This window comes from Gossypium arboreum, chromosome 5 (assembly GCF_025698485.1).
Source record: "Gossypium arboreum isolate Shixiya-1 chromosome 5, ASM2569848v2, whole genome shotgun sequence".
Lineage (NCBI taxonomy): Eukaryota > Viridiplantae > Streptophyta > Magnoliopsida > Malvales > Malvaceae > Gossypium > Gossypium arboreum.
Window position 1 is genome coordinate 88,926,493 of NC_069074.1, and position 72,089 is coordinate 88,998,581.

A 72,089-nucleotide genomic window follows, 5' to 3' on the forward strand; every position below is an offset into this window, starting at 1 on the left:
TGGCATGTATAAATAGACTCACGCGTGCTACGTTAGTCCTAGAATCGACTAAACCGTAGCTCTGATACCAATAAAATGTAACACCCCTATCCCGTAACCGTCGCCAGAATAGGTAAGGGGCATTACCGGACTTGTAACTCATGTCAGAACAGTAAAATTTTGAATTTTTTTCTCGAAATAAAGATAGTTCATTTAAATAAGTACTAAGCACAACCAGAAGTGAAATTTAAACTTCACTAAGTAAACATTCAAATGATGCCATTTTCGCATGGCTTATATACATTAACCAAAAATATTCTTCCGCCACTAGTCTATTCTATACATGCCATAAAATAATTCTAAACATAACAGTAACAAGCGGTGGATAGTGATAGTGTGACTAGTTGCTGACGATCCCCGAGCCTGTAGCTTCGCAATGAGATCTATAAAACAAAGGAAACAGAGTAAACGGAGTAAGCATTACAATGCTTAGTAAGTTTTAAGCAGTGTCAACAGATAACAATCAAATTATAACATAGTTGTTCGTATATTTTATTTCACTCTTCCTTCGGGCATACCATCCCTTTACCGAATATGCGCATCTCATCATATACAATAGACAGATAAACTTTCACATAAAAGTGAGCTCATGTGACATAAATATATTGTATGATTTCACATAACCTCTCACACTGATCCGATGTCACATAATCATAGGAATAGTCTCATAGATTGCTCTCGTATGCATCACATAACTACCTTATGATTTAGTTCAAATCAAGCTCACATATAAACTTGGAGTACATACTTGTTTAACCTTTCGCATTGAATATATTTATAAGCAATTCTTATTACGAAGTCTTATAGCTTTAACCACTACTCGGATTATCGGCGAGACCTTTAGCTCGCATTTAAATCTCCACACGGGTTATCGGGTCTTACCGGACAAAATCTCCACACGTAGTCATCGGGTCTTACCGGACATAATCTCCACACGTAGTCATCGGGTCTTACCGGAATATATTTCCAAGTTTCATGTACATTTAATCACATGTTACAACATTCACATCAACTGTCATATTTGTGATTCATTTGCCTCATCAAATATCTAATAATACACACCTTTCACATTGGTCGTTCGGCCACAATATACGCACATCGCCTACATATTTCACACTAGCCATTCGGCTTTACCACATATACATATCTCATATATATATATATTTCACATTGACCATTCGGCTTTACCACATATGCATATCTCATACATATTTCACATTAGCCATTCGGCTTTACCACATATACATATCTCATACATATTTCACATTAGCCATTCGGCTTTACCACATATATGCATGTTCATATTCACCACATTGGCAATTCGGCCTTATCACACATATGCATGCTCACATTCATCACATTGGCCATTCGGCCTTATCACATATATGCATGTTCACATTCATCACATAAAATCCTAAATCAAAATATAAATTTTCATGTATTCACATCACAATTATCCAAATATACTTCACATACCACATATACTATCATGTATACACTTTGTCTTGGCCGAATCTACATCAATCATTTTCCAATGAATAATTCAATTTCATGCCATACTATCATTTCATATTCGAATACTCATAAACTTACAATTTCACAAATTTTAATATCAAAGATCTGTCTAACACTCATATATCGTTTTACAATATCACGATTTAGAATTCACGTATGGGTTTAATCAATAGCTTATGAGCAACTAAAACAAGTTTTATCCATGTTTACAACAAAATCACATATTCACTACGAGCTGTTTTCCTGAGCAATAGTCACTAAATTATTTATAACTGGAACTAAAAAACTCCAAATCACTTGCCGTTAATTTTCCCTGAATATAGACTCGTATATCTTCCATCCATAAAATTTCCAGAATTTTAGGTTTGGCCAATCAATACCAGATTTTTCTTAAAGTTTCCCCTGTTTCACTGTTTGACTAATCTGACCACTCTTCACTACGAATCAAATTTTTCATTGTACAGAATTCATAATGTGTTCTATTTGATTTCATTTGAAACTAGACTCATTAAGGAGTCTAAGCATATAAATCTTATCTTATAACCATTTTTGTAAAAATTATAATGATTTTCCAAAAACAGAACAGGGGATTTCGGAGTCATTTTGACACTGTCCCACACAACTCTAAATATCTCTTTATAGGAAATTTGTTTGCTTCCACGGTCTCTTTTATAAGAAACTAGACTAACTAAGCTTTGATTACATATTTTATTCAGCCTATAATTCCACACCAACAATTTATAGTGATTTTCTAAAATCACATTACTGTTGCTGTCCAAAGCAAATTATTACAATTTGCTCTTAATTTTCCAAGTCCAAACACTTATGAACTTACCATTTGAGTTTAAGACATATCATGGTCACATCATATCTTATTAAATCAACTCATTATGTCCTATTATGATTGAATTTACTCAACGTTTAATCACTTAAAACTTACCTCGGAAGTGGTCGACGACTAGATATCCACGGCTATTCATTTACTTTCTCTTTATCCAAAATTGCCCCTCTATGCTCTTGAGTCTAATTTAACAAATAAATTGATTTAATCATTTGAACATCAAAAAGAGAACTCAAGGCACTTAACCCATATATACATTAGATATTAGAGTCACATATATATGAAATCATGAATCAAACTCAACATTTTAGCCCACACTCTCTTTTAGCCGATTATCTAAGCCAAGATAAAAGCATTAATATGCTTGCCTCTAACCGAATACATGCAACACCAATCCATCTCATGTGGCCGAATATGCATCTCTATGTTGAGGCCAATTATATACTTAATACCACATATAAATGACATACATTTTTCTAACTAATGCATTACATATTATAACTCAATATGCATCCATCATTTACTCCATAACTGAAATACCACCATATATAAATATATACCTTGAGATAATATATATGTCATACCAATACATCATGTGCAAATATATATATATATGTGCAAGAGCAGAATCACAAAGTTGATTATAACCATCTCATATATTTTCATCATATACCCGAATGCACAAGTACATTATAATAACTTCCAACTCAATTCATGTCACAAATTTATACTTCACAAGAATAAATCATTAACCAAATATAAACATATATCCAAAACACAAATCTTACCTACCATGTAATAAGCATATCAAAATAAACTCTTTCTATGTTCGAATATAACCTAATAGCATTTAATACCAAATCATGTATAACACCTCAACCAAATATATTAACCAAATTCACATGTATATTTTATTTTTACATGAACCATAGCCGAATCATTTTAACCATGAGTAACATAACAAGCATAAATCATACTTATGGATATACCATGGCCGATTCAATCTAATTACATCCAAAATCATCAACCATTTTCAATGCATATGACATATATAAACATGAATAAGTTTCATATAATCTCTTAACACATTAATTTCTTTCATCAACAATCTTTTTGTTTCTTTATCCATCAAAACTTAAAGGTAAGAAAAAAAAATCAAGTTCTTCTCACACATACCATAACCGAAAGTTCCATCCAACACTCAATTCAAAATTTTAGTATGGCTAGGTAAGAAAAACATGATGATTAACCTGAACAAACTAAGATTTCAAAAGAAAGATTAACAAAATTTACTAACCTTCTCTTCATTCAAAAGGTCAATGCCTTTCCCCCCTATTTTTCTTCTTCTTGTACGGCTAAGAAGAACAAGGTGATAACCCTTTTTTTTTCTTTTATTATCCTTAGTATTTCTTTTATTATTTCCTTTCTTTTACATAAAATAATGACCACTTCATGGAAATTTACCACATATTCTAATATATGCTCCATCATGGCGGCCACTATGTATAAAAAAGGAGTATTTGACATGCAAAGCCATTATTTTCACTACATGCTTTAATAGGTCCTTATAAATTAACCTATCACATTTCAAAAGTGTCACACATACGTCCTATTAACTAAGTTCACATGCAATCGACTAAATCGAAGCTTAAAACTTTCACACATTCATACTCACATATTCTAGACAATAATTATCACATTCAAATACTTCGGTGACTCGGCTTAGCGGTCCCGAGATCACTTCCCGACTAGGGTCAATTTAGGGCTGTCACACTGCCCATATAACAAGTCTAAAATCCAATGCAATTTCCAATAACTCTCCAAACAATCAGCATTTCAATAAAAATTGCTGTCCATACTCTCCCAAAAAGCACCAAGGTCCCATACATCCCTGAAACACCTCCCTTCCCTGTCACCTTCAATAATATCAGCTTTAAAAAACTCCACCCAATATTCATGAAGGCAAAAACTGTTACGTCGCTCCTTCAACTCGTCCCAAAATACACTTTGATCAGAGCAAGCATACGATGCAAAACACATTGATCAATGACTCTTACATAACATCCCCCATCCACCTACTTACCACTACTAACAACCTGACTTCACAATTAATTCAAATTTCCTCAAAGCATTCCTTAACCCATAAGGACATTACCCCACCCAGTTGATCACTAACAGAAAAGGAAACAAACATTCAAAATTATCAAACACCAAAACCTCCTGAATAGTACCTTCAACAGCAAACTCCAATTTCCTCTCCAAAATCTGGACGAGGTTCATCTTCACCTAGTATTAACCTCCATTACCTAATCTCCTCTCTCTCTCCATGACTTCGAAACTTTGTTATTGAATCTCCACTCCCATAAGTTCCTCGATAACATCTTCTTCATCACCACGAACACTGAACCCCAATTTCTTTCCAATTGCCCAAGTGTTATTTGCTTCCCTAATAAATCCCCTCATTCTGATACTAATATCTAAAATTGATAGAGATAAATTTGCAATCCTCTCATCATCCTTACTAACTTCCTTTCCTTTTTCCTTCTGCCTTGCTTTAACTCTCTTTTTCTCACTTTAATCGTTAAACTGCTGCTTTGAATTTCATACATAGACCGTACCTTCTTATTCAATATTTTCTCTTTTTTTTTCTTGATATTGCAATGGTGTTTTATGATCCTATGCCTCATTTACTACTGATCTTCAAGCCGCATAATGTATTCAATAACATCTCTTTCATCTCCCCTCACACTAAGCCCCAATTTCTTCCCTAATTCCCAAGTCTGCTTAGCTTCCCTTAGAATTACCTTCCTCCTATTACTGATATCTGAATCAGACAATGAAAGGTTGACAACTTTATCTTCTTTTCTTGACACAGAACTGCTTTTTTCCTTTCTCCTACTTCGATCCCCCCTTTGTTTTTCTTTGGAAGACAACACCCTATCCTGAATTACTCGCATGGAACTGATTCTTTTATTAAATTGTTTCTTCTTCCTCCTACCTCTGACTGTATTTAAGAATTCCTCTTTAATCTCCTGGCATAAGCCCCTACCCTCTATTTCTAGGATTCCATGATTATTTGGGTAAATCTGATCTGGTAGTAGAGTATTACCCTCTCTCAAATGTTGCCCTTCCATATCTAATGAGCCCAATCCTTCATCAAAATCCACCGAACCATCATGAACCCTACTTGGGCCCAAAACCAAGGCCAACCCCATATTAGCCACATCCTCACATGCCCTATCCATTCCACTATTAAGTCTACAAGTGCCAAAACCATCTTCTGTTAAAATTCCCACGTTAAGAGCATCATGATCACCTTCATTTAATTCCCCCAACATATTCTGACAATCTTCTCCTACACTTTCATTTTCAATGAATTTTTCCTTTATTATGTCCGTCGAGACGATTCGGTTACCATTCGGCAACTTTTCCGATTCCAAGCCAATCGCTGATTCCGACTCCGACACACTTTCATCGGCCACCACCTGACTTCTTTCCTTTTGCGAAAAATTATTTTTAGATTCCTCTGACCATCCTTTCTCCCTAACACTGACCGAGAATCTGACATCTCCCACCTCTAATAATACAATCTCATCTAACTTTTGAACTTGTGAGATTGAAAACAGCATCTCAATCTTCTCAAAGTTGTTCACTCCTGACAAGTTTTCACCCATCGACACCAGAGTACCCCACTTTCCTGCAATCCTTTTAAACGTTTCATAATTCCAGCAGTGCATAGGAACCCCAGATACTTCAATCCATGTAAGCCTCTCAGAGAATACCATCTTTTCTGACCAAGGTTCAATGTTTACAAAGAATTCCTTCAAATACGACCATTCTCTTTGTTTCAATATATCTAAAAGTTCTTCGTTTGGAATCTCAATAAGAAAATAATTCCCTTGAATTCTCTTCACGCATATTTCACCAAGACCCATCCTCACAACTCTATCAGTTAAACTCTTCAATTCACGTAAAGAAGCCACTTCCCTACCGACATTTCGTAATTTCCACAATTGCTCATCTTCTACGTGACCTTGAACAACTTTTTCTATGTACATTTCCCTACACCGAACCATCACCGAACTTCTTTCCTCGATTCAATTTTTGAACGCCTCCATATCCTCTTCGACTTCCTTACTTCTTAACACATCTTCCACACTTTTCTGATTTGTTTCCTTGATAAACAATGGACTTCGTTGCTTGATAACCCTTCTCCATATTGTCCTCCTACCTTTAAACCTTGCTATATTCACCCAAATTCTACTCCCAAGAATCACAAAGCCATTTCATCTTGATATTACCCTTTGACATTCGAGAAATTAGAAAATCTCACGAACCCGAATCTCTTATCACCTTTGCTTTTTTTTCTCCGGGATGAAGGCATCTACCACCTTGCTGTGGTAACTGAATAGAGTCCAAAACCCTTTCCAATGCATAGTCACTGGAATATTAAACACAAACACCGTTATCTAAAAACCTCTCGATTCAACCCCCTCCTATAAATTCTATTTAAGACTAAACATTTGATATACAAACATTAAACTTTGTTTGTTTCAAATCCATGATAAAAATGATTGTTAGATTTCATTACAAAGACATTTAACTAATAAGATAATAAGAGTTCAGTTTCTTGTGATTGCATAGATATATTATTATACATTGTGTTCAGCAACATCGTCCATAAACCTACAAATAATTGTGGAAGCTTGAATGATCTTAAGGTCACTGGCTGCCCATTTAAAGGTCTCTAGTGTTACAATATCTCCCATGCCGATGAAAGATGTAATAGTAACCATGGCATAACCACAAGATGACAATGCATTAGTCTTAAATTCCTCGAATGATGCTTTGTAGTTTTGAAGAGTCCATTTAGCCTCCACAAAGTAGGATTGAGCAAGTCGTATCATCTGAGGCAACAAAATCTCAATAATTATCACTAATATCAAATCAAATTCTATAACAATATTTAAATAACTATATATTGGTATTCAAGTTAATTATTTTTTCAAATCTAGAATTTAGCTAATATCTTATTTCTTTTGTACCAAATAAATGTTTGTCGATATACATACTGCATTTTTTGCATATTCGACACGATATTGTCTCTTGTGCTCAGCCACCAGTTGCTCCATTTCTTCATAAACATCTAATAGTGCTTTATAGCTTAGTTTCATGTATTCTGGAAGTTGGTCTATGCATTTGATTTCCCACCTAAATCTAACTTCATCGTTATATTCGATCATTCATCATATTATATATTTTAATGTTAATCTCTGATTAAAGAAACCTAACCTATTACAAAAAAAATAATAATAAAGATATACCTCTAAATAGCACTTGTATAAGGAATGAGCTCACCATATGTTGCATATGAGTCATATGTATCATCTATAATAGATGACATTGCAATCACTTTTGTCAACATCTTTCTGCCAAGTGAATATTGGGGCTCAAAGTAAGCTCCCAAGGCCCAAAAATAGCATTCAACCACTCTATCTCTTGCATATGACAACTTTCTTTGAAAGTCTAAATCCTTCCACCACCTAAAAAATCATATAAAAAAAATCATTATCACAATGGATCCTCAAAAGGTTTAATTAGTTTCACATTCATGTTGTCGATGAGTAAACTATTAGATTCTTGATTCAAATTGGCAACCTCAAATTTTAAAATATATATAACTAAAATGAAAAAGGTGAAAAAGATGAATCCAAGGTTCATGTCGTCACTTTTAACTAGTACTCTTTAATACGTTTAAGATTCAAACATTAGCATTTGCAACTCGTCTCCTATACTGAGGATGATGCCTCCTATAAATTCAACCCCCTCCAAAAAAATTAAAAAAGATGAAAAAGAAAAAATGGGTGAAAAAGATTCCAAAACATACCTACAAATCTCACTTAGCTCTTTCCTATGCAAAAGTTGTAACATGTTGAAACCGATCTTAGCAAACTCCAACAACGCCTTATTATGGGACTCAATATCTTGGTATACTGACAGATAGTGCCTTGCCTCAACCCTTGGCAAGCCTCTTCGAATTGATTGTTTCAAAGCATGAGAAACCTGTTTGGACAAAGGATAGTCCACAGATGCTACTGCAAGGCTTAAATGGTTGGTGGTGAAAGAAATTGTTTCATCCAATATATCTTCCCCGTGAACCCTCAAATAGGAAGCTTCGTAAAGTTCCAACAACCCTCGAACATCGTTTGTCACAGATGACCTGAAATTCCCTTGCTCGTCTTTAAACTTGTTGAATACCTTTGAGATGAAATTACCCAAAACAAAATATCGTTATCAAACATTCCATTCTATTATATACTCGAGAAACTTAAAAACACTATGTTGTTGTTCCAATAATTACCGCACGAAACATTGAATCCATGCTCTCGGAGTAGTCGGAATAGAAGAGATGTAGTGTAGAGGTCATTCTCGGCATCATTGTCGTTATGGTAGATGTTCTCTAGTTCATCTTCGATCTCTTTCGTGAAATGGCAACTCACACCTAGTCTTTGGACTGAATCAATGAAAGCTAACTTTTGGGTTGAATTAGCCATTGGTGCCACAATCATCTTCCTCACTTCTTCTTTTAATTGTTGGTGACGTTTTTCAGTTTCAGCATCAATATTCTGCTCAAAATAATGAAACTTTTGTTCATTTTGAATCACTAAATAATTAAACAAATAATATGTTAAGATTATATATCAATATGGTCATACGTATGCATACCTTGTGGGGACAGTTGTGGAAGAAATCTCCTCAAATGCTAGGCAGAAAATCGGCTTTGAGACGCATTTCATCCTTATTGGAAGAAAGGGGTGATGAAGAAGGAATTTCAGAAACTTGTGAAGCTATTTCGATTGATCAAAATCAAATATTGAAAAGCTTAGTTTGCTGCCCTTTTTGGTTTGCTCTTGATATTTGGCACAGAATCTGTGAGGATAAGAGTGCAATTGTTGCATGTATTTATAGGTTGGAACAAGGACTAAGCAACGTAACTTGCTTGAATTTGTGAGGATAAGAGTGCAACAAATTCTTTGAATTTGGCACAGAAGTTATGCTTAGTCCTTGTCGCATGTATTTAATTAAATGGATGCTGTGGAAAAGTGCTTTTGAGAAATAAAATATCCATATTTTATATATTATTATCAAGTAATAAAATGTAATAAAATAAAATTTAAATTAGTTAAAATTATTATATTTTAGTAAGAATATAAAAAATTATTATAATTTGTTGTTAATATTTGAATATATGAAATAAAAATTTTAAATATTTTTAAGTAATAAATATTAATTACTTATAAAATTTAATTAGAATATATAAACTACATTTTAAATATTTAAATATAACCATTAAATATTTGTAATTACTATTTTAAAAATATTTTTATTTTTAATTAATGATTTTAACACATTTGTAATTAAGCACCAAGAAAAAAAAAGGAAAGTACTATGTTATTAGTCGGGTGAAAAAGCAATTAAGCACTAAAAGTGCTTTTGGGAGAGGAAAAGCTAAATATTTTAACTTCTCCTTTTCAGAAGTGCTTTTGAAAAGCACTTCTGAAAAGCCAAAAATTTCAGCCAAATTTGACCGGGCTGAAAATTAAATAAATAAATAAATAATTGTTTATTTAACAGTCCAAGTCCATGTTACAAAGCCCAAACGGGGGGCCCAAAATCAAATATTTCAGACCCATTAACCCGGTTACTACCCAGCAGACCTAAAACTACCCAGCAGACCCATTTACACCCTTAACCCAAATAGAATACCAATAAACCAAACCCAAGTCAGAAATGGCCCAAAAGCCCAAGTAACTTTTAAGAAACAGGAAACCCTAGGGTTTCCTGAAGACTACAGCGCCGCAGCAGCTTCTGGAAGCCTTGGGGAGTATCTGTTGAAATCCCCCAAATCGAGGCCATTAATGAGCCTTCTCAGCACAGCCTGGATAACTCCTCAGCTACCAATCAGCGCCTCACCGACACCACCACCAGACTTCAGGCCTCCATCAACGCCAACGGCCCTTCCATTATCGGATTTTTCGCGAACACCTGCAAAGAAAGGAAAGAAACACAGCAGATACGAAAAACAAAAAAGGAAACTAAAGAGATTTAGCAGATTACAATCAAGGATATGATACAGCAGACAAAAAATGGAAAGAAATCTTTGATTTCTTTCCAGTTTATGTAATCACAGTAGTGGCTATAAAAGCCCGAATCAAACCAATGTAAAGGGACCGAATTTTTGAGAAAATAGAAATATACTTACATATATTCGATTCAGAGAAATACAAGGAGTTTCTAAGAGGTGATTCTTTTTTAAAAATTGTGTACCTTGTTCTTATTTTAGCATGCATATATAAATCATTCTAGGCCGAAATTGTTGAGGTTTTAAAAGGAAAGAGGTTACCTGCGACTTACCAAGGAAATCGAAGGTTTTTAGCCTTTTGAACCTCCGTAATGACGGTGCGTCCAACAGTAGAACCACTGGTCGGGCGTGGCCTCAGAGGCTGCACCGGGTTCCCTTCCTCCCCCTCTCTTTCAGAGATTCTCTCTGAGTTTTTTTTTTAAAAAACATGCTTCTAAATGATTTTTTTTAAGTGAAATTTGGCTTATATAGCCCAAGAGAAACGACGCCGTTTTAGCTTAGTCTGATAAGCTTAAAACGACGATGTTTTAAGACCCTAGGATCCGCGCGTTGACCCGATTACCCGGGGAGGATCCGCGCATTTTTAAAGATTGGGTTAATTACCCAATTGGTCCTTCCACCTTTTTGCGTTTATAATTATGTTTCATTCTATTTCTAATTTAGCCCTAATGAATTAATTTAATTTCAATTTAATCCCAACAAAAAGCATTCTAAGGCTTATAACGAAACGTTGCCGTTTTGGGAATAGGGCAATTTGCCCAATGAGTCCCTTTTGTTTTACGCGCGTTTTAAATTGGGCCTTAATTCAGTGTTATTTCTTTTAAATTTGCCCTGTGATTTTATTGAACTTCAAAATTAACCCTATATATATATTATATTGTTATTTATTTTATTTTAACCTTTTTTTATATTATATATTATAAAATTATTTTATTATACATTATTTATATTATTATTATTTATTATATATTATTTTTCACGAGTTATTATTATTTTATCATCATTATTTATATATTATTATTATTATATTATATGTTTATTATTTATTATATATTATTTATATATATAGGCTTTTATATTATATATTGTAATTATTTTATATATTATTAAGTCATTTTTATATTATTACGCATTTTTATCTATATATTATTATCATTAAACTTGTATTATATACTTATTCTTATTTATATGTTAATAATTATTTTTATTTATATTCTATTATTACACATTTTGAAGATATTATAATATTATAATACATAGATTTCATCATTAATAATTCATTTTAAACTTATATTTATATATATATTATATAATTATTTCATTATAGATATAAATTCTTTTACATATTTTATATTCTATACATTATTTTACTAAATCAATATCTTTTGTATATTTTATGTAATTATTATTCTTATAAATACAATTTTATTATATATTATATTTTAACTTATTTATCTCATATATCTTATATATTTATATTATACATTATTTTAAAACTTACATTTTTGTATTATATATTATAAATTATTTCATTTATTATTACTTTTATATACTATTATATTATCTATTTTAAAATTCACTATTAAATATTATATTTTTATGTATTATTAAATGTTTATATTATTTGATATAATATCATATTTTTTATTATTTTATCTTAAAATTAAAGTTTATCTATAACATATTATTATCACCCATTTCTAAATTGTATTATACACACATATATCCAAATTACTCACTTTATTTTGTTAAATCTTTTTATATTTTATATTATAAATTGTCCATGTATTAAATGCTATTTTCATGATTTTGTAAAGTGTTGATTGCTTGATAACACATGTTACTATATTACTATTATTATTTTATATATTATCGTATTTGTTCGTCTTGTTTTGTTTTTATACAATTATACATCATGCATCATTTTCTCGTTTATTAATATGTTTAAACATTTATTGAATTACATGTTTATATGTTTTATCTATTCTTCTTTAATATATGTTGTTCTTTGTATGTATATTTTACTTATTTAAAATTTGCCATAATTTATATTTCTTATATATATATTAATTAATGTATGACATTTATGTTTTTATTTACCTATTACTATAATATGCTATCTTGTATGTTATGTTTTATTATGTTAATCGCTCCTTCATGCATCATTTTAAAAAACGAGACTTCAAAGTTTTCAAAAATAAAAAGGTAATGCTTGGTGTTTGAAAGTTTCGAAAAAGTAGTGCCCTAACTTATTGGGTTGCAACTTTTCTCGTTGAGTTCGAATAGTCAAGTACCCTTCTAATTTTTTTTTTTTAAGGTTTTCAAATACGAGCAACTATCTTGGAATTTCAAAGCGTTGTGTCCTAACTTATTGGATATGGCGTTTTGTCATTTCGAGATAGGGATTTCAAAAAAAGGGGGCTAACTTAGTGTCAATATTTTGATACAAGTGAATCTCAATTTCCACAATCAAAATATTCTAAAAAGGATTGTATCTTAAAATTTTTGAATTTCCGACAATAAAGACACTTCATAATCAATTAGGTACCAATTTTTGGGCATTACAAGGGTGCTAACCCTTCCTCATACGTAACCGGCTCCCGAACCTGTTTTCTGATTTCGTAGACCAAAACTAATGATTTTAAAACAAAATGTTTTAAAGGTGATCCAATCGCACCTAAAAAGATTGGTGGCGACTCCTGTTTTTCTTAAAGTCGATTCCCATTTTCCAAAACTCGATTTAAAAATGGTTTCGACAAATATTTGAATATATGAAATAAAAATTTTAAATATTTTTAAGTAATAAATATTAATTACTTATAAAATTTAATTAGAATATATAAACTACATTTTAAATATTTAAATATAACCATTAAATATTTGTAATTAATATTTTAAAAATATTTTTATTTTTAATTAATGATTTTAACACATTTGTAATTAAGCACCAAGAAAAAAAAAAGGAAAGTACTATGTTATTAGAGGGGTGAAAAAGTAATTAAGCACTAAAAGTGTTTTTGGGAGAGGAAAAGCTAAAAATTTTAGCTTCTCCTTTTCAGAAGTGCTTTTCAAAAGCACTTCTGAAAAGCCAAAAATTTCAGCCAAAGCAGCTTGTTCTGCACAGTTTTTCTTCCAAAAGTGCTTTTGGAGCCAAAAGTGCTTTTTTAAGCACAGTAGAACAGGCCCAAGATTAGTTCATGATGAAGTTATGCTGCAGGAGAATTTTTGGTGGATTTCTTCACACAGGTGTCGTGTTGATTCCTTTAAATCCAAACTTGCTGCTTCTTTCTAGAGGCCCCCTCACATGGTTGGTTAAAGTTCAATGTGTATGGGATTGTGAAAGAAGAAAGAGCAGGATGTGAAGGTGTTTTGAGAGATATGGAGGGTGTCGCAAGAGCACTATTTTTTATAATCAGCGACAAATGTTCTTTGAGGTTCTTTGAGATTGGCACGGTGAAGGTTGCTCTAGAAAAATTTTTTATCTATGAATTGGAAGACTAATGACTCTTTATTTATTGAAATAGGTTCATTGGTGGTGTTTTCACGGTGTGTTAACAAGGTTTTGAAACCTTGGTCGCTTCAAGTTTTTTTTTGCAGATATTAAAAATGATATGTTTAAGCCTGGAACTGTCATTTTTTCTTTGGCGGATAAGAATAGTAACGAAATGGCTTTCTCTTTGGCGGTGGCTGGTGTTAAACGGGCGCAAATGTTTAAAGCTTGGTGATGAATTTTTGTTTTGTTGTATTAGCGATTTTTTTTAGTAGGACTTTGTTCTAAGATTATTGGCTGTATTTTTGAATTTTTGGTTGCTGCTCTATCTGTCTTTGACAACAATGCAGTTTGAATGAAGAAAAAAAAATCAAATATTCAAAAGCTTAATTTGAGAAATTTGGCCCAAAATCTGTGAGGATAAAAGAGCAATTGTTACACGTGACCATAATCAGATTAATTTATGGCCTAATGTTCTCAATCTATACAGATTTAAAATTCATTTTTAATTTTTAAAATGTCTTAATTTAGTCCTCAAGATATTAGTATCATATCAATCAAGTCATTCCATTAGTTAGATAATTACCTTAGGTATTAAATACCAATTCAAGTTTGAGTTGAAGTGTATTTAAAATACATTGATCAAATTGAAAAGATGTATAATAAATTTTAATTGACATTATTTTTCAATATTTCAAATCCAAGTTTTTCATGTGATAGATATACATAAGTTTATAATTTAATCCGTGTGTTTAAGTATGTTCCGCGTCATTGTTAACATTTATGGCAACTTGTTGACGATTGAATGGCAGCCATCAATTTTGACTAAAATGTCATAAATAGGAGGTGAAGGCTTTGCACCGAAAATTTACTTGAAAATTGGCATGGGATAATTTCTTTTTTGGTCCTTGAGATAATGGGCTATTTATGGTTTGATCCTTAAACTTCAACTATAATAGCCCTTCTCATCTCTCATTTCAAATAGTCCCAACTATTCTTTCTCTTTTAGTTTTCTCTTTCTCCCATTTGAAAATTCTTAAAGAGTTCTATTTGTTTGTAATATTTTGGAGATAATGAAGTTATCATCTGGTGTTAGTGCCTGAGGATGTAGGTATAATTTACTGAACCTCATTAAAACTTTTGTGTTCTTTCTTGTCCTATTTTTCTTTCAATATTTGAGGGTGTAATAGTAGTATTTAATTGTGCTATTAAATTACGATAGAAGGGACATACTGACTAAGGAAATACTTGGTACTTAAGAGATCCTCGTGATCCACCTCTCGTTCCTGGGAATTGAACTTTGTGTGATTTTTTAGTACAATACTTTACATGCTTCCAACCCTATTGGAACAACAAGTGGTATCAAGAGCCGAAGGTTAATCGTAGTATGCTCTATGGTTGCAGTTTAAACTTATCTTCCACATCAAAAAAGATTTCCTTAGGTATATTGAAAACTTATGAAGATAACAAACGGTTTAGAGCTTCAACATCGTCCATGTGGACAAGACCGACAATGGCAAATACAAGATTGGCCGTGGAGATCTTTGATGGCACGAGCCATTTTGGTATGTGGCAAAGTGAGGTTCTAGATGCCCTTTTACAACAGAGTCTAGACATTGCCCTTGATGAAAAGAAACCAGATGATGTACAAGAGAAAGATTGGAAGGCAATCAATCAGTTGGCATGTGTCACAATTCGATCATGCCTTTCTCGAGAGCATAGGTATGCTTTTTCAAAGGAGACTTCTACAAATAAGTTGTGGGTGGCACTTGAAGAAAATTTTTTGAAGAAAAATAGTTAGAATAAGCTCCACTTGAAGAGAAGACTGTTTTGTTTCACTTATGTCCCAGGTACCACAATGAATGATCACATCATCAAATTTAATCAATTAGTCACTGATTTGTTGAATATGGATGAGACATTCAAAGATGAAGATTTGGCTTTGATGCTGTTGGGGTCACTTCCTGAGGAGTTTGAGTTACTAGAAACTACTCTACTTCACGGGAAGAGTGATATATCTCTAAGCGAAGTCTGTGCAGCCTTATACAGTTATGAACAGAGAAAGAAAGACAAACAAAAAAACTCAATCAGAAACACAGAAGCTTTAGTAGTCCGAGGCTGTTCATACACTCAGAGAAAAACTCAGAAGGGGAGATCAAAGTCAAAGTCCAGACTTGGGAAAGATGAATGTGCCTTTTGTCATGAGAAAGGCCACTGGAAGAAAAATTGTCCAAAGCTGAAGAATAAGGGAAAAGCTGCTCCAGCTGCTTGTGTTGCAAAGCATGATACCAGTGACACTGAACTATCACTGGTTGCACCATCATCATCGTTCCATTCAGATGAGTGGATATTGGATTCAGGTTGTGCCTATCATATATCTACTAACCAGGAGTGGTTATCTAATTTAGTAGAACTAAATGGAGGAGTTGTTTATATGGGCAATGACAATGTCTGTAAAACATTTGGGATAGGTTCAATCCAATTAAAGTGTAACACCCCAAACCCGGCCCAGACGTTATGACCGGATCCGACATACCACATCGAAGCATTCAAAACATTTTATATGGTTGATCCAGAAAAACTTACTTAGTATTTTAAAAGATAATTTCATTATAGGTTAAAGTGAATGGAAGTCATGCACCGGTAGGAAACCGAAAAGAGGTGGTGAGTCCATCTGATTGCTAAGTACCAAGCTCCTTCGGATCCAATCCTAGACATGCATACGCCATTTCCACACCTTAACGTCATGGATATTTCTAGGAAATTGATTTGATTAAGTCATTTTTAGGAAAAGTGATTAATTTTGGAAAATACTTTCATTGCGGAAGCTTTGCTTGTTGTCGTGTTATTTTGAAATCAATTGTTGTTTTTGAAAACGCGCTCTAAAGGTATCCAATTTCAACAGTTAAAATAAGTAATACCTATCTTAGTAATACATATTAAAACCATAAAAAATAATTAAGCGGCCTTATTACATTTAAAAACCCAAAACTTCAAACGTAAATAAAAGGATGTCCAATTCACCGAAGAAAATCAAACTTTCGAGCGGGTGGCCACTCAATTCCTCACGACTCCAAGCCCACTATGGTTGGGGATTTCTGCGTGGATGAAAATAAAATGGGTGAGTTTGGGAAACTCAGTGTGTAAGGAAAACCCATTCAAAGCCCAAGTTAGCTCCAGCCCATTGGGCCTAAGCCCATTCAGTAATGATGGTACTGGGCGAGCCCTTTTCAGATTACAATAAAGCGGGCCTTAGCCCTTATTCAGATAACAATATGGCCCATAGGCCCATTTCAAAATACATGCAACATCAATAACATATGCAAGCCCATTTGGGAGACTACTCAACCCACCAACCACTACACTCCACCTGCACCACCCATACACTCCATGTGGGGATAGCTCAACCCACCCAAATTAACGCTTCACAGATTCGACATTCTTGCTTTCGATTAACAGTAAATTGAGGCAAAGCCTCCAGTACGTGGACAAGCCACTTTCAGTACTTCCTCCGTCAATATTCCAATCCCATGCATCAAATAATAACATGGCATGCAGTAAATAACAACAGTCAAACATGCATTTAAGTCAATTTAACCCTAGGGGTATTTCGGTAATTTAACTCTCAAGGGTAAAACTGTAAATTTTTCACTTTTAAAGGTATTTTAGTAATTTATCTATTTTAGGGTTTTTCATGCATATTCCTACCTTTCACATACTATAGAATCACGTACCGAGGGTTCTTACCGAATTGGGCTCGTTGGCCCATCATTCCAATTTTGGCCCATTAAGCCCAAAAATATCGAGGGCACAGAAATCATGCACTTTACAATCCAAACATTGCAGCTTACCAAAAACATTAATTGCTTTACCTCACGAGCATTCGCACACTCGCAAATCTACAAAATACCGATTTTCAGCATTTCGATTTTTTGACTTTTACCGATCTAGACTAAGAAAGAGGGTGTTAGTTACACACATGTTTGCGACGATATGCTGACGAGATCCACACACGAACCGCCTACAATTGGATTACTAACACGTTAATCTAACTATTCAAATACAAACTACATATTAACCCTTTACAATATTCGGCCAACCACACCTACAGATCATAGTAAGCTTATAAGAAATCAATAAGCAACTCATTAACAATTTTTTTGTCAAAGTTTAACACATAATCATAATTTCACTGCAAGCTGTCTTCCTGAGCAACAGTCACTAAATTATTTATAACTGGAGCTACAAAACTCCAAATCAAGTGTCGTTAATTTTCCCTGAAAATATACTCATATATCTTCTATCCATAAAATTTTCAGAATTTTTGGTATAGCCAATCAATACCAGATTTTTCTTAAAGTTTCCCATGTTTCACTGTTTGACTAATCTGACCACTCTTCATTACGAATCAAATTTCTCATTGTACAGAATTCAAAATATGTTCTCGTTTATTCCATTTGAAACTAGACTCATTAAGCTTTAATTACATAATTTATGCTGCTTCTAACTCATCTCCCACAATTTATGGTGATTTTCCAAAGTCACGTTATTGCTGCTGTCCCAAGCAGATTTATTACCAAATCACTCTTTCACACTTAACTTGCATGCTTGTTATTTAAACATGTATATCACCAATCAATCATCACATATCTATGATTTTACTTAAGTATAATCTCCATTTCATCATTTTAAAGCACAACATGTTAGCCGATTTTTCCCCTTAGCATCTAAGGTACATGCATGCTCATTTGTTTGGCTCAACTTCACCTATCTTCCATTTTTCATCAAAAGAACATGAAACAACAACCATTTCCTTCATTTTAATTCATGACTAAATGCTCACAACACAACTAAAAACCAAAATATGCTTCAAGAGTTAAGGTAGAATCAAGAAGAACTCATGAACATCAAGATAGAAGCAAACTACCATGAACTTACCTTCAATTTTCTTCCCCAAGTGATCGAACATTCAAGAGCTTTCTCCTCTCCTTTCTCTTCTCTAACTTTAGGCTATGATGAACAAAGATGGACAAAACTTTGTTCTTTTCACCCCTTTTTCTTTTAATAAAATTTCATATTTCATCCATTTAATTCTTTAATACAAAAGATATGAAATGCCCATCATGGAACATTTACCTAAACCATTATCATGGAACATTTACCTAACCATTATCATGGAATATTTACCTAATCCATTATCATGGAACATTTACCTAACCCATTATCAATTTGTACCATGAATTATGGATATCAAGTGCTCATATTGTCTACAACAACATGATGGTTGGCCACTTCATGTAAAATGGGAGGTTTGTCATGCAAATCCTCCTATTTTGCACTCCTATTTATTTGGCCACTTCAATTTAGCCTATAGCATTTTCAAACATTTTCACATAGGTTCTATTTCATAATTTCACCCTCTTTTTCTTATGGAACAAAAATTAACTAAAATTGCCGGATTCTATCTTAAGCTTGGGCCTTCTAGAGGCCCACTAACATAATTAAACCTATGCCAACATTCACAGAATTCCCAAAAATTAGGGCGTTACAACTCTACCCTCCTTAAAGAAATTTCGTCCTCGAAATTTACCTGATCCAACTAGTTGAGGGTATTGTTGACGCATAGTCTCTTCTGATTCCCAAGTAGCTTCTTCTCTTCCATGATTATGCCAAAGCACTTTCACTAACGGGACAGATTTCCTTCTGAGAACCTTAACATCTCGAGCCAATATTTGCACAGGCTCCTCCTCAAAGGTCAAATCGACCGAACTTCAATTTCGCAGAATCGCGGGACATGAGCAGGGTCCCAACGATAACGCCTTAACATGGAGACGTGAAAAACATCATGAATCCTGTCTAACTCTGGAGGCAATTCCAACTGATAAGCCACTGGGCCTACTCGCTTCAAAACCCGATAAGGCCCAATGAACTGCAGACTCAACTTGCCCTTCTTACCGAACCTTAACATCTTCTTCCAATGAAAAACCTTTAAGAAGACCATATCACCTACTGAGTACTCAATCTCCTTACGCTTCAAATCTGCATACGACTTTTTCCTATCAGATGCTTCTTTTAACCGGTCCCTAATTATTCTGACCTTATCCTCAGTATCAGCTACCAACTCTGGTCCAAGAATTTGTCGCTCTCCTAGTTCAGTCCAACAACTAGGTGTACAACACCTTCGTCCATACAGTGGTTCATACGGTGCCATTCGAATACTCGCCTGGTAACTGTTATTGTACGCAAATTCTGCCAACGGCAAGTAATTATCCCAACTACCTCGAAAGTCAATCACGCATCCCCTCAACATGTCCTCTAGAATCTGAATAACCCTCTCTGACTGACCATCAGTTTGGGGATAGAAAGCCGTACTAAAGTTCAATCGCGTCCCTAACGCCTCATGTAACTTTTTCCAAAACCGATATGTGAATCTAGGATCCCGGTCAGAGACAATCGAAACTAGGACTCCATGAAGTTGTACAATCTCTGCCACATACAGCTTGGCTAACTTTTGAAGCAAAAAGTCAGTACGTACATGTATGAAATGGGCTGATTTGGTCAACCTATCCACAATCACCCACACCGAGTCTTTCTTTGATGGTGTCAAAGGCAACCCACTCACAAAGTCCATGGTTACCCTCTCCCACTTCCAAAGTGGTATCTTCACCGGCTGTAACAGTTCAGAAGGTAATTGATGTTCAGCTTTCACTTGCTGGCATGTCAAACATTTCCCTACAAACTCCGTTACTTCCGGTTAAGTCCAGGCCACCAGTACAATTCTTGCAAGTCGTGATACAACTTGTTCCCTCCAGGATGCATGGCACAAAGTCCTCCATGAGCTTTCTGCAATATTGTCTACCTTAAATCAGAGTCCTTCGGAACACAAATTCTTCCTCGGAAACACAGAACTCCATCACCATTTAAACCGAACTCAGAAGTTTCCCCTTCCTTAACTTGTTGGAACCGAGCGACCAAAGACTCATCGTTCAACTGCTTTTCCTTAATCTGATCCACCCAGGTTGGCCTCACTTGCAACTCAGCCAATAGACTTCCATCATCATACAGACTCAGACGAGCAAACATTGCTCTCAAATCAGATACAGCTCTACGACTTAGAGCATCGGCTACCACATTAGCCTTGCCTGGGTGATACTCGATTGAACAATCATAATCCTTAAGTAACTCAATCAATCTCCTTTGCCTAAGGTTCAGCTCCTTCTGAGTCAACAAATACTTAAGACTCTTGTGGTCTGTGTATATAATACACCTTTCTCTGTACAAGTAATGTCTTCAAATCTTAAGTGCAAATATCACTGCTGCCAACTCTAAATCATGAGTCGGATAGTTCCCTTCGTGAGGTTTAAGCTGTCGTGATGCATATGCAACCACCTTACCCTCCTGCATTAACACGCAGCCCAAACCCACGTGTGATACGTCACTGTATACAGTAAAATCCTTCCCAGACTCCGGCTGAATCGACATAGGTGCTTCAGTCAGAACTTTCTTCAACTTCTCAAAAGCTTCCTGTTGCTTCTCAGACCATACAAACGGTACTCCTTTCTTTATGAGTTTTGTCAAAGGTGCTGCCATCACAGAAAAACCTTCCACAAACCTTCTGTAGTATCCTACCAACCCTAGAAAACTTCAAATTTCCGACACCGTCCTAGCTGGCTTCCACTTCAAAATTGCTTCAATCTTTCGAGGGTCTACCTTAATCCCTTCGGCAGAAACCACATGTACTAAGAAGGTTACCTCCCTCAACCAAAATTCACACTTGCTGAACTTCACAAAGAGTTCCTTCTCCCTTAACACTCGCAGCACTATACGGAGATGCTCATCATGTTTCGCTTCAGTTTCAGAATATACCAGGATATCATCAATAAAGACGACTACGAACTGATCCAAACATGGTTGGAACACACGATTCATCAGATCCATAAACGCTACAGGAGCGTTCGTTAGTCCAAATGGCATAACTAGAAACTCGTAATGACCATACCGAGTCCTGAATGCTGACTTATGGATATCTACCTCCTTGACCCTTAACTGATGATATCCAGATCGGAGGTCGATCTTAGAAAATACAGAAGCCCCTCTAAGCTGGTCAAACAGATCGTCAATCCTTGGCAGTGGATACTTATTCTTAATTGTCAGTTTGTTCAACTAGCGATAATCAATGCACATCCGTATTGTACCATCCTTCTTGTTCACGAATAGTATCGGTGCTCCCCACGGAGACACGCTTGGCCTAATGAAGCCCCTATCCAACAACTCTTGAATTTGTGCCTTTAGCTCCACCAACTCCTTTGGTGCCATTCTATATGGTGCGATAGACACTGGTGCCGTTCCAGGCAAGAAGTCGATTCCAAACTCCACTTCTCGGTTCGGAGGCAATCCTAGAAGCTCTTCCGGAAAAACATCTTGAAACTCCTTTACAGTCCTAACCTTATCCACTAACAATCCCTCATCTTCTGACTGACTTACAAATGCCAAATAGGTCTCACAACCTTTCTGAATCCACTTTTCGGCTCTTAAAGCCGGCACCACATAGGACAAATAATCCCTTCGCTCACCTATCACCATAACCTCCTCATACTTTGTGGTCCTTAACACCATTCATTTAGCAGCACAATCCAGGGTCGCCTTATGCTTAACAAGCCAGTCCATTCCCAAAATGAGATCAAACACTCCGAACGGTAACTCCATCAGATCTCCAGGAAAAATCCTACCTTGAGTTTCTAAGGGTACATCCCTATACAGGTTGTCTACCCTAACCGAGTGACCCAAAGGACTTAGTATAGATACCCCACTCACAATCTCCTCAGAGCAGTCCAAGTCGTCCATAATCCGTTCTGTGGCCTCCAACCAATATTCCGTCACATTCGGGGCTATACCAGACACGCCCCTAAAGATCTCCGCTCCGTTAGCCCGAAGTCATTCAGAAATAAATCCCCGAACTCCATTGCCCGTACTTGCCCTGGCAACCCTTTCCAGAACACGAAGCATTGCTTGTGACAGGGCATCATCCTCGGCACCGCGGTCATGAGACTCTACCTCTGTTGCCGGTGGTACCTGTGCATCCACCGTCGGCATATGTCCCGAAAACGAAGATCTCGCTCGAGCACTTCCTCGACTCCGTCCACAGCCTCTTGTACTCATATCGTATTATCTTGATTACGAATTTTTATGCATCAATTAATATTTTAGTGTTTATTACGATGTTTTATGAATCGACATAAGAGTTCGAGTTTGTTTTCGCAGAATCGAAATCTAGCTACGATTTGATCTCTTATCAGATTTTCCTATGGTTTCAGTATCATCCTATCTAGAGTATCCTAATAGGGTTTCAGTACAGACAAATAAGTCAGGAAAATATTCAGAAAAGTTCAGAGTAATACTTACAGACTTGAGCCGGAGATTCGGAATGCCACCTTCTAAAGATCTAAATTTTGAAAATCGAGTTTTTCGCATTCTTTATAAAATTTTAGTTTTCAAAAATATTTATTTTTGTAAACCCATTCCACAGCCGAGTTGTTGCAACCTAGGCTCTGATACCACTAAATGTAGTACCCCAAACCCAGCCCAGACGTTATGACCGGATCCGACATGCCACATCGAAGCGTTCAAAACATTTTATATTGTTGATCCAGAAAAACTTACTTAGTGTTTTAAAAGATAATTTCATTATAGGTTAAAGAGAATGGAAGCTGTGCACCAGGTAAGAAACCGGAAAAGAGGTGGTGAGTCCATCTGATTTGCTATACCAAGCTCCTTTCGGATCCAATCCTGACATGCATACTACCATTGCCACACCTTAACGTCATGGATATTTCTAGGAAACCGATTTGAATAAGTCATTTTTAGGAAAAGTGATTAATTTTGGAAAATACTTTCATTGCGGAAGCTTTGCTTATTGTCGTGTTATTTTGAAATCAATTGATGTTTTTGAAAACGCGCCCTAAAGCTATCTAATTTCAACAGTTAAAATAAGTAATACCTATCTTAGTAATACATATTAAAACCATCAAAAATAATTAAGCGGCCTTATTACATTTAAAAATCCAAAACTTCAAACGTAAATAAAAGGATGTCCAATTCACCAGAAGAAAATCAAACTTTCAGAACGGGTGGCCACTCCGAATTCCCTCACAGCTCCAAGCCCACTATGGTTGGGGATTTCCTGCGTGGATGAAAATAAAAGGGGTGAGTTTGGGAAAACTCAATGTGTAAGGAAAACCCATTCAAAGCCCAAGTCACTCCAGCCCATTGGGCCTAAGCCTATTCAGTAATAGTGGTCTTGGGCGGATCCTTTTCAGATTACAATAAATTGGGCCTTAGCCCTTATTCAGATAACAATATGGCCCATAGGCCCATTTCAAAATACATGCAACATCAATAACATATGCAAGCCCATTTGGGAGACTACTCAACCCACCAACCACTACACTCCACCCGTGCAGTCCATACACTCCATGTGGGGATAGCTCAACCCACCCAAATTTAACACTCCACAGATTGCGGCATTGCGCTCGATTATCGATAAATTGAGGCAAAGCCTCCAAGACGTGGACAAGCCACTTTTAGTACTTCCTCCGTCAATATCCCAATCCCATGCATCAGATAATAACATGGCATGCAGTAAATAACAACAGTCAAACATTCATTTAAGTCAATTTAACCCTAGGGGTATTTCGGTAATTTATCTCCCAGGAGTAATACTATAAATTTTTCACTTTTAAAGGTATTTCAGTAATTTATCTATTTTAGGGTTTTTCATGCATATTCCTACCTTTCACGTACTATAGAATCACGTACCGAGAGTTCTTACCGAATTGGGCCCGTTGGCCCATCATTCCAATTTTGGCCCATTAAGCCCAAAAATATCGAGGGCACAGAAATCATGCACTTTGCAGTCCAAACATTGCAGCTTACCAAAAATATTAATTGATTTACCTCACGAGCATTCGCACACTCGCAAATCTACAAAATACCGGTTTTCGGCATTTCGAATTTTTTACTTTTGCCGATCTAGACTAAGAAAGAGGGTGTTAGTTACACACCTGTTTGCGACGATATGCTGACAAGATCCACACACGAACCGCTTACAATTGGATTACTAATACGTTAATCAACTATTCAAATACAAACTACGTATTAACCCCTTACAATATTCGGCCAACCACACCTACAGATCATAGTAAGCTTATAAGAAATCAATAAGCAACTCATTAACAATTTTTTTGTCAATATTTATCACATAATCATAATTTCACTGCAAGCTGTCTTCCTGAGCAACAGTCACTAAATTATTTATAACTGGTGCTACAAAACTCCAAATCAAGTGCCGTTAATTTCCCCTGAAAATAGACTCATATATCTTCTATTCATAAAATTTTCAGAATTTTTGGTATGGCCAATCAATACCAGATTTTTCTTAAAGTTTCCCATGTTTCACTGTTTGACTAATCTGACGACTCTTCATTATGAATCAAATTTCTCATTTTACAGAATTCAAAATATGTTCTTGTTTATTCCATTTGAAACTAGACTCATTAAGCTTTAATTACATAATTTATGCAGCTTCTAACTCATCTCCCACAATTTATGGTGATTTTCCAAAGTCACGTTACTGCTGCTGTCCCAAGCAGATTTATTACCAAATCACTCTTTCACACCTAACTTGCATGCTTGTTATTTAAACATGTATATCACCAATCAATCATCACATATCTATGATTTTACTTAAGTATAATCTCCATTTCATCATTTTAAAGCACAACATGTTAGCCGATTTTTCCCCTTAGCATCTAAGGCACATGCATGCTCATTTGTTTGGCTCAACTTCACCTATCTTCCATTTTTCGTCAAAAGAACATGAAACAGCAACCATTTCCTTCATTTTAATTCATGACTAAATGCTCACAACACAACTAAAAACCAAAATATGCTTCAAGAGTTAAGGTAGAATCAAGAAGAACTCATGAACATCAAGATAGAAGCAAACTACCATGAACTTACCTTCAATTTTCTTCCCCAAGTGACCGAACATTCAAGAGCTTTCTCCTCTCCTTTCTCTTCTCTAACTTTAGGCTATGATGAACAAAGATGGACAAAAATTTGTTCTTTTCACCCCTTTTTCTTTTAATAAAATTTCATATTTCATCCATTTAATTCTTTAATACAAAAGACATGAAATGCCCATCATGGAACATTTACCTAAACCATTATCATGGAACATTTACCTAACCCATTATCATGGAATATTTACCTAATCCATTATCATGGAACATTTACCTAACCCATTATCAATTTGTACCATGAATTATGGATATCAAGTGCTCATATTGTCTACAACAACATGATGGTTGGCCACTTCATGTAAAATGGGAGGTTTGTCATGCAAATCCTCCTATTTTGCACTCCTATTTATTTGGCCACTTCAATTTAGCCTATAGCATTTTCAAACATTTTCACATAGGTTCTATTTCATAATTTCACCCCCTTTTTCTTATGGAACAAAAATTAACTAAAATTTCTAGGTTCTATCTTAAGCTTGGGCCTTCTAGAGGCCCACTAACATAATTAAACCTATGCCAACATTCACAAAATTCTCGAAAATTGGGGCGTTACATAAAGAATCAAAATGGATCAACCAGAGTTTTGACTGATGTTCGGTACATACCCAGTTTGAAGAAAAATCTCATCTCATTGGGAGCCTTGGAATCCAAAGGTTCAGTTGTTACTATGAGAAATGGGGTTTTAAAAGTGACATTTGGCGCACTTGTGATATTGAAAGGCATCGAGAAAAATAACTCGTATTACTACCAAGGAAGCACAGTTATTGGAGCAGTAACTGCTGCTTCCGGTATCAAAGAATTGAACTCAATGCAGTTGTGGCATATGAAGTTGGGACATACCAGTGAAAAATCCATGCAAATTCTGGCAAAGCAAGGATTGCTGAAAGGTGCAAAGGCTTGCAAATTAAAATTTTGCAAGCTTTGTGTTTTGAGAAAGCAAAAGAGAGTGAAATTCGGCACTGCTATCCATAATACAAAAGGTATTTTGGAATATGTTCACTCAGATGTGTGGGGGCCTTCCAAAACACCTTCGTTGGGTGGAAAACACTACTTTGTTACTTTTGTTGATGACTTTTCCAAAAGAGTTTAGGTGTGTACCATGAGAACTAAGGATGAGGTGTTTGGAGTTTTTCTTAAATGGAAATATATGATCGAAAACCAGACTGGCAAGAAAATCAAGCGACTTAGGACAGACAATGGAGGGGAATATCAACGTGATCCGTTATTCGATGTGTGTCAAGAGTATGGTATTATTAGACACTTCATAGTTAGGGATACACCACAGCAGAATGGAGTGGCAGAGCGTATGAATCGAACACTATTGGAGAAAGTTCGATGTATGTTGTCCAATGCTAGGTTGGGCAAGCAATTTTAGGCTGAGGCTGTAACATATGCTGGCCATCTTGTTAATTGTTTGCCATCATCTGCATTAGAAAGGAAAACTCCTATGGAGGTATGGTTTGGAAAACCAGCTACAGATTATGATTCCTTACATGTGTTTGGATCCATTATATATTACTATGTGAAGGAGTCAAAATTAGATCTGAGGGCAAAGAAAGCTCTCTTTATAGGAATCACCTCTAGAGTAAAGGGAGTTCGTCTTTGGTGCTTAGACGCAAAGAAAATGATCTGTAGCAGAGATGTTACCTTTGATGAATCTGCCACATTGAAAAAGGTAGCAGATGAAGATATTCAGACAAGTGATACTCCACAGTAGGTGGAGTTTGAGCAGGTGGGGATTTACCCAGTTAATAAGTCTAATTCTCCAGCCACAATAGAAGAATTAGAGGTTGAAGAGGTTCTGACCCAAGAACCGTTGAGTACACCAGAACCAGTTGCAGTTGCAAGGCTATGAAGAGAAATTTGCAGACCTGCTCGATTTACTGATATGGTAGCCTACACCCTTCCCGTTGTTGATGATGATATTCCTATCACTTATCAAGAAGAAATACAAAGCTTAGAAAGTGACAAACAGAAAAGTGCCATGGATGAAGAAATACAGTCTCTCTGGAAAAATAGTACTTGAGAGTTGGCGCAATTACCGAAAGGTAAAAGGGCAATCGGATGCAAGAGGGTATTTGCAAAGAAAAATGGATCTCCTAGCAAGAAAGATGTTCGCTACAAGGCAAGATTAGTAGCTAAAGCCTACACTCAAAAGGAGGGAATTGACTATAATGATGTATTTTCCCCTGTTGTGAAGCATTCCTCCATTACAATTTTGATGGCCTTGGTAGCACAGTTGAATTTTGAGTTAGCTCAACTTGATGTAAAGACAGCTTTTTTTTCATGGTGAGTTAGAAGAGGAGATCTATATGACTCATCCTGAAGGATACAAAGATGCTAGTGGTAGAAATTAGGTTTGTAAGCTGAACAAATTGCTATATGGATTGAAGCAATCCCCGAGGAAGTGGTACAAGCGATTTGATAGCTTTATGAGAAGGCAAAAATACACAAGAAGCTAATATGACAATTGTATGTATTTGCAGAAGCTATATGACAGATCTTTCATTTATCTACTCTTGTATGTTGATGATATGTTAATTACTTCGAAGAGCCAAAAAGAGATAAATAAGCTAAAGGCTCAGTTGAATCAAGAGTTCGAGATGAAAGATCTAGGTGAGGCCAAGAAGATTCTCAGCTTGGAGATAAGTAGAGATAGACAGAGAGGTAAGCTTTGTTTGAGTCAAAAGCAATATCTGAAAAAGGTATTACAATGTTTTGGTGTAAATGAAAACACAAAACATGTAAGTACCCCACTTGCTTCTCATTTATCTTCAAAAACTGAAGAAGAAAGAGAATATGTGGCAAAAGTCCCATATGCTAATGCAGTTGAGAGTTTGATGTATGCAATGGTGTGTACGTGGCCTGACATTTCACAAGCTGTTGGAGTTGTGAGCAGGTATATGCATGATCTTGGAAAATGAAATTGACAAGCTGTGAAATGGATTCTATGGTATCTTCGAAAAATCGTAGACGTTGGTTTAGTTTTTGAGTAGGATGAAGCACTTGGTCGGTTTGTAGTTGGATATGTTGATTCCGACTTTACTGGTGATTTATATAAATGCCGTTCAACTACGGGGTATCTGTTTACTCTTACTAAAGCCCTAGTGAGTTGGAAGTCTACCTTACAGTCTACAGTAGCTATGTCTACTATAGAGGCAGAATATATGGCAGTTACAGAAGCTATTAAGGAGGCTATTTGGCTTAATGGATTGTTAGAAGACTTGGGAGTTGTTCAAAGTCACATTAGTCTATATTGTGACAGTCAGAGCGCTATTCATCTAGCGAAAAATGAAGTCTATCATTCAAGAACCAAACATATCGACGTAAGATATCACTTTGTGCGAGAAGTCTTTGAAAAAGGAAAAATTCTACTTCAAAAGATTCCACAGCAGATAATCCCGCAGATATGATGACCAAGGTGGTAACAACAATCAAGTTCAACCATTTTTTGAACTTGATTAACATCTTGAGAATTTGAGCACCTTCAGGTGTATCGCGCTCGTGAGCGCATTTGGAGGCACTACAAAAGATAGCTTTATTGGATTTAGGGAGTTGAAGGAAGTGTGTAAAGATGTGATTATTCTAATCAAATCTTCAAGGTGGAGATTGTTAACATTTATGGCAGCTTGTTGACAATTGCATGGCAGCCATAAATTTTTACTAAAATGTCATAAATAGGAGGTGCAGGCTTTGCACCAAAAATTGACTTGAAAAATTGGAATGGGATAATTTCTTTTTTGGTCCTTGAGATAATGGGCTATTTATGGTTTGATCCTTGAACTTCAACTATAAATAGCCCTTCTCATCTCTCATTTCAAATAATCCCAACTATTCTTTCTCTTTTAGTTTTCTCTCTTCTCCCATTTGAGAATTTTTAAGGAGTTCTATTTGTTTGTAATATTTTGGAGATAGTGAAGTTATCATATGGTGTTAGTGCCCGAGGACGTACGTATAATTTACCGAACCTTGTTAAAACTCTTGTGTTCTTTCGTGTCCTATTTTTGTTTCAATATTTGAGTGTATAATAGTAGTATTTAATTGTGCTATTAAATTACGATAGAAAGGATATTCTGACTGAGGAAAAACTTGGTACTTAAGAGATCCTTGTGATCCACCTCTCTTTCCTGGGAATTGAACTTTGTGTGATTTTTTAGTACAATAATTTACACGCTTCCAACCCTATTGGAGCAACAATCATATCCTAATTGACATTTAACACTTAGATTAACTACTATGCTAATGGAAAACCTATTTGATACCATGCTGATATTTTAAAGACTCAAATTAACGTATTTTGAAGTTTAAAAACTAATTAGAATAGGCATAACATCAAATTTAGTAATCAACGCTTACATTTTTTTCTTGTCAATTTGGCCCCTTTTATTGGAGTTAAATTTGGCCCTCAACATTTTTCTAAAAAAAAGTCATATTTGACAATAAATATTTAAAAAAGAGTTGAATTGCTATGTTTTAATGGATATAAACCATTAAATCTAAACATAGTAGCTCGCATAGTCTACATATACTTCATACTATTTTTTAGAAAAAAAAATTATGAAACTTTTATTTTATTTTATTTTTTTGAATATTTTTATAAATTTTAAATTATTTATTGGTGTGGCATGTAATAAATAGTGTTATGTCAGCACGAAGTACACATGGATGGCCACATGGGTTGTAATGCCAATATCATTGGAAAATTAATGTTTTAGTTAAGATTTTCGTTAAAAAAGAAATTTGAATATCTTTTTAAAAGATTAAAGGCCAAGTTTAGCTTAAAAAAAAAAAAAATTAACAAAATATATAAACGTTGAGGCTAAATTTGACATTATGCTTTAAGACTATTGGCAATAGTTTAGAGAAGACTGATAAAATTAACCCAAAATAATTTATGCTTAATAATCCTTCCAAGTTTTTCAAAAAAATTATATTTTTATTTTTTAAAATAATGTCCTACTTCTAGATTGTTTGTTGTTTACTTAGCAAGGATTGCAGCTTTCAATTCTTCAAAACAAAAATTGTTTGAATTCATATCAGACACAATTTAATTCAAATTGATCCCTGATTGCAAGGATATTCATTCAAATTGATCCTTGCTACGAATTATTTTACTTATTTATTTCCTTATCATCCAAATTTGTCAAAAATTAATTTATTTGATTAAAATAAATTTAATTTGATTATTTAGTGACAATCGAAAAAGAGTTACAGAAGAAAAACTTTTGGACATTAGTAAAGGCATGCAATAAACCCATAATCCAATGCCACATATGATTTGAATCCACATTTTTCATATATATATATTGATTGTTTTAATTTAGTAACGTAAGGATTGAACGTCAATAATGGTAACGAATTGTAAAAAGAAGAATTAAAGAAGAATAGAACGCGTCGATTTTACGTGGAAATCCTTTCAAGAAAAACCACGTTGAAACTCTTTCAAGAAAAACCACAGGCAGAGGAAAAGAAAATTCACTAATGTTAAATTCGAATGATGATCCAAGAGGAGTTTCAACCATATCTATTTATAGGTTGAAAAAGCCTAATTCTAATTAATGTAAAATATATTATGCTAATAAATGCTAAATATATTGTTCTACTAAATCTTAAGAGATGTAGTGTAGAGTTCGTTCTCGGCATCATTGTTGTTATGGTAGATGTTCTCTAGTTCATCTTCGATCTCCTTGGTGAAGTGGTAACTCACACCCAGTCTTTGAACTGAATCAATGAAGGTTAACTTTTGGGTTGAATTAGACATTGGTGCCACAATCATCTTCCTCACTTCTTCTTTCAATTGTTGGTGGCATTTTTCAGTTTTAGCATCAATATTCTGCTCAAAATAATGAAATTTTTCTTCGTATTGAATCACTAAATAATTAAAAAATAATATGTTAAGATTATATATCAATATGCTCATAAGTATGTATACCTTATCGGGACAGTTGTGGAAGAAATCTCCCCAAATGCTAGGCGGATAATCGGTTTTGGGACGCATTTCATCCTTATTGGAAGAAAGGGGAAATGAAGAAGGCATTTGAGAAACTTGTGAAGCCATTTCGATTGAACAAAAGCAAATATTCAAAAGCTTAATTTGAGAAATTTGGCACAAAATCTGTAAGGATAAGAGTGCAACTGTAGCATGTATTTATAGGTTGGAACAAGGGCTAAGCAACGTAACTTGTTTACTACTATACTATTCTAGTGACTAATTGACCATAAACACACTAATTTATGGCCTAATGTTCTCAATCTGTACTGATTTCAAATTCATCTTCAATTTTTAAAATATCTTAATTCAGTCCTCAAAGTATTAGTATCATATCAATCAAGTCCTTCCATACAATTACCTTAGTTAGTAGATGCCAACTCAAATTTGAGTTGAAGTATGTTTATAGATCAAATTGATAAGACATATATATCTACTACATAGATAAATTTTAATTGACATTATTTTTCAATATGTCAAATCCAAGTTTTTCATGTGATAGATATACATAAGTTTACAATTTAATCCGCATGTTTAAGTATGTTCCACATCATATCTTAATTGATGTTTAACACTTAGATTAACTATTATGCTATGCTAACGTATTTTGAAGTTTAAAAACTAATTAGAATTGGCATAGCATCAAATTTAGTATTCAACGGTTACATTTTTTTTGTCAATTTGGCCCCTTTTTTTGGAGTTAAATTTGGTCCTCAATCTTTTTCTAAAAAAAATTCATATTTGACCATAAATCTTTAAAAAAGAGTTGAATTAATATTTTTTAATATAAATAAACCATTAATTTTTAAACATAATAGCTCGATCACATTGATAAAAAAAAACTACTCAAAATTTACTTTTTTTATTTTTTAAAATGGGAAAAAAAGCACATTGATCATATTTTGAGACGTACATGAAAAAGTACATGACTTGAAAATTGATATATGAGACTATATGATGTTTACGGGTGATAAGAAAATATTGACCAAAATGAGAAAATAGTTATCCACGTGCATGACTGAATTTCAGTTGGAATAGAGTGTTGAAATGAAATGGGAAAGTTATAATGCGGATACTTGTATTATAAACTAAATAGCAAATTAATTACTTAATTATAAAAGTGAGCAATTTAGTCCCTTTGCATTTAATTTAACCTTAAACATAGAAGCGAAGTTAGAAACATTTTTTGGCGACTCGGAATTTAGTTGTATAACTTTTTTGGGTGTTAAGCTGGTTTTAATAGCTAACTATAATAGATGACATACTATTATATAATATAATAATATAGTATATAACTATGATAAAAACTATTAATACATATATAATTATTATATTATAAATTATAATAAAAGATATAGTATTAATAGTTACGTGTGATTTAGTAATTTACAATGCATGTTTGTTAGCTTTGATATCTTAAGCTTTTGATATAACAACATTTAAGATAAATTTTATACGTTATATTCCCAAAGTCATTTGGAGGAAATATGGTTGAATATTTATCAAACATTTTTAAAGACTTGCAACATACTCAAAAGCATGTATATGTGTTTTATAAAGTTCCTAATATTTTTGAGTCAATACCAAAGTGCTTAAAATGTTTTTAAAAGACTTTGGTAATCAAGTCTCAAGACAAATTGAGTCTTGTCTTGAGACAAATAAACATCAAAGCTAAGATATGCTTCAAGGAAGCCTTGTCTAAGGACATTCGAGTAATTATCTCAAGAAATATAGCCAAATGTCTCGAGATACTGCTTGCCAACAACTATATAAAAGTCATATTTGTTCTTCTTGTCTCGAGACATATTGCTGCAGGGTGCATTAAATGCTCGAAATAAAAAGCTCCCAACGGTTAGAAGTCATCTCCAACGACCATAAATGTCCACAAATTTGTTCCTTAGTATAAATACAAGTTAAAGACACATCAAGACATAAAATATGAACATTCAAGCATAAAAATCAAGAGAAAATCATCAAATTATTTATTTCTTCATTTTCTATTGTACATATCTCTTAGGTGCTTATTGTATGATTTTTTTTATCATTCTCATTTTAATTCTTTGAGAGAGTTAAACACTTGTAAACACACACGTTTGTGAGGTCATAATTGTTTACATATTTTCTTATCCTTACAAAAAACTACTTAAGGCTTTTGAGATATAAAACTTTTAGTATTTTGTAAAGGATTTTAGTTGAGCCGTAAAAACTAGAACGATTCTAGTTAAGCCTTAAAAAACTAAGGGAATGTTCTATCTAAGGCTTGTGAAAAAAAATGGGGATTATAAAGGTTATACATTGTCCTTGAAAGATATCAATTCATGTATAATGAATCAAGAAATCCTTAGTTGAGGTATATCAAGATAATGAAGGTAAATAATTGGGGCCGAACCACTATAAATCGATTTGTCTAAACTTTTCTTCCCTTTCCTCATCATTTAAGAAAAGTTTGCAAAGAATTTTGAAATACCAATTCACCCCTCTCTTGGTATTTTCAGGCCTAACAATGTCTATAACTAGTAATACATAAAATATTGTTAAAATTTTATTATCTTAATAAAATATTATTTTATTAAATTAGATTTTAAACTGGGTTTTAACTTTTACAAATTGTATTTGGGTATTTAGTTTAATTATTTATATAAAAGAACTTTATTAAATATCTATAATTTATGTTTTTATAAGACAAATCTAAATTTTATTGTCATCGAATAAAAGTAAAATGAATTATTATATTCAAAACTAAATGATTATAATTCAGAAAATTCAAAATTACTTGAATTCGTGAGAGCTCACTAGGCTCGATCTGACCTCAACAAAACTCGAGCTTTAAAAAGTATGAATCCGAAAAAAAGTCAGATCTAAGCCCACTAGTTTGCCACCTCTATATATAGACAACTAAAAATTTTTTTTAAAAAAAAAACAATTATTCTTAATTTAATATTTAATAAATTTATATTTTTTATTTATTATAAGTTTATATACACACAAGTTGAACATTTTTATGAAAAGGGATTATGTCAAGCCAAGTTTAGATCTTGAATGTTTAAATCCGAGTCCGACCTATATTTTAAACAAATTTATTTTTTGAACTTAATTTTTTTGTCCAAATCCTCTAAATTTCGAATGAACTTTCCGATTTCAACGTATGTCCCAATATAGATTGTTGAAATGAGTATAAATAACTTATTTCAAAATCCTTTTTCACTATCCTATATCATATCGCAAATATGTGTCGGTCATGCTACGTACACTGAATCGTATAACAAAAAAATAGAATGAATCCCTTAATATGCTTATACATACTTGCATCAAATGGTACATCAAATTCTACTAAAAGAATGAACAAAGGACACGAAAATATTTTAGGAACAAATGATGGTGATTGCATGATTGTATGGGAAAATAATCCCAAAAAATGTCACCCTTTTGCATTATAAGGAGGTTTATGCGAATATCCCAAAATCAACCCGGTCGACCCATCTCATCCCGGTTTTACCATAAACGTGTACGAATCTCAGCCATCGCAGCACCAAGCAGAAGCCGATATAAGGTTCCGGTCCTTCCACCCCAACAACATTGCGCCATCTTTCTCCACCAATGTGTAATGTTTAGAATAACACTTTAGCAGGCCTCGTATCACTGAATTGACGTAAGAGCTTAAAGGGTATGGTCGGAATCCAGCCATTGTTAGCCTAGACTTCCACTTACCAAAGAGCTCATGGCGCTCAACCCTCTCCTTTCCCTCGCAAGCAATGACGTTTACAACATCCCTGGCCAGGCAGTGCTGCTCGACATTAATTCGTTCCCTTCTATGTCTTGGCATCGTCTCATCTATGGACTCGAACATTGCCAAGTAGTACTCCAAAGTCTCAATGAACCTAGAGAGGAAAGGGGCTGTGTTTGTGTTTGATTCTTGCTCAACCAAGGTGATAACCTTGGGAGAAAGTGACCTTACCATTCGCAGAATCCCGTCCCTGGGATTGTTCACATCTACACTCTCGTCGGGGGTGTGATGGAGCTGCAGCGGAAAGTTGACAGCAAGAGCCTCCCCAGGCTTGACATCAAGCATGTCCCTTGTGATATCTGCTGCAAAAACTGGCATTCCATGGAACTCAACTGGAACACCAAACTGCTCGGATAGTGCCATCAGCCGTCTTTCGACAGCTTCTAATCCACCACCACGGGCATATTTAGAAACAGGATCATCAATTCCTGTAATCCGCACATAAGGAGCTCCGCCTGGTCTGGCTGCAAGTGCTTGCAAGAGGGTCACCCACTGTGTTCCCTGAGCAATCTGGAAATCAATAATGTGGATGCGATCTTCGGTTCTGCATGCTTCAGCAATGGCCCCATTGGCAGCCATGTATCCAAACTTCAAGTACGGGCAAATTTCATAAAGGGTATGCATGTATGTGAGCAAGTCCTTGCCTTCCGGCTCTTGGCAACGAAGGGCTCGATATATGTTAGATCCCGATGCCTCCTTCCTTGCTACCAACCCTTCCACCATGTAAGCACCAAGACGCTGGATTGGTTCTCCGTAGATAGACACAGCAACCCTGGCCTTTGCAATCAACATATTGAATTTATCGATATTGTTTTCAGAGAGAGTTTTAGCGCATGCAATCAACAACTGCTTTAGATTCCCTGGTGGAATACTCTGCAAAGATAAATCCTCTATTGCAGTCAAACGTTTCTCTACATGAGCAGCTTCAGTTGACTGCCTACGGTTAGAAACAAAGGTTGTCTGAGGTTGACACATGGAAGATCCTCGGCAGTCCTTACTCGATGCCCTGTATCGCTGGCCATTTGTCTGCGGTGTATTGGTTACTTCATTGGCCCCATCAGGTGCCATGACTGCTGTTCCTAGCTCTTGCGAAGTATATAATATTTCGTGGCTAGAATTTGCATCTTCTATATAAGAAGTTCCATCAGAATGGATCAGTAAGCTTTCACGCCTGCAGTCCACTGAGGGACTCGATTGATGGAAATAAGTGCTGGATTCAAGAGAAGAGTTACAAGAAGCATATCCTGAGAGATTCTCTGTGGAGTTGTACTGCTCCTGGCTGTCACTCAACGCGATGTTGGTATCACAATCAGGTTGAATTGAAAAGCTCGAGATTGGTGAGTTTCCTATGTTCGATTTTAAAGAACTAAACAAACTGTTAGGCACCGAAGGAACATCTGAATAAGAGGTTGAATAGGATAAGCCAGCACTGATCACCCCATATCTACAAAGGCGTGAGTCCATGAAATGAGTTTGCACCAGCTTCCCACTGCAATAATGAGATCTGGGAAAAGTTATCTACAGCTATGGATAGAAATATCGTCAACCAACTTTTTCACAATGACACAAGAAACCCAAACACAACCTTCAGAGAAAAACAAATTCGACCTGCAAAAACAAAGCAAAGAACACTTGAGTTTCACGGATTCACGTTTTGCAGTTGACAAACAAAACCAAAATCCAAATTGAAGAGCTAAAGCCGTGTCCATAGTCTAGCTTCGATAAAGGGAACAATATACGGCATATAATTTTTCCAGAAAGATAAAAGAAATTATGCCAAGGCAAAAACCATATCCTAAAAGCATAAATCTAAAGCATTTTTGCAAGAGCTGCAAACATAATTGAAAGCTGTAAGTACAACCAAAGAAATTGTTGAAAGATATTTCGAGTTGATACGACTTTCACTCCTAGAATCCTAGACTTCCATGAATCAATCACCATATCCTCCATATACTTTGAGAATATTCTAAAAGATTTAATAATTAGAACAAATACAAAGCTTGATATGGATTTAACTCTAGGCTCAACAATACTAGTCAATCTTTATAATCAAAGAAAACAAATAATTTTTATCTCATGATTGCCTATTATTTTATGAAGTGGAATTTCCACAAACAGTTGGCAAACTAGAATCAAACTCAATCTGAAACAGCCTAAATTCTAATGAGAAATTAAGAAATTGAAGCTTAAATTAATTCATTTCAAAATCTAATTCAACCATTCCTAATCTAAATATGCGAGGAAAACACTCAGTAAACTTAAGAATATAACAAAACCCAGTAACGGAATTAAGAATCAAATTGAAATATAAGCCTACTCACCAAAGAACACAAAAGAAACACAAAGTAAAGGGAAAAAAAAAGATCAATTTAACAGTAAATTTTGGAAGTTTACCTGGAAATTCTTGTTTTTGGAGAATCAATAATCAAAACCCAATGCTCCAAAGTAAGTAAAATTGGAACTTTCTTAGTGATTTGGATTTTTCTTTTTTCAAAGTTTGAAGTCAAAAACCAAAGCAGGCAAGGTAGACTAGTATTTATAGAGGGAAAGTGAGGAGAATATAACGGAAATTTTTTAAACGGAAAAGTTAACGGAAATTGCTTTTCAAAAGGTTAAAATATGCTGTTAGTCCTTGTACTTTACAGAATTTTAGATTTAGTCCCTATAATTAAAAAGTTAGAAATTAAGTCCTCCAACTGTTCTGAGTTAAAAATCCTAGTCAAGTAATTAAAACCATAAGCATTTTGTGTCAAAATTTATCAAAGCTACTCTCATGTGATGTGGCATACAATTGATAGAAAATAAACTTATTAAATTAATAAATTTTAACAGAAAGTATCAAAGAAGATAATGAATAGACTAAGATTTTTAAATTGAAAAAAATAAGAATATTGATTTTTAATTTTTAAAATATAGGTACTAAATCTCAAATTTTATATAAATATAGAGAGTAGTGGCATATTGTGACCTTTTTCAAAATGCTAGAAAGTTGTTTTTGGTTAAAATATGCGGGTCCCTATACTCTTTATAAATTTAAAATTTAGTTTTGTACTTTTATTTCTAGGAATTTAGTTCTTTTACTTTTCAGATTTTAAAAATTCGGTCTAATTTTTAAAACTATTAAAGTATTTTTGTTAAATTTTTAGTATGATATTTTGAAATTAAAAATAAATTCACTTAGTAACAATGTAACTAAAAATAACATTGTAAAGAATCTAAATTTGAAAAATTAATTTTAACAGTGGTAATAATTAGACCTGAATTTTAAAATTTAAAAGATAAAAAATTAAATTCCCATAAAAAAAAGCAGGAGGAATAAATTTCCAAATATTAAAGTTCGAAGATTTACGACATTTTAACTACAAATTATATGATTTTTGTAATCGATTAATGATTACAATGACTTTTTTTTGTTATTCGATCATTCAAAACACGTAACTTCAAAAAATAATAATCAAAGTAAAAAATAAGACAAATAAATTATACAACTTCGATTCGACACCAACTCAAAAGAGAACCAACGTTAAAAAAATCTATTTTCTACAAAGTTTGAAACAGAATTGAAAGTTAAAAAAGAAGAATATTATGCGAAATATAACGCCGTTAAAAGAAAACTAACGGCTGCCGACCATGGAGGACACACGTTCGACAACAATCTTCGATATTTCCTTTTTCTTTTTCTTTTTTTTTTCTGGGGTTTTATTTAAAAGGCGTGGCAAAGGACACACTGTTCCTACGCGCCTATCAGAATGTGTGGATTAAATTCCGTCATCCGTTGCGCACTCATTCACTCAATGAGTCGGCAATTTTCATTTTCTTTTTGGCTTAATTTCAAATTTAGCTACTAACATTTTTATATATTTTCAAAATGATCTTAATTGTATTTTTGAGTTTTTTTACCATCAACCTTTGTTTTTTTTTCAACCTGTTTTTTTAATAGATTTAATGAAAGTACCATTAAAAAATTTAACGGGATGATGTGGAATATTTTTAATGAGTTGTAATTTATTACTTAGGTAACCTAATCAAATAATTACATATAAAAATAATAAAATAAATAAATAATACACTAAATTAAAAATAACTCTTCATATAAAGAAAATAAACATAACTAACTAAGAAAATTAACTCAAGAGAAAAATTTTCAAGAAACAAACGTATAAAAGATTGAAACCTTTTAAAAGAAAAGAAAAATTAAAATCTTAAATTTGGTCATTAAATCTGTTAAAAGAATAAATTAAAAAAAGAAAAAATATTAATGGCCAAAAAGATTTAAAAATACAATTAAGACTATTTTGATAAAACATATAAATATTAGTGACCAAATTTATCATTAAACTTCTTTTTTCCTTGAAAATTCAACAAATAATTTTTAATGAATGAAAAATATAAGGCTATTATTATATGTTTATGGGTAGGATTGAACTGAATCAATTCGAATCAGATGTGAAATTAAATAAAATATTTTGAATAAAAATAAATAAATAAATATATTGATCACGTGTGAATTGTGTTATTATTTCTTACATATTAAAGCAAGTGTACCAACTCAAATGAATTTTAAAAATATCCCATACCACACGTGACGGAAAATAGGAAAGTATCAATTTTTATGCCATGTCAGCAAGTTGTCGGGTCAAATGTGGGTGACATGGGTAGCTTTGATGGTTGAAAAATTTCTGTAGTGGGCCACTTGTAACCCTCATCTGCCAACCAGTATTACAAGTGATTTGGATAAGGTCAAATATGAGGCTATGCTTTGTGATATATGTTTGACTTTGCTTGGTAATGAAATTCAACTCTTTGAAAATTCAATTGCATGAATTTTCTAAATTATTCTTGTCAATAAGTTGGATGTTTCTTCATATATTTATATATATAAAAACAAAAATTAGTATTAATTTTTTTATTATTTATAACTTGTTTTACGATTTACATCCAGAGTTCGTGGTTGTCTTTTTAAAAATATTATCTTTAAAATTTAAACTTTTTCTTCTTTTGAGAATACAATGTGTCTTATCATTGAACTTAACTTTCATTGATGTATTGTTTTTTAAAAATATATATTCATTGAAGTAGTGGTGTTAGAACTTAGAATCTTTATTTATATTAAGCTTTTAACTGCATTGGTATTGCAAATTAACTAGACATCAATTCAGTTGTTATATTATTATAATATTTTTATCCGTAAAGTAACAAATATTGATACAATGTTATTTTTTTATCTTTTCATGTATTTTTAATATAATAGTATTATTGTAGTAACCATATTTTATTTGAATCAAATTCGGATCAATCTCGATTTGAATTTAAATTTCATAATTTTTAGTACGAGAAGGGATTGTATGAAATTGTGATTTCACGTCATCCCTATCCCTTTCTAATAGGAGAATGGCAAATCAGCTTTTTACTCTTTATTTTTAGCATTTTTAGTTGAATTTTGTCAAGAAGAAAATACTAAAAATGAGGAGGAAAAATCTGATTTGTCATTCTCTTATTAGAAAGTAATAGGGATGACGTGGAATCACATTTCCATATAATTTTTCTCTTTTAGTACTAATTATTTTATAATATTTACTAGTCTTATTTATGATTTATCATTATTTTAGTTATTATGATATAGTACTCAACAAAAATAAAAAAGAACAAAAAGAAAATTGACAAAATGTTATCTATATATGTGTATGTGATTCTTTAGTACATAATATGATTATCGTCACATGCTACTTAAATGATTATTGTTAATTTCTAATATGATTATCGTTAAGTTTTATGTTCGAGTTGAGGAGAAATTATGAGTAGTTTTAGGTATTGTGTCAAAAAATTAAATATGATTAGAATCTATAATGAAATTGTTCAAGCAAAATATTGATACAAATATAATTAAAATAATATTAATTATATTAAATTGATTTTAAATATTAATAAATAAAATATTTTAAGAAATTTTGAAACTTGACTTCAACATACAAATAAATATGTATAATTTAAGAAAAAAATTAAATCAAATTCAAAATAAAAATAAAATATAATTAAATTATTAATGTTATAATATAAACAATAAAATATAATATTTTTATATCTTAATTTTTCCATTTAAAAATTTTTAAAATTAGCCGATAGAGTTTTAGCTTAATTGGTATAGGCATTGTTGCCAATTCAGGAGCACGTGAGTTCGAGTGTGCTGAAGTACATTAACCTTCTATTTATAAGTTGGGAAAGATCATAGGTAGTTATAGACACTATGGTTCATATATAAATTTAGCTTTTACTATATATGAAAAAATTTGAATATTAAACGCATCAAAATTGGATTAAGTAAAATGTTAAACAAATTTACCTCTTCAACAATAAAAATCATTTTAAATAATGTTAGGATAATCAAAATAAAATTTAAATACATTTAATATATTTAAATTTAAAGTAAATAAAATGAAAATGAAATATTATATGATTCATATAATAAATAAATTAATGGAATAATATCAACAAATGTCACTCTTTCTTGTTAGTGTCAATTTTTTTATCAAAATTCTACAAATATATTTTTGCAAGACTTGCATTAATTGTTTCTACTTTTATACCATCGGGGATAACAAGCAGCACTCGATGAAAGTCACTTCCAAAAACAATTACTTTTCCTAAAAAAAATTAATACTATCCATAATATATTTGAAACTTTCATCAACTATCAAATTTTTCAATGCAATTTTTTTTTTGTCATAGGTCCCTTATCTCATATTATTAGAAATGTCCTTCGTAATAACTTTGCAATTACGTCCTATTTACATAAATCACAAAAGTTAGTTGTTTTTTAGATTTAATGGCAAAACAAGTTGTGAATATATTGTTAATCTCTCAAGAAATGTTGTTGCAACTACATTAGATATTGTAGCCAAGATTATCATATATATACATTGATCTTACATGTGCAAATAAAGCTCGATAAAGAAATGAATTACATGTACATCTCTATTCATCAATAAAAACAATCACAACTTTTTCTTAAATCAACTCTTTCAACTATAATTTTAAATATCACCTCTTGTTCAAGATTTAATTTTGTTGGGGATTTACCTGTATAAAAAACGAGAAAGAAGGCATAGAGAAAATTGGGCATACAAATTTATGTGGAAAAACTCCTCCAATCAAGAGGATAAAAAACCACAGGCACAGGAGGCTTCACTAATGAGCAAACAAACGAAGAGTACAAGATAGAGAAATTCAAAACAAACCCTAACCCCGAATACAAAGCTCTCTTGCTAAAACTCAAATTTTCCTTAAAGCTCCCTAAAACTCTCTCTTGATTTTTTCTCTAACGTTGTGTTATTCTCCTTTGTTCTTTTTTTCTATGGTTACTAAGGCCCTTTAAATAGGCTAAGATTAGAGTTCTAATATGACTATAATATCTTTGGTGTAATCAGAGCTTAACTGTGAAAAGTAACCCTACTGGGAGTCTAACACGTAATTGCTTTAAGTTTGGAATTTGTCGTGACGTCCCAGGCTCCTCGTCACGACATCACCACTGTTTCGCCTCTGTTTCGAATGTTGCCGCGTCATTGCGACGTCACACGATTCCTCATCACAACGTTGCCTCTACTTTGACTCTGGTTTGACCGAAAATGCGAGACACACTCCACAAGTCTCCACCTTGATTCATATTTTAACATGTCTCCTTTGTCGGGCCCGGTCATGGGACTAACTTGATATTTGCAAGATACTAACCAATTCCAAATGATACTTAAACTTGGAAATTGGAAGGCTCTTATTCAAAACGATCATACCTTTCTTGCTCATATGACCAAGTTGCATATGCCACAACCGAGTTGACTCTAACTCCGTAATAAATAATGAGATGAGGTTTTGTTTAAATCAGGCACATGCTTGACACCTGATAGTGTCTTGATAATCCAGCTGTACATCACGATCTAAACAGTACCAATACCGATTATCTTACAAGGTGAATTATTCCCATGAGTAGAACTCCACCTTCAATTGGATTATATGTGGAGAACCAGTCCTTGTTGAGACACATAAGATAATAACAACCCGAATCCATGATCCACTAGGACTTAAGCTTAGACTTTTCAGTCATAGACACTAACAACTGATCATTACTCTTATCCTCAGCCACACTAGCATCAGCTACCTCGACCTTTTGCTTTCCTTTCTCGTTGCTCTGAACTGTCCTCCTGTTCTTATTTTGCAGCTTATAACAATTTTTCTTAATGTGACCTAACTTCTTACAGTAGCCACATCTCTTGTCTCAATTCCTCAACTTCAATCTAGTTCTATTTCTCCAACCAAAATCGAGACTTGCCTATCTGACTTGCTATTCAAACCTAACTCATTATCGAGTTTATCTTTGTTCAACAAGTTTCCCTTCACGTCCTTGAACGAGAGTTTATTTCTATCATAAATTAGGGCTTCCTTGAAAGTTTTATATAAATGGGGTAAAAAGCATAATAATAACATAGCTTGATCTTCATGATCTATATTAGCCTCGACATTCTTCAAACCATTTAAGAGAGTAACGGATTCATTGATGTGAACCCTAATGGATGCACATTTGGACATACAGAACGTGTATAAGCGTTGTTTCAACACCAATCGATTAGCTAGAGACTTTTCATGTAAAGGGTTCCTAACTTCTTCAATAAGGTAGATTCCATTTTCTCTATAAGCACCTCCTGCAACATATTGTTCTTGAGGCACAATTGAATTGTAGACAAAGCCTTCTCATCAAGCTCATCTCATTCTGATTGATCCAAAGCCATAATCTTTTGTCTTGTAATGACTTTCTCCAGGTCGTTCTAAACTAGTATTGTAGTCATTCGAACTTGCAATAAATAGAAATTTGTGATCCTATCAAATTTCTCGATATCGAGTCTCATTGTTGTCATCTCTGAATGAGTCAATTATAGAATCCTAACTAAGCTCTGATATTAGTTTGTTGGAAATTGACCCATATAAACAATGAGAAAGAAAGCATAGAGAAAATTGGGCACACAAATTTACGTGGAAAAACTCCTCCAATCAAGAGGATAAAAAAACATATACAAATGAGACTTCACTAATGAGCAAACAAACGAAGAGTAGAAAATTGAGAAATTCAAAACAAACCTTAACCCTGAATAAAAAACTCTCTTGCTAAAACACAAAATTCCTATAAATCTCTCTAAAACTCTCTCTTGATATTTTTCTCTAACATTGTGTTATTCTCCTTTGTTCTCTTTTTCTAGGGTTACTAAGGCCCTTTAAATAAGCTAACATCAGAGTTCTAATATGACTATAATATATCTAGTGTAATCAGAGTTTAACTAGGAAAAGTAACCTTGTTAAGAGTCTAATACGTAATTGCATTAAGTTTGGAATTCATCCTGACGTCCCAGGCTCCTCGTCACAACGTCGCCACTGCTTTGCCTCTGTTTCAAATGTTGTCGTGTCATTACGACGTCACATGATTCCTCATTTCAAAATCGCCTCTACTTTTGACTTTGGTTTGACTGAAAATACGAGACACACTCTACAAGTCTCCACCTTAATTCATATTTTAACATGCCTCCTTTGTCGGGCATCGTCATGGGCCTAACTCGATCTTTGCAAGACACTAACCAATTCCAAACGATACTTGAACTTGGAAACTAGAAGACTCTTATTCAAAACTATCATACCTTTCTTGCTCATACGACCAAGTTGCATATGCCACAACTGATTTGACTCTAACTCTGTAATAAACAAGGAAATCATTGTTTCACCAGTCATTATTGAACCCTGTAGAATATATAAACTATCGATTTCCTGACCTTTCATCAACGAGAGTTTCATGAGATACATTAACTTCGCTTGACTTGATGGTGATTCTACAATCGTTTGAATCTAACAGACTTAAGGAGATTAGGTTTTTGTTTAAATCAGACACAGGCTCGACACCTAATAGTGTTTTAATAATTCGGTCGTGCATCTTGATCTAAACGGTACCAATACAGATAATTTTACAAGGAGAATTATTCCTATGAGCACAACTCTACCTTCAACTGGACTATATTTGAAGAACTAGTCCTTGTTGGAACACATATGATAAGAACACCTCTAATCCATGATCCATTCAGATTTAAGCTTTGACCTTTCGGTAGTAGACACTAACAATCAATCATCACTCTTGTCCCCGATCACACTAGCACCGGCTACCTCAGCCTTTTGCTTTTCTTTCTTGCTGCTCACAGCAATCCTCATGTTCTTATTTTGCAACTTATAACAATTTGCCTTAATGTGACCTAACTTCTTGCAGTAGCCATATCTCTTGTCTTAATTCCTCAACTTCAATCTTGTCCTATTTCTCTCAACCAAAATCGAGGCTTGTCCATCTGACTTGTTATTCAAACCTAACTCATTATTTAGTTTGTTTTTGCTCAGCAAGTTTCCTTTCACGTCCTCGAACGAGAGTTTATCTTTACCATAAATTAGGGTCTCCCTGAAAGTTTTATATAAAAGAGGTAAAGAGCATAATAATAGCATAATCTGATATTCATCATCTATATTAGCTTCGACATTCTTCAAATCATTCAAGAGAGTAACGAATTCACTGATGTGAGCCATAATGGACGCATATTCTGCCATACAGAATGTGTATAGGCAGTGTTTCAACACCAATTGATTAGTTAGAGACTTTTCATGTAAAGAGTTTCTAACTTCTTCTATAAAATAGATGTCGTTTTCTCCATAAGCCCCTCCCACAACACATTGTTCGTAGGCACAACTGAATTGTAGACAGAGCCTTCTCATCAAGCTCATCCCATTCTGACTGATCTGAATCCGCGGGCTTTTGTCCTTTAACAACTTTCTTCAGGTCGTTTTGAACTAGTATTACAGTCATTCGAACTTGCCATAATAGAAATTTGTAATCCCATCGAATTTTTCGATATCGAGTCTCATTGTTGTCATCTCTGAATGAGTCAATTGTAGGATCCTACCTAAGCTTTGATATTAGTTTGTTGGAGATCGACCCGTATAAACAACGAGAAAGAAGGAATAAAAATAATTGGGCACATCAATTTACGTGAAAAAGCTCCTCCAATCAAAAGGACAAAAAACCACGAATTGTTAAAACGCAAAATTGTCATCATTGCGACGTTGCGTGATTCCTCATTGCAACATCGCCTCTACTTTGACTCTAGTTTGATCGAAAAATGCGAGACACATTCTACAAATTTTGTTTCTACATCATAATCTAAAAGAGTAATTTGTTGTGATTCATCTGCTATTGCCAATAATTAATACTTTAATCTTTCAAGAAATCAATATGTAAAGAAAGTGAATCATAACCATGTATTCTTTTATCCCCATATTTGTAAAAAAAAAGTTCCAAAAAATTAAATAATATAAAAATCAATTTAACTAAATGATATTAGAAACAAAATTACATGGACAATATTATTGGCTTAAAAAAACTTCATAATTGCAAACACAAAGATGAAATTAAAAGTATCCAAGAAGCAAAAACAAAAAACTTAGCTTGAGTTACTTTATATTAATAATTAGCTTAGATTCTTCTTTGTTGGACATCTATCAATCCTATTCCATTGGATTTATTAAAACCTTCAACTATAATAGTTCTTTTTGTATTCTTTGGGTATTGGTACTTAAATTTGAATAATTTTATTATAAGTTCGGTTATATTTATTTTTTATACAATACATAGAATTGCCTATAATCCCTCTCTAACCCATGAATAGGAATATAATGTGATTTAGCGCACTTGAATCCATATCTTTTGTATTAGCAACAATGCCTATACCAATCAAATTAAAACTCAATTGGCAATATAAGTAAAATATTTAAATATAAATATTATTATTCTTATAATTAATAAAAAATCATAAAAAGAATAAAACTAAATCTTCAAATAAAGAAAAATAATGTGTACATACATTAGAAATTGACACTTCTTAATGTATTTAATATTACTCTAAATCTTTGAATAAATTGGACCCTCTATCATGATTCAACAGAAATTTCAAATAAAATCTTTTACATTTGGATCTGCATTATTTATACGACAAATCACATTTCTACTTTGTCTTTTTTTCCATATATGGTTTTGCTTATTACATATGAAATGCTTAGGAATTTTCCATACAAATACTTTCCAAGAGTTTCGTCTTGGACCAATGATGGAAGATCATGATATATTTGTTCTTGTTCTTGAAAGGTTTTGAAGATGCAAAATGTTTATCTAATTTAATTCCAAAAGATGCGAATCAAAACATATTATTGTAATATTTATTGCTCAATGCTGACTAGTTGAGTATTGGGTTCATGATCTGTCGTTATTTGTATTGCCTGACCCCCTCTAAAAAGAAGAAAAATACGTGAATCTTCTATATTTACCACCCATAGTTTTATTCCATTTATCAATATTGCAGTTACAATAATAGATTCACCATGACCCAAGTCTGAGCTTTGTGAAAAAATTGCCTGATTCATTTTCTCATAAGCTTTGGAAATGGCTCTAGAGGGGACAACCCAAAATTAAAATTTAATTATTTTATATTTATTCTTAAGAATTTAATTTTTTTTATTTTTAGATTTTAAAATTTAAGATCTAATTGTTAACATCGTTGAATTTATTTTGTTAAATTGAAGTTCATTACAAAAGTCAAAATCCTGGTTACATGGCTACCACGTAAGTTTTTTGTTAATTTTAAAATGTCACACCAATAAATTTAACAAAAATATCACATTAGGAATTCAACGGAAATAATTAACTGCGTTTATAAATTGAATTAATTAATAAATTATAAAAGTAGAGGGTGAAATTATGTCAAATTAAAGTTAGATTAAATCCAAAATTTGGATATAGTGGAAGGACCAAAACCATAATTTATCCAAAAGAAAAAGGGAATTTCCCTCCAAAAGTTTTAACTGAAATATAAAAACCGAAGCGGTGCAAAGTTCAAATCTAACCGTTCATTTCATCACCATCCAACGGTTATCCTTTTCGATCCGTGTCATCTCTTCCTATTGGATAAACGCTTTACGCTCTTCACTATATATACCCGACACAATCGGCTACTGCATCAGTTGTATATCTTTTACTTTCTACCCATTCTCCCTCAAGCCCCAACTCTTTTTTATATTTCTCATTTCATATAATTTCGTTGCTGATCTAAAATGGCGGGTCGGGGCAAAACTCTCGGATCGGGAGCCTCGAAGAAGGCGACATCGAGGAGTAGCAAGGCTGGGCTTCAATTTCCGGTGGGTCGTATAGCTCGGTTCCTTAAGGCTGGGAAATATGCTGAACGAGTCGGCGCTGGAGCTCCGGTTTACCTTGCCGCAGTTCTTGAATATCTTGCCGCTGAGGTATTGCGATGATTTTCTTTTGTAATTCATTTGTTTTAAATTCTTAGGTATAATCGGTAAATTTGGTTAAATGAGGTGTTTATTTGGTTTGGTAACCTAATCTAGGGTTTCGAATTTCATTGTTCTTTTAATTATTAGAAAAAAAGACTTTCCGATTAAGTTTTCAAATGTGAGAAACCTTCAATAGTTTCTATTTTTTTTTTTAAAAATAGTATCTTTCTATTTCCGTCGGGCTGGAAAACTAGGGTTTAATTTCCCCCAAATTTGCTACTGTTTTCCAATTTTCATATTTTTGGTGAAAATTCATACCTTAATAATTCAAATCAGAAGACATTATGGTATCTTTGTATCTATTAATATATATATTTATTGAATACTATATGTTTGTTTCAGGTTCTTGAGCTTGCTGGAAATGCAGCGAGAGACAACAAGAAAACCCGAATTGTGCCACGTCATATTCAGCTAGCCGTAAGGAACGATGAAGAGCTAAGCAAACTACTTGGAGATGTCACGATTGCCAACGGTGGTGTGATGCCCAACATCCACAATCTCCTCCTACCCAAGAAAGCTGGAACTTCCTCAAAGGCATCTGGAGGTGATGAAGATTAGATTATGTCAACAGTTTAGACTCATAAAACCCTAAGGGAACCCCCTGATTTATCTCCCTCTGCTTACGTGATTCTTAGATTGAAACCATCATGGGTATTAGCTTTGAATGTTGTTTCACTTAGTTTTTTATTTATTAAGTTTGTAGTTTATTGATAGTGTTTAGTTAGTAGGTAGAATAAGGTAGCTTTAGGGGTTTTTGGTTGAATGTGAATAGAATGAATCATCAAGCATTATCTTCTACTTTATAGAAGAGTTGTGATCCATTTTTGTCATTTTATTGTTCAATCATTCATTAATGAAATGAATGCAACACTTGAGTTTCAATTGTGTTGTTTTTTTGAGACTATTTTTAGTAAGCTACTTGTTTATTTGTTATTTCAAATGTGATTCAAATGGTGTGTTGTCTTCCTTGGGGGGGTTGAGGTTGTGTTCCATTTTGATTAATGTTTGCATTTATTGAAGTTTGTGGGGTATTTTTGTAAAAGGGTTGAAGTTTTATATACATTTGTCAGGTTAAATGTTTTAAGTTTGGAAATCTAGTGATACAAAATACATTTTTGTTGGGTTAAAATGTTTCTAGGCATTCTTTTATCCCCAAATTTGTTGAGATTATGATTCTAAGTTGAACTTTTCTTATACAAAAGTTTTATTTTTATATTTTACTTTTGGAAATTGTAACCTTTTTTTTTTAATGAAAATTGGATTGTAAGAAATTCGTAAAAAGTATTTTGGAGCTTTTATATTAGAGTTAAGTTACCAAAAATAAATTATTTGTTTCTTTTCTTTTAATTTCATCATTTAAAATTGATGTTATTGATGGGATAATTAGATGTTTAAATGTAATTTAATTTTTAATATAAAATGTTTATAATATTTTTCTACTTTATATGTTTCAAAGATGGTAATGGAATAAAATGTAATAACTACTTCATTTACCTATAAAAATTGCGTTGATGTTGAGCTTAAATATTATAGTTATAGTGATATTATAATGTAAAATAAATTAAATTAAATATGTTGTATCTTATCTGACTGTGTATCCCGAATAGATTTAAATGAATATTATGCAATTGATATTTAAAAGAAATGTGTCTTCAATGGATGATAAAATGAGATTCTTTTTTATTATAATGTAAGATTTCTCATATTTGGTTACAACAACGAACATATCCCGTTTGTTTCAAAATTCAAAATTTAATATCCATATTTTCAAAACAAAAATAATATCTAAACTTATCTATTGAAAACAACTACAAATATTTAATTACTCCACTAATTATTCCAAATTTCACTCCAATAAACAGCTTTTCTTTTGGTAAAATTTCATTTCAAACCCCCTCAAGAAACACAAAAGGATGTTGCAAAATCATCAAATTAACAATTGTGATTACTATATTTAATATAAACATATTACTATAAATAATAATTCAACTAAATGTTTGTTATCAGAATACAATTAAAAAAAATTCAGAATCCCACCAAGAAAAAAAAAACCTTGAAACATTTTGTCAGCTCAATGTAAGAACCCTTTTTCAATAAGAGCAAAAGTTCTTCCTTGTCAACTTCTTTTTACATGCATTGTAAGCTTATACAACATTTTTTTGAACAATTGCCATTGATTGGATATGGTCAAAGTTGCCAAGAAGGGATTTTGAAATTTATTTATATTTTTTTGGCTTCTATTTTAAGCTCTATTGATCATATCCTTTCTGGTAAATTTTTTATTTTGATCCCAATTTTTTGGCTTTGTAAAGAAAGATAAATTCTGGGTTTTGTTTCTTTTCTTGAGTTTTGATTCAAAGTTTCAATCTTTCATAAAGTTTCTGAGGAAAAATCTGCTTATTTTCCTAGCAGGTTTCAATGGTTTCTTTTTGAGGGAGTTGGTGCCACATGTTCTAAGGTTTGAACTTTTGATGACAGCATTTGGAAGGGTTTTGGGTCGGGTCGGGTTGAATTCTTATAATTTTTTTGGCATCGAGTGGCTTTGGATATTGATGAAATGAAAAGGGGTCCTTTATCTGCTTGTGATAATGCCTATGATACAAGGAAATATGGGTGGCAAAAAAATTCCTTGTTTGATATTTTTGGTAACTTTGCTTTGTATTTCATTGGCAATCATTTTGGATTATAGAAGTGCTGCAGAAGAAGCATTTCTTAATGTATTAGTTGATCCATCAACTGGGGAGATTAATGAAAATCGGGTAAAAAGGAAATTTCTCTACTTTCATTAGCTCTTTAACTTCAATTCATTTCCTTTATGTGATTTGTTTTTTGTTTAAACTAATGTCCATTGCCTTGAATTATGACTTGTTTATTGCTTTAGCCTTTTATTGTTGGGAGGGTAGCAATGGTTTAACATGTTTTTTAATGAAACGTTTGGAATTATGCTGGTTTTCTTTGTATAATATGTAATGATCTTTAGTGATTAATTAGAGGTTTTAACAGTAGATTTTGAAATTTCAGTATTGTTTATATATTTGGTATGTTTTTTAAGTTTTTTGCAAGCATTCAAGATTGAAAAATGTCAGTGTATTGTTCGAATGCATCGAGTTGAAAGATACGCTGGAAATAGAGTTCTTTTTACTATCCCAATAGCTAGAGTTTTGAAAAAACCGAGAGGCATTACGTATTCGAGTTTTCAAGTACATGCAGTATATGCTGACATTAATGATCTTTATAATAAGCAGTGTATTGTTGATCTATTTGGCATGTTTATGAGTTGGTTGGAAGTGGGGAAACGGAAAACTGACATTAGAGTGTAGTGTGTACTAATGCATTGATATATGTATGTTGGAAATGAAGTTCTTTCACTAAGCCGAAAGCTAAACTTTTGAAAACCGAAAGAGGTATTTGGGTATTCGAGGTGCACTCCTACTTGTCTTCAACCATGTTGTTTCATAATGTTTTTAAAACTTATTGAGTGTATACAAGAAAGATCAATAAAAAGTTCATGGTTGAATAAATGTCATATTTACGGATGATAGTGGCATTGGATATTGACAACATAGATTAAAGGAAATGTATGTTAGGAAGTGGGAACTGAGTTTTGTTGCCAGTTGCTAAAACATTGTATAAATTGTTTGCTTGCAGGTGGGATTGTTATGGATAAATTGCAGACAAGATTTGAATGATTTACTGTATGCTTTTGTAGATCCCAAATTACGCCGTCTAGAGGAAATACTCTCCAATGTTATCCATACAGCGGGTTACTCATCGGCAAAAGAAAACATTCGGAGCTTGGTTAATATTCGCCATCCTGAGTTAAAGCATGTTCTTTCTAATTGCATAAGAAATAATCATCTCATATTCCAAGTATCTAAGGAAGATAGTAAGCCTTGGTACACCAGCTATGTCAAGTTATTATTTCGCAGGCATGATGTTCCTAGAAGGATTTTAGGCTCTAAGAACACTGAAGAAGCCCCTGACTCGGACTTAGGCCCATCACCATCACCATCATCATCACCATCATCATCCCCATCATCATCCCCATCTCCATCTCCATCATCATCACCATCATCATCCCCAAATCTGGCCCCAGCCCCTTCTGATTCCAAAGTTCCTGAATCTGAAGCTGCTAATTCCAAAGCTCCTGATGTTAGGCCAACTCCATCAAAACGTCCACCATTTTCACTCCCTCCACCAGTTCCTACACGTTCTAACCAACATCCACCTCCAGTCCTTAGTCCTCAGAACAATTCACATCACGATGAAGGTCATTTGGAAGAAAAAGGAACTAGCTTGAGAACACTTATTATTGCTTGTATTGTGACAGCATTAGTAACAGCCATTGCTGCATTGTTGTTCCTCTCTTTATGCTCCCGTAAACAAATCAATAAGAAGCCCATCTCCGGCGGTATATACTTTCCTGCACACTCTTGTTATATTGAAACTTTTGATAAATTTTTTATCATTTTTTTATAGGTTCTTCTCATGCATATGCTTTTATATCTAATGCAGGAGAGATAGGTAAAGCATCAAACGAGCATAAGGATTCAACTGATGACAGTATTGCTCTAGAAATTTCCTCAGACGGAAAGTCATCACCTGGAACTGTTGGTGTTGCTGGTGCTGCTGCCACTGCATTTGCTGCCACTGCCACTGCCGCTGCCGCTGCTGGTGCCAGTTCGGGTGCCTCCAAAGCCTCAGCTGAATCTTCTGCTACATCAGGTGATACTAATTCGGTGGTACCTCAGCCTGCAGGAAAGGCAGGAACTTCCACAGCTGCGGTACCTCTGGTGAATGGTCTTTCTGGTGGAGTGGATGCTGCCCCTTCTGAACCTCCTAACCAGGTTGGAGCCAATCCTCCACCTGCACCAACTGGTTCTGCCAATGTACCCCGACCTCCTGAACCAATGTCACCACCTAAACCTCCCACTTCTCCTCCTAAGCCACCTCCACCAGTGCCCCCAGGTCCCAAGGTGCCTAAACTGCCAGGTGGACCACAACATTCAAATGCTAAATCTGGTGATGGATCGAGTGCAGCAGGAAATGATGCCAATACTTCTAAAGCCAAACTAAAGCCCTTTTTCTGGGATAAAGTTGCAGCCAAGCCAAACAATGCAATGGTCTGGGATCAGATCAAAGCTGGATCATTCCAGTATGTATCAAATTCCCTACTTGTTTTTTGCTTTTAATTTTTAATGCCGACACATCAGTATGGGATAGACTCAATACTGCTTTTGCAGGTTCAGTGAGGAGCTGATTGAAACTCTGTTTGGGGCGTCAGGTCAAAAAAACAAGAAAACTGGTAAGAAAGAGCCATCTGCACAGGATCAGGGACCTCAGTATGTTCAACTCATTGAACCCAAGAAAGCACAAAATTTAGCAATCCTTTTGCGGGCATTGAATGTAACCACTAAAGAAGTATGTGATGCACTTCGTGAAGGTGATTTCTCCCTTATACATCCTTTCAAAAATGAGCTTCCGAGCAAATTTTTAAGCATTTTTACCAGTTTTTGATCCTGGAAAGTAGCACTAACATCCAGTGTCTATGGAATCTGGAAATCTTCTATAGAGTTAGCTACCCTCTAAGCTGATAAAGAATGTGATTACCATCTTTTATATATCTAGTGTAACTAAGATTATGCTAATGTTTGAAAATGTCAAACGGGAACATTTTTTTGCAGCTAACCATACTCTTAGGACCGTGTTTCTTTTTTGGTAACAGAAAAAGAGATAGTACTAATGTGTTAAGTTTCCAATCATGATATTCTAATATGTTCGTTTGATACCAGGAAATGACCTCCCAGTTGAACTCCTTCAGACATTATTGAAGATGGCACCAACATCCGATGAAGAACACAAACTTAAAACATTCAGGGGTGAATTTTCTCAACTCGGTCTGTCCGAGCAATTCCTAAAACAATTGCTTGACATCCCTTTTGCTTTTAAACGAATAGAAGCTCTGATTTTTATGTGTTCTCTTAAAGAGGATGTTTCTGCCACTAAAGAGTCCTTCAAGACATTAGAGGTTGGTCATTAGATTTTAAATTTCATGACTTGCATGATTTTATACAACGAATATCATGCATCGGAAATATATTTTAAAAAGTTAACAAAATGTGAATCGAGGATGTCTTTTGGCAGGTTGCTTGCAAGGATTTAAGAGGTAGTCGGCTATTCCTCAAGCTTTTAGAAGCTGTTCTGAAAACTGGAAATCGCATGAACGATGGGACATTCCATGGTGGTGCACAAGCTTTCAAGCTCGATACACTTTTGAAGTTATCGGATGTTAAAGGAGTAGATGGAAAGACCACACTATTGCATTTTGTTGTCCTAGAAATAATACGTACTGAAGGTTTGAAAGCTGCCCATGCTGAAAGAGAAAGTGAAAGTTTTAACAGCTTAAAATCCAATGATATTCTCGAGGATGTTTCCCATGATCCAGAAGACCACTACCACGACCTTGGGTTTAAGGCGGTTTCACATCTGAGTAGTGAACTCGAAAATGTCAAGAAAGCTGCGGCTATTGATGCTGAAAACTTAACGGGAACTGTTATTAAACTCGGCCATTCACTCCTAAAAGCACGTGATTTCTTGAACTCGGAGATGAAAGGTTTGGAGGAGGATAGTGGTTTCCAAAAAGCATTAAAGAGTTTGGTTGAGAAGGCTGAGGTTGAAGTCAAGTCATTGATCGAGGAAGAGAAAAGAATCATGGAGTTGGTAAAGAAAACCGGCAATTATTTCCATGGTAACGTTAAAAAAGACGAGGGTATACGCTTGTTTGTTGTCGTACGGGATTTCTTGGTAATTTTGGATAAAGTGTGTAAAGAGGTTAGAGACAAGCCGAAAATATCACATAAAAAGGAGGGGTCGCATGCATCATCTTCCACTGACTCCAGTATCAGATCACCTTCTCCCTATTGCTGAGCGAAGGGTAGAAGATTATAGTTCTTCATCAGATGACGATAATTAATTGTGTTCGTTTGAAGAAGGTATGCGGTTTTTACCTTGCTACATTATATAGCGAAACTTAAAACCAACACAAATACATGTTCCATAGGTCATATTTGCTCGTGAGATCTCTAAGTTCTGTTTTAATGTTATGTTGGCAAATTGATCAAGATGGAGAGGGCACCAAAACATTGTTGTTGCGGTTTTTCAATGAACTGAATACATCTAAAGTACCAGTGGAAAGGGGATAAACGAATGGCATTGCTCTTCAATGCTATATTTCTACGGAGCTGACATTGCCTACGTGTGGTTGATCTTCCTTTGGTATCGTTTTCGTGGTTCTTGTTGATTTTCCCTTGTCAATGCAATATACAATTACAGTTAGACTTAGATATAATGATGCCTCCATTTTTATTCTTAAAATTATGATTCTTTGTTAATAAATTCTTAGTTCATAATTTTGATCTCAGTGTTGACATCAGAAACTCCTTTAGTGTCTATAAATTGTAGATGGAAGGGATTTTGTTACCTATGATCCCGGTTTCCGATAGGTCATTTCTTGTTTCTGTTGTTTTGGGTTAGGATTTTTTCAAGTTTGGATAATTTTGGGTTCGGGGTATTTGGCTTCGCTAGTGAGATCATCTTGGGTTCTGGTGATTTCTAGTCATTTCAAGTTATTTGTTTTTACTTCGTCATTTTTGGCTTCAGGACCTATAGTGTCGTGCTGCACCAATCTGCAAAGTGCAAACTAGTATTCCAGTTTATCGAGTCTTATAGTTTTATCCCACAAAAGTCGGATTAGAACTGGTATAATACTCGTATATCCGATCGAGCTTTAGCATACGAACCCATATTGGATTTAATATTACCTTTTGGAACCTTTATAGTACTCTTTGCTTGCACTCCAAGTATGAATCTTTTTCTTCTTTTTTCCCACCATGTCTGATTATGATGACTGTTTCTTCACTGTAAACTTTGAGAATTTGTGTGATGACATAACAATGTTCTTTGAGCTTTTCATACAAGAAAAAGAACTAACAATTGTGGTGTATTCTTATAACAATATTGAAACTTTATTTAAAAATCATACAATGCGGAAACTCAGTGATTCGTATAATATCGCGGTCCAACCTTGTTCCGATCCATGGATAAGTTTAATTGAAACTTGAAACTTTTTATTTCCTGCATTTTACGCATTTTTGTAAAGAAATACTGGACCGTTGGATCCGATGAACATGGTGGTTGAGGTGAGAGGAGCTTGTGTGTACATATCTATACTATAATTAAGTTTTTTGGTGAGTTTGGTGTTAGAAGTCAACTCTACATTAATTCGATTAGAAAAAGAGTAAAATTTTTTTAAGGGTGACAAATAGGCTAAAGTATGTTGTTAGTCCCTACTTTGATAAAATTTGAGATTTAGTCACTGTATTTAAAAATTAAAAATTAAGTCATATTTTTATAATTTAAAATATAATTTCAATTATTAACGTTGTTAGTATTTTTTTGTCAAAATTTGTCAACTTGGCATAATAATTAGGTGTTCAAATTTTACGTGGTATATAATTGACAGAGAATAAACATATTAAGTTCATAAATTCTAATGTAATTTTGTGATAATGATAGACTAAGATTTCTAAATTGAAAAGTAAGAGAATTAAATTTTTAATTTTAGAGTACATGTCTTAATCTAAAATTTTAAAAAGTACAAGGACTAACAACATATTTAAACCTAATAAATATTAGGCTTATGACACGATTTATCGTTAAACTATACCTGCTTTTTCCCTTTGATACTTTAACCTTTTTTTGTCCTATTTTGATACCTAAAATATTCCTCCATTATAATTCTGGGTCTAAAAAGTTAATCATGTTTAAAAAATAGGCCATGATACACTCAACCAATGATAATGCATCAATGTTTGACTTTTTACAACGTTATCAATAATGTGGTCATTGATTAATTGTATCGCTGTTGACAACTAGAATGAGTCTAAATAAATTGATGTCTAAATTCATTTGCATTTCGACAACTATTTTCGCATAATATAAAATATTATAACTTAAAAGATCTGTAAAACTTATTAAAATTATAAAAGTTTTAAAATTTACAAAACCTTAAAATATAATAAAATTACTTAAAAAATGGAAGTTTAAGATAAACCTAAACAAATGCATATCTTTAAACGATGTGTTTTGTTCTTATACATTTAGATGAATACCTAATTTTTAATTTTTATAGATGTACTAAACTATGTTCAGAAAGAATCTGGACAGTTTTGCAATTTTAGTAATTTTCTTTATTAATTTTAGGATGTTCTAATTTTAATAATTTTTATCATACTTTAAATCACATTTAGGATCGACATAATCAAATATTATTTATATACAAATGAGCTTAGATGTTTATCTGTCTAGGTTTGTTTTGATCGTCAACATCAGCCATTGTCGGTCAACATTGGTCAACAACTACGACATCAATAATATTGAAAAAGCCAAGACACATGGCGTATTTCCTTTAATTAAGTTGCGACCTAGTTTTTTAAAACTATTAACTTTTTGGACCAAAACTAAGGCAGCCAATATTGCACTAGTGGGGGCACGGTTTTGGATTTATCAATATTAAAAAAAATTTAATATATGCATATAAAAGTATTTAAAAATACTAAATGAATTAAATTAAATAAATTTCACATATAAAAATATTAATCAATTATATATAATACTCTTAAAAACTTCACAAATAAAATTTCATCATTCAACGCATTCAAAATAAACAAAGACAAAAATCATTGCATACATTAAACAATAAAATTATCCACAATATTATTGGAAACAAAATTCACAACAAAGTCTTTATTAACTCTGAAATATATAGATATTTCAACACTCTTTTATGTACATTTTATATTAATTTCGAGTAAATAAATAATATTTTTGTATTTTTCACTTAATTTCATGATATTTTATTATTTTCATTAGAATATGATAAGTTTGTGAATTTTATGTTAAAATATTATTTTTCTATTTTTTGGCAATAATTGGGTTAAAGGATAGCAAAATTTTGATTATATTTGAGTCTTAAAAGGTACGTGCTAAAAGATTCACAATGTAGTTACATAGACTTCAAAATGATGTTGATCCAAATTTAATTTTAAAGAGGCCTAGTATTGTCTAAATTGGGCCCAAAACCATTTCACTTACCCGCTTACCATGAAATAAAATGGCAACATCCACAATTAAAATTAGCAATCCCTAATCCACTATTCAACTCTAAAATATAACAAATTTGACCCCAATATTCATCAAATAAAAATTAACATGATATTCCCCTTGAATTAAGCTTCAACTGTCCACCTACTTCTAAAAATAGAAGTAAAAAAACTACTAGCTTTTGATCACTCATTGGGCGGCCATACATGGAGGAAAATAAGCCAACTCCTTTGCTAAATTTAGCAAATCACACCCACCATTCCTCACACCAAGGGACGACACAAAAAGGGGAGGAAATCAAGTAACCATTTACCCATTTCTTCCCTAATCAAGGGATGCTAAATTTGAATCTGTGGCAAGTTTAGATGATGACAATTCTAGTTCAGAACAGTCTAAAGAAAGTTATTATAGGGCAAAAACCTGTGGATGAGAATTGTCGAAACCATCTATTGAAAAACGGAGATCGACTTTGATTTTGAAAATGATAAACAAAAATTGGGAGTCGCCAACGATCTTTATTAGGTGTGATCAGATCACCTTTGTTTTAATAAAACATTTTAGTTTATTAAAACGACATTTTTTTTTGGGTCTACGAAACTTGAGAAAGCTGGTTTGGGAGTAGGTTACGTGCGAGGAAGGGTTAGCACCCTCGTCACGCCTAAAATTGGTACCTAATCAATTGATTAACGTCTTAAAGTCAAAAGTCGAAAATATTTTAAAATAAATTTTAAAATACGATCCCTTTTTATGAACGTTTGGATTACTTGAAATGGATATTAAGATTCTCTTGTTTCGAAGAAATAAAATATCACATCCAGCACGTAGGACACGGCATTTCGAACCCTCGATACCAAAATCATCTCATAATTTCCGAAACTAATGCCTTGAAGTTTAAAAATGATATTTAGTTGTTTGGTCAAACGACAAATCGAAACCCAACAAGTAGGGCACAATCTCTCGAAATTTTCCAAACAAAAATAGTGCCTTTATTTACAAAGTCGACCCAAAACACATTAATTTTGACTTAAAATAAAGTGGAACCACAATGTGATAGTTGCAAATGACGAACAAACGTGGAACAACATACATGGATAAGATGCTATACAAATGGGTAATAATAATATGAAAATATAAACGAACGAATTATAATACACAATGACAATAATTACATAACATATGCCTTTTAAATACCAACGTTAATAATCAAAGGAATGAAATAAATTACATGAAACCTTTTAAAATAAACAATGAGATGATTTCAAATAAATAATACATAAAATCAAGTTTAAAAAAGATGTCATAAAAAGTGATTTTAAATGAGTAGTATGGAACAATTTAAAATAATTAATATACAAAGCAATTTAAAGTAGAGTGGGCGAATTGATCGAAATAGCATATAAAGGTCTAAAATAAATAATAATAATAATATGTGTAAAGAGTTTAAGGTATACGATATATTAGAATTTGAAAACAAATAATCTATAGAAAAATAGTTTAAGAATAAACATAAGCAATTCAAAAAACGATATATAAAAGGAGTAAAATAAAAAAACGAAATAAGGTAAAATGATATATAAAATAATTCAAGGTAATATGTATTAAAACGGTTTAAAATGAATATTACAAAGCTTAAAACGAACAATACATAAAATAGTAAAAATTTTCAAAATAGCTAGTATGTAAAATAGGTTTTATAACAAATGGTGTATATACATATAAAGGTTATTAATTAATGTATGGAAATATAAAATAGATAAATAAACGAATTTAATGTACAATTAGTAAAAGCAAGTTTGAATACCTATTTCGCAAGACAATTTAATAATAATAATAATAATAATAATAATAATAATAATAATAATAAGCAAATGCATAGATAACTAAGTAGACTACTGAATAAAATAATAATAATACTAATAATGATAATGATAATGAGAAAGACATAAACCAAATAAATGACAGATGGAGGAAAATAAAGAATTCTGAGAAATGAAATAATAAATAAACAAATATGGGGATTTAAGAATAAATAAATAAATAGACGAACGGTGTATAAATAAATAAGTAGGCGAACAAGCAAATGGACAGAATAATAATGCACAAATACACCAAATGAATAGATAAATGAAACATATAAAAATAATTTAAATAAATAATTAAAAAGGGTTAATTGCGAATTAAATGGAATTAGAGGGACAAATTGAAATAAATAAATAAAAATAAAGGGGGCTAAAACGTAATGAGTGAAAACAGTCAAGGGTCAAAGGAGGAAATAAACCGATCTTTCGGACATGTGTCCTTGCTCAGCGAGTCAGGGACTAAATTAAAATACGCTACAAATTCGATAGCCAAATATGTAAAGAGCAAAAATAAAAAATAAAGAATAAAAATGGACTAAACTGAAGCGCGACTTAAAAACAAAGGACCACACGCGTAAATGAACCAAAAAATGGAAACACGCGGATCCTTGAGGACAAACGGGTCTGGTTACACGGGCAGTCCAAAACGGTGCCGTTTTGGCACTTGGATTCCCACCCAAACGGCGCCGTTTCCAGGGCTGCATTTAACCCCCATTTTTTTAAAAAAAAAATTCATTTGCAGCCTCCTTTCTAAAAAAACTGATATTCCCTTTACTCTCTCCCCCTTCTCTCTACAGCCGGCCAGGGGGACACCCAAATCGCCGTCCATCGTACCATCGCCATATTCGGCGGCCAACGGTGCGTGAGGGTGGGCATTGAGTCCCTTTTCAAGGCGTGTTCGAAAGCCAAAACGCTCCTAATCCTCGAAAGTGCGAAGAGAACGGAATGCGAAGCCCTCCGACGAAGCGGTGACGGGGCGATTTCAGTGAGTTTTCGCTCCCTTTTATTTTGATTTAAAATATATGTATGATAAGAAATGAAAATAAAAATAAAAAAATAAAAAAATGAAAGTAAAAAGAAAATTTGAAAATCGAAAAGAGAACAAGATGTGTAATCAACCTTTTTGTTTTCTGTTTTATTTCTTAATCGTCTATAACCTCACAACATTTTTGTTTCTCGGTTTATATAGGCGAAAATACACTTGATTTAACGTTATTACTATTTCCTATGTCCTTGTTGTTTCTTTGCTTTGTTTCTACTTTTTGCTCTGTGGTCTTGTTTGGCTTCTGTTTTTGCTTTCTTTTACAGGCCTAGGGGGTCAACGACGGTGAAAGGATGCCATTTTGGTGTAAGGCCGAAGGCAAAGTCGGCCCTTGGGCGTCGTGCATGCCGAGGGTGCACATGGAGGGGGGTACGGCGTGAGGGTGACCTAGGGTTTTCATTTTCCTAAACATGAGTTTAGGTCTTCGGCTAACGGGCCTAATCTGTAATAGGTTAGTGGTTTAAGTTGATGGGTTTGTAATTGAGTTTTGTAAATATGGGCCAATTTAACTTTGTAACTGGACATTTAATGATATTGAGACTTTATTTGGTTATTTTTTAGTTTCTAATGGGCCGGGCAAAATAAGGCTCTTACAGGAATCAAACGAAATGGGAGGAGCTTGATGAAAAGGCTCTATCTGCAATTCAATTGTGCCTCACAAATAATGTCCTACAAGAAGTGTTGATGGAGAAAATGACATCCATGCTATGGAAGAAACTGGAACCCTTTATATGATTAAGTCCCTGACAAATTGAATACTATTAAAACAATGCCTCTACACGTTCCGTATAGCCGAAGGTTCGTCCATTATAGCTCACATTAGTGAGTTTGTCACTCTTTTAAATGAATTCAATGTTCAAAAATTTTGTGAGGGGTTAAAGGGAAATGAGGATGATTCATGGAAAAAGACTGAGAGAAAAAAGTCATTGAGTGATAAAAGTCAATTTGATGGTCCAACTTTGGTGAGTGAAAATTCCCATGAGGTAAAAGTAGAGGGTTCAATTCACATTGAAAAAAAGAATGGAAAGAAAGAGAGAACCTATTCGGGAAAGAGGAATGATTATGTTTTCACTTAACTTGAATTTGTCTAATGGACTTGTTTCATTCTTTCAGGAATTTGTTGATCCTTTAAGAGGAGCTCCATTAAACCATTCCACCTATGATAAAGACTCTTTCTTGTTTCGCCAAAGACAAGATTCGAGGATGAATCTTTTTAAGAAAATGGGGAATGATACATGCACGGATGGGATGAAATTTATTAAATTCTATCCATCGAAGCTACCAATTTTCAAGTTTGGAAAATCAGCCAACTTCTAACGACTTTGTGGATGGGATCCAGGCTTTTTTGAGATTAGATGTCTCTATAGCGTTCGAAGATTTATCTCTTAGCTTCACAATTCACTTTGAATCACTAAATTTTGAGTTTGGGAGCTCAAGTTATGACTATTTTAATGAAGACCGCGCGAGCAGAATTTCTGGACAAGATTATTACGGAAATTATGAGTTTCGAGCTTTTAATTCGAGTTTAAATCATATCGGATTCGAATTTGAAGCTTAATTTTTATTATATATGAGCCCAATATTGTATTTATTAGGTTTTATTATTTTATTATTCATTTATTCTGAATTTTGGATATTGCTTAAGTATTTTAAGTTGTTTAAGAGTTTTATGTTTCTTAGTCAAACAAGAAAGTTTAGTTTAAAACTATTTCTTGTTTAGAATAATTAGAGATTTAGTACATTTTAAAGTTTTATTTGGATGTAATTAGCTAGCTTATATAAAGGTTTCTTTATTGTTCATTAGATACACAATTATTTTCATTAATAAAGTTTTCAACTATGGAAGTTAGTTTCTTTGTGTAAGATTTCTTTTTTGTGATTTTTAGAAGTAGTTTTCTTCTCGATTTTCTTCAATGAATTGCGGGAATTCATTCTTCATCCTTCAATTTGACAAAAATTATTTTTTGGAGGGTTGATTGGAACCTTTAATTGAGTTTGTTGAAATTTATATCTCAAATGATTTAATTGGACACATATCCAACTATCCATCACATTCATCAATTTATTTGATCTATCTTCCACTTTATTTTTTTTAATTTATATTTCTTCTTTATGTATAATTTTATTTGTTCTCAAATTTCTTCTTTTACTGTTTCATTTTCTTTATTACTAAATTTGTTTATTTCTTCTTTACAAGTCAAATATGAATTTTTTTTTCTCAAGTGAAACAATTTAATTTCGATCATTCTTCCATTATACCCTACCAATGGTGACATCCAAATTCGAACTCACTACTAGTTTCTTTCATTACATCTTACTGATTGGATTGTTTCTAACATAAACTTTGCAGTTCAAATTAAATGTTGATGAGGTCAAGTAGGGGTCCCTTTTTGGCATTACCTGTTGGTGCATTTGGAGCAAAGGAACCAAGTTATTTTTTTTTCCAGCAGCAGAAATTATAGCATACATGACATTATATCACAAAGCATCAATTGGACTAAGAGATTGAAGAAGGACGTTCAATAACCCAACAAATGTCAACTCCAAAAAAATGGATGGATTAAAATAAATACTGATGGGGCAATAAAAAAAAAACTAGGTGTTTTACGTGATAGCAACAGTGGATGGCAGCTTGGATTCAATCGAAACTAGGGAACATGGGCGATCCTTGATGGTCTAACCATAGCACGGGAAACAGGTTTTAAACAAGTGATACTCAAAAGTGATAGTGTTGTAGCAGTCCAAATGATCAACAACATCTTGAGCAATACATGCAATACAAAAGACCTTTGTCATCGACATTGGCAGGTTCGGATCTCATGTCTTTTGCGAAGCAAATTTTGTTGCAGACAGCATGGCAAATATGGTTGCTAATACTGACCTTGGTTTAATGAAGTTTGATAGACCACCTAAGAAAGTCTCTAATAGTTTGTTGGGGGACATGGTTGAAGCAACTCATTCTAGTGCCTACATCATCTAGTTTTCCTTTTTAGTTTATCAGTGTTCTATCCTCCTCTTGTCACTCAAAAAAAAAATCTTAACATTTTTTTACCACTGAAAAAATATATAATACAATAAAAAAATCAAATTTCAACATTAACATTAATTACATGTCATTTCATGTGTATACCATGTATTGTTTTTATAAAAATTTTGTTCGTTATATAATAGTAATTTAACCGTCAAATCAATCAATGACGGTTTCCGTTCATATTTATCTATGTATACTATATATTAAGTGGTTGATTAAGTTGTTATTATCTATCAACCAAATCTAAATTCGATTAAAAAATTACCAAATACAATTATAGGAAATTCTACTGTGAGCTTGAGAAAGAAAAAGGTATATCAGAATTTCTAACACTATACCAATACCAAAATCTCTAAATAAAAATTTTAGTATTGTAGAAGCCCAAAATTTGCCCACAAAACCCAAACCCATTTACAATCTAAAATCTACCTAGCCCACCACCCCAAATTACCCGGGCCTGAATACAAATGACCCAAGACCCATTACAATCAAACCCAATTACCTAAAATTAAACCTAATACCCACCAAACCCTAAAACCCAATCTAAACCCAAGCCCAATACTTGATAAAACCAACTCTAGACTTAGGGTTTCAGAATGACTAAAACCCTAAACAGCCCACTTGCCCTCTGCCCCCAACCACTCCACTGACCACTAGCCACCTACCCACTGCAGCACCGCCCCATCACATCCACCACCCTTTGCACCTGCAAGACAGTAAAGAAAGGAGACAGAAATAGCAAAAAAAGGAAACAAATTGTAAAAAATATATAGGCTATAAAAGTCGATTCAAAAGCTTTGTAATGGGGGGCATTTTTTAGAAAAAAACGATAGAAACTATCAATTTTTCAATACCATAGCAGATCAAATATAGAGAAAACAGAAAGATAAAACCAGTGACTATAGTGGAGTCAAAGCAGAAGAATAGTCGCAAATCGGAGAACCAAACACCAAAAACCTAAACCTAAGGCCTAAGGTGATTTATTTCATTTTCTTCTCATTTTGAACCCATTTTCTTAATCTATAAACATATATTCAACAAATATATATATATATATATATATATATAATACAGTAAAAAAAGAAGGAAAAAATTGTACCTTTCGATTTTTTGGCCACCGTGTACGGTGGTTGAGCGCCACTGGCGACGGTCAGCGATCGGACCGTGGTTGGCCCATGGCCAAAAAAATCGCCCATTCTCCTCTCCTCTTTCCCTTTTTTTTTCTTTTTGTTGCTGCAAATGAGAATTTTAAAAAATTTTGGCCCTTATATAGCCTCCCAAAACGACGTCGTTTTGGAGGTTGCCTTTTAGCCCCAAAACGACGTCGTTTTGCCATAGCCCGACCCGCTCCGGCCTAGGATCCGCGTGTTTTTTAACGGAAGGGCTATTTGCGCGTTTAGCCCTTCCGCATTTTTACTATTTTACAATCAAGTCTGTTGCTATTTTTTAATTTGGCCCAATAATCTACTTCGGTTTCTGATTTAGTCCCCTGGATGCTGCGCGTTTTGGGAAAAGTGTGGTTATTTCACTTTTGACCCTTTGCATTTGCACGTGCATTCAAATAAATCCTCTGGCTTATCTTTTATTTTAAAATTCGCCCAAAGCTTTGTTATTAGTTCAATTTTAGTCCTTGCTTATTTGTTTTGTTTCTTTATTAAATATTATATTTATTTTTGCATTCCAATATTATTATTATTATTATTATTATTATTATTATTATTATTATTATTATTAGTAAATGCTTTATTATGTATGTATATATTTAGGTAGTATTATTATTAGTTGTTTTATTTCCAACAATGCACATATTATGTACATTTTTTATACTATATGTTGCTTTTATATGTATTATGTGTATATATATTTTAGTATTATGTTTTTTTATATACTATTATGTATATATTTTAATATTATTAGTTATATACCCTTTGTACTATTGTATGTATATTTCTATATTGTATATTTCTAACACCATTATTATATATATATATATATATATATATATATATATATATATATATGCATATGTATTTACATGGTAAATGAATAGTTTTATATATTTATCATTTCTAATATATATTATATATTTTATATGTTATGTATATGTTTTAATGTTATTAGCTACTTAGGTTTCTTATACTATTCCATGAATATATTTTTATATCATCTTATGTATATATATTTTCAAATACTATGTTATATATATATATATATAATATAAATTCTTAACACCATACTATGTACGTATTATTACTATTTTTATCCTTATTATATTTACTGTTAATACTAGTACATACATTTTATTATATGAGTATGTATATACTTTTACATATAGTATTATTTTCATATATCATTTCATTTATTATACCTATTATTTTCACTATTATCATTAATTATTTTATTCCAATATTATTATGTATATATTTTCATATATGTCATGTACATACATTTTTAATATTTATTTTATATATATATATATATGTATATATTACGTATATATTTTAACATTACTAGTTATATTCTTACTATCTTAGATATATATTTCAAACACTATACAGTATATTCCTACACTATTACTATTTATATATATACAAATATATATATTTTATGTACCTATACTTTTCATACTATATTATATATCTATCCTTTCAATATCATATTGTATATATTTTCAATACTATATTACATAGATTTTTTTTCTATTATGTATGTCATGTATATATATGTTTTAATGTTTTGTATTATCTTATATATATATATTTTTAATAACTGCATGATGTATGTGTTTTTTGTAACACCGTATTATGTACGTATCTTTCAACATCATTATATACATACTTTTTAATACATTTTCATATGTATCGTGTACATGTTCTAAATACCATTATTATATGCGTATACATGTACATTCATTGTATCCATTTTATGTTTAATTCTAGAATTACGTTTAATGTCGCATATACCCTTATTATTTTTAATATTATTGTCACATTCATTATTTGCTTCAATATATTTCTAGCTCTTTCTTTTATTTATTTTTATTTCATATCAATTTGCTTTGCATTTCCTCGAAAATCTTATTCTTGGCTTCTGATTAATTTCAACACACGAGGCAACGTATCGGTTTAACACTAAGTCGTTGATTTCATCGCTACATTGGGTGAATCATATCGGCTAAACGGAACGCCCTTCTAACAAATCAAAATTCAAAAATTCTCGTCTTTTCAATCGGATCACGATTAAATGTCAAATTGAATTCGTATTTTTGAAAATTAAGACAACACATGTTTAACGAGATACCAATTTTGGGCGTCGCGAGGGTGCTAATACCTTCCTCGCGTGTAACTGACTCCCGAACATTATTTTTCCTCTGGCTTTTAACGTAGACCTAAACTTGGCCTTCATTTTTGCTCAAGAATTAATTTTCTTTTCAAAAGAGATGATTTATTAGGTATCCGATCACACCTAGAAAAAAAAATCGGTGGCAACTTCTTTTTTTAAAATCAAACTTCGGCCTTTAAACTTTCAATCAAACACCCTAATTAGCGACCGAGCTAAAATTTTTACGTCGCTACAAGTATTTTTTTTGACAAATACTTGGTAGAATTTTCGCTAATATACCTTTTCCTTTAAATGATACTTAATATTATTGTGATGGTGTTTTTATTTTATCGTAATTTTATAAAATATTTAACTGAAAAACTAGAAACCACATATTTAAAGATCCAAAACATGTTTAATAATATTTATATACAATTTATTTACCACTCTACCTATAATTATTGTTGAATAAATTAAAAAAATACATAAAATTTCTTTCGCTCATATCACAAATATGACATAATCTAATATACATAATAAAATTTAAACTCAAAACAGTTTTTTTTTTTACATTTTAAATTTACCATTTCATTGAAAGCATGATTTTTTTATAATAAATATATATTACATAATTTTCTTTTCATTTTTACCCTGAGTTTACTAAAAAAAATATGATATCATGGTTGAAAATAATGTCAAAGATTAAAAGTTTGAACAAATTGGTATGATTACTAAGCAAAGGAATCTTACTATTCATGTACTATAGTATTGTTTTTCTTCTTTTTTGTTCCATTATGCACTATAGTGTTGTAATGCTTTGGTTCAACTATAGTCCAATAAGCCTAATGATTAGGCTCAATAACCCAAAATTAATTTATTTTGGATGTTAATCAATAACTATATATAGATTTAATTATAAAAAAATTAAATAAGCACTAAAATTTTAAAAGAAAATTATACTCTTATGTTAAAGGTTTATTAGTAAAAGAAAAATACTTAGTAAAAATTAAAAAATCAATTAAGCTATCAACAAAGTTTAGCAATCAATTGAGTTTTAAATATGAAAAATTAATAAATTAAGTTCCTTTATCAATGTTGACCAAGTTTGAATGTTAAATTTTACTGACATGATTAACAAACTAATAAAAATGACTGCTGTCCATATGTACATCATACAAACCATGTCAGTAAAAATATTTAAAAATATAAAAATCTTAAAATAAATACTTTTCAAAAATAATTATTTAAAAATCTGGGATAAGCATAGATGAAAGATTTTCTCAATTCATTTGAACTTGGGCCACCATTGGTCTAGATTCATCCTAAATATGATTTTTAAATGATTATTAAAAGTTATTATAAAAATTATAAAATTATTTAAAAATATAAAAATTATTAAAATAAAAATATTTAAAAATTATTAAAAATACCGTTTGAAGTGAACCTGAACAAATGGGTTTAAATATTTTTTATAGATTTATAATTAATTATTTAAAATAAATTTTAAATTTATTTTATTACTTATTATTTTTATTTAAAGAGATTGTTGCACACAATTAGAGGTGATCATGGGCGGGCGGGCCGGGTTCGGCTGGGTCCAAATAAAATTTTAGGCCAGTCTACTAGGCCGGGCCGGCCCGCCCGAAATATGGGCCTAAAATTTTACCCAAGCCCGACCGAAATAAAATTACTAAGCCCGAGCCCGGCCCGCCCGGCCCATATTAATTTTTTTTCTTATTTCATTAAATAAAAAATTTAAAAATATAATAAATCAAATATATTTAAAAACATAAAATAAATATTAAAATAAATAAAAATAATACTAAAACAATTCTTAAAACAATACACAAATTAACAATATAATAAAAATAGTTATATTAAAATTTAAAATAATTAAAATAAAATAAAAATATATATTAATATATAATTGGGCCGGGCCGGGCTGGGCCAAAAACTCTTACTCGAGGCTGCCCGTTTTTTAAACAGGCCTCGTTTTTTGCCCAAGCCCATTTTTCGGCCTATATTTTTACCCAAACCCTCCCATTTTTCGGCGGGTCTTTGGGCGGGCAGGCCGCCCAACCCATGATCACTCTACACACAATAAGTCCCGAGTTGATTTAGCTTGTATCGACCTACTAAAAAAATTAAAAAGAATGTATTTTGTTAATTATTTTATTTTTAAAGTTTACACAAGTATATACTTGAGTAAATATAAAATAGAATAAAAAACCAATACAAAGTATAAAACAAATTAAGAATTGGAATAATTCGAACTAAAATCAACTCACATATGAAAACATAATATGGTGGGACTTGAGGGTCAATTTCAAAAGGTATAATAATAAATTAAGCTCTCAATATTTATATTTTTTTTGTCAATTTAGTCCTTTTTTTAGTTAAATTTGACCATCAACCTTTAAAAAAAATCTCAAATTTGATCATCAACCTTTCAAAAAAGAATAAAGTTGTTGCTTTTTAATGAAAATATAGACTAAAATGTTAAATTTCTAAACATGACAACTCGAATGACAATCTATATGTATTTCATGCTATTTTTGAATTTGAAATATTTTTATATTTTTTAAAATTAATTGTTGACATGGTTGTAAGACAAATATTGTCCTATCAGCATGAAAGCACATGTAAATTGTTACGCAAGTTGTCACACCGACATTGTTAAAAAAAAAAAGTAATGGTTTACTTAAAAATATTTAACTTTTTTTTGAAACGTTAAAGGTAAAATTTAACTAAAAAAATAAGGACCAAATTGATAAAAAATAAACATATTGAAGACTAAATTTGATAATAACTAACTTAAATTTTTATTTTATTATTATTTTAATTTTAATGATATTTAAAACAATTACTATGCATGTTCACTTAGATGATCTCCTCTAGAAAAATGATTTAATTCTTGTTTTGTTTTTAAATGATATATTTAAAAATGGATCCACATGGTAGCCTATTTAGCTATATCTAACCTATCTTAAAACACTGCTTTATGATTTTTAAATTTTGTATTTAAAGAAGTTGATCCACATGCTATATCTAATTGAATTTCAAATAATTATATATATAATATATATATGGATCAATTAAATAAATTTAAATTAAATTTGTATATTTTTCTTTAGAACTTTTTTTAAATTACGATAACAGGATAAAACTCAAACAATAAATACGACTAACGTGATTTGAACCTAGACCACACTTAGAGTGATAAATACTTTTGATCATCAAGCCATTATATGTGGTTCAAAGATTTAATGACTGAATTAATAAATAATGAAAATCTTTTCATGATTGTATGTAATCTTTAAAAAAAAGTTTGGAACAGTTTTTTTATCATTTATAACCGAATTATTTATTTATCTAATTTAATAA

The 72,089-nt window shown here is 32.7% G+C and overlaps 3 protein-coding genes, 1 long non-coding RNA gene and 1 pseudogene across 9 annotated transcripts; 2 read left to right on the plus strand and 3 right to left on the minus strand.

Annotated features, from left to right (window-relative positions):
* Positions 1–7,047: 7,047 nt before the first annotated feature.
* On the minus strand, positions 7,048–32,163 carry LOC128292732 ((+)-delta-cadinene synthase isozyme XC14-like; annotated as a pseudogene).
* LOC128292798 (uncharacterized) lies at positions 24,016–25,133 on the minus strand. 2 transcript variants are annotated; one of them, XR_008282721.1, is made up of 2 exons: positions 25,089–25,133; positions 24,016–24,208 (listed from the first exon to the last, which is right to left on the minus strand). It is a non-coding gene; the product is annotated as an uncharacterized LOC128292798 (long non-coding RNA). The 2 variants fall into 2 exon arrangements; XR_008282720.1 differs by lacking the exon at positions 25,089–25,133 and adding an exon at positions 24,857–24,973.
* A 3,189-nt stretch (positions 32,164–35,352) lies between the features above and the next one.
* On the minus strand, positions 35,353–38,399 carry LOC108450460 (scarecrow-like protein 21). Of its 3 annotated transcripts, none has more exons than XM_017748098.2 (2): positions 38,273–38,399; positions 35,353–37,486 (listed from the first exon to the last, which is right to left on the minus strand). In XM_017748098.2, exon 2 carries the CDS (start codon positions 37,340–37,342, stop codon positions 35,609–35,611), a length of 1,734 nt encoding a protein of 577 aa, XP_017603587.1. In that variant the 5' UTR covers positions 37,343–37,486; positions 38,273–38,399; the 3' UTR covers positions 35,353–35,608. The 3 variants fall into 3 exon arrangements, with proteins under 3 accessions (XP_017603587.1, XP_017603589.1, XP_052883694.1); XM_017748100.2 differs by having other exon boundaries at positions 35,353–37,367; positions 38,273–38,385; XM_053027734.1 differs by having other exon boundaries at positions 35,353–37,382; positions 38,273–38,377.
* A 10,532-nt stretch (positions 38,400–48,931) lies between these two features.
* On the plus strand, positions 48,932–50,173 carry LOC108450305 (histone H2A.6-like). Its single transcript, XM_017747869.2, has 2 exons — positions 48,932–49,240; positions 49,634–50,173. The coding sequence occupies exons 1-2, from the start codon at positions 49,052–49,054 to the stop codon at positions 49,847–49,849; spliced, it is 405 nt and encodes a 134-aa protein (XP_017603358.1). The 5' UTR covers positions 48,932–49,051; the 3' UTR covers positions 49,850–50,173.
* Positions 50,174–51,278: 1,105 nt separating this feature from the next.
* LOC108451128 (formin-like protein 5) lies at positions 51,279–56,686 on the plus strand. Of its 3 annotated transcripts, none has more exons than XR_008282722.1 (8): positions 51,279–51,367; positions 51,704–52,050; positions 52,940–53,702; positions 53,807–54,446; positions 54,535–54,734; positions 55,084–55,319; positions 55,436–56,283; positions 56,352–56,686. XR_008282722.1 is itself a non-coding variant. In XM_053027735.1 (7 exons), exons 2-7 carry the CDS (start codon positions 51,880–51,882, stop codon positions 56,216–56,218), a joined length of 2,793 nt encoding a protein of 930 aa, XP_052883695.1. In that variant the 5' UTR covers positions 51,279–51,367; positions 51,704–51,879; the 3' UTR covers positions 56,219–56,686. The 3 variants fall into 3 exon arrangements, 1 of the variants encoding a protein (XP_052883695.1); XR_008282723.1 differs by having other exon boundaries at positions 56,414–56,686; XM_053027735.1 differs by having other exon boundaries at positions 55,436–56,686.
* The last annotated feature ends 15,403 nt before the right edge of the window (positions 56,687–72,089 follow it).

Coding starts and splice junctions, on each gene's coding strand:
- LOC108450305 (XM_017747869.2), top strand. CDS start 49,052: ATGGCGGGTCGGGGCAAAACTCTCGGATCGGGAGCCTCGAAGAAGGCG. Junction 49,241..49,633: donor TTGAATATCTTGCCGCTGAG/GTATTGCGATGA, acceptor TGTTTGTTTCAG/GTTCTTGAGCTTGCTGGAAA.
- LOC108451128 (XM_053027735.1), top strand. CDS start 51,880: ATGCCTATGATACAAGGAAATATGGGTGGCAAAAAAATTCCTTGTTTG. Junction 53,703..53,806: donor TAAGAAGCCCATCTCCGGCG/GTATATACTTTC, acceptor TATCTAATGCAG/GAGAGATAGGTAAAGCATCA. Junction 54,735..55,083: donor ATGTGATGCACTTCGTGAAG/GTGATTTCTCCC, acceptor GTTTGATACCAG/GAAATGACCTCCCAGTTGAA.
- LOC108450460 (XM_017748098.2), bottom strand. CDS start 37,342: ATGGACTCACGCCTTTGTAGATATGGGGTGATCAGTGCTGGCTTATCC.